This window comes from Ricinus communis, chromosome 6 (assembly GCF_019578655.1).
Source record: "Ricinus communis isolate WT05 ecotype wild-type chromosome 6, ASM1957865v1, whole genome shotgun sequence".
Taxonomy (NCBI): Eukaryota; Viridiplantae; Streptophyta; class Magnoliopsida; order Malpighiales; family Euphorbiaceae; genus Ricinus; species Ricinus communis.
Window position 1 is genome coordinate 2,603,210 of NC_063261.1, and position 72,089 is coordinate 2,675,298.

Consider the following 72,089-nt stretch of genomic DNA (forward strand, 5'->3'; position numbering starts at 1 on the left):
TTATTATTGGATATTTTTAATATATTTAGTCTTATTAATACTATATTGCATGTTATTTAAGTTATATATATTACAATTATATACAATAAAAATAAAATTTTATATTATAAAATAACGGAACAGAAGAGAAATTTAATTTAAATTAAGAATTTTATAATATACAAAAATATTGATAAATGTAAACATCCTAAAAATGATAAATAATCAAATCTCATATCATTAAGTTGATGTATAGTGAGAGAGTACTAAAAATAGAAAGAAGAAGTACTAATAATAAACTCATGACTCGCCAAAAGGTGGATCTTGCTACGAGTCATCGACGAGGGGTCAGGTAGATAGGCCGAGGACAAACTGCTGAGTGCTCTAGGTCAACCCATGCACCAACTAGCACACGATAGTCTTCCAGCAACTCAATCTGCTCGTCTCTCTCATGCAACTGATGTGCCAGCTGCAAGGTAATGTCTTTAAGCTGTTGAAAACGATGCTTCTTAATCGTACCAGTAGAAGCTGTGGAGGTTGCCCCCGATCCAAGCCCTCCTGTCTCACTCTAATGATTCTTGGATTGACATGCTGTAATTGCTCAGAAAGAACCCTCAGACCACTACACCTGTCATCTATGCCAGACCTCCTTTGGAACACATGAGGGTTGTCCTTTGCCCCTCCACTTATGCTGTATATTAGTATATCTCCTGGTAGCCAGCTGCTCCCATGCTAGCCTCACCATCTCATGAATAGAGTCCTCCGACTCAAAAAATTTATGTAAATATATATACATAAATAAAATTAAATATAACAATTTTCTTAAAAAATTGGCAGAGTCTCCCGTATAATATGTATTATCCAAACCTCAAATAGTTGAGGCAAATTACTTGTAATAGACAAAACATTTCACAACTCAACAAAACACATATTAAATCAATAAACACTTCCCAAATAATGTAATCTAATTAATTAATTAATAATATAATCCTACCATTTTATATAAAGATTGTATCATGTGAAACTCATGATTTTAATTAATCTATATTTAGTAATCAAGTAATGCATATGCTCTATGTAATCTTTATTATTCTTAAAATACTATTTTACTGATATTATACTCTAATTCAAATTTATTCAGTTGGCTTACTTTTGTGACATATATTAAATAGGTTATAGATAATACATAATTAATGAAGAAACTAAATAAATCCAAGAGAACTTACAACTTTTCATATAACATTTTATTTTTGTCATTTATTTACCACCTTATAAACTTGAACATTTAAACAAAGTAGCTGTAGACTTGAAAGTAAGCTTATTTTTTTGAAGTTAATAAATGATTCATGAACAAAATAACAAGACATCTAAAGAACAAAAAACTTAGACATCTAAAGGACTAAAAATTGGAACTTGAACAAGTTAATGCACTATATTCTAGTTCATTACACTCAAGTATTGCCTATGAAAGTGAAAAGATGAGAGGGAACCTAAATGTTTGTGATAGTAGGGGATGTGATTGTCTTAGGCTCTGGTGTTGAGATGACAAGCTTGAATATGCAAGATGTCAAGCCAATATGGTATCAAAAATATTAATATCAACTAACAACCAGAAAAACTTTATCAATCTTAATAAATATCCATTCATCTGTACCATAAACCTGAAATAGAGAATAACCAAAAATTTGTATAAAAAAAAGCTATTTGTATTGTCCCTAGAAGGACCAGCTATAAACTTGTATCATGGTCTAGAAAATCCGCCAAAGCTAAATGGCACATTTATGTAATTTATTTGTTAAGCAATATAACTATAATACCTAGTTGGAAGTATTAATTATAGACCTTAAGTCCACTAACAAATGAGTCCTTCTCTGATTCTTGACCAAGTGGAGGAATAAAGCTGGAAATGATGAAAAATAAGCCCTTTGAAAAGGACCAAGATCGTATGGTGGTCCAAAATGTTCTTCCTAGATGGGTTGAAAGGCTTTAGATGATGAACTTGAAGACTTTCATGGACTTATATGATGATGAGCTTTAGATCAAAGAAATCGAAAATGATAAGAGGAAGACTGTACGAACCGGCGAAAGGCCAAATTATTAGGCTGAAGGGAGCAGGCTTTAGATGTGAATGTTGTCTAACAACCGAGGAAGTTCTCCAAATTCAGGCAACCTCTCAAATCTCTTGAAGATCTTTGAGAGTTTAGTGCAAAATGGCATGCTCCAACCTACCAACCTCAAAAACCCACCTAACCTTAATGCATATAACTATAAACCCAACACGTACTACAAATTTCATCAAGCACCTGACCACTACATAGATAACTGTATCCGACTGAAACATGAAATCCAAGACCTCATTGATATCGGAAAACTAACCGACTCAGACCAGCCCAGTATTAGAAGAAATCCTTTGCTAAATTACAACTACACACTATTCCCAAACCAAGTGTCCATGATTATCCCTGACTTTAGTAAGAGAAGGTCATGAATTCTTTTGAAGACATATCCTAACCCAAGCCAAAGCTAGAGCCAAATAGCCCACAAAGAACCTTCACGAGCTAGGGGCACCATTATCCGTGGTATTCCAACATCTAAAATAGAGCAGGAACTCAAGCCCCAATCATCGAAAAACAATGGCCAATATTGTGAATATCACTAGGCTCTCGGACATGTGAGGATAATTGCTATCATTTTAGGCACAAAATTCAGAACTTAATAGATTGTAAGGGAATGGCAAGTTGAACAACTTCGTCGGTATGAATGTGAAGACCTATTGGATTAGCCCTCGGGCAAATTTGATTTTAAGGTCTGTTATTCGAGGCCTCCTTCGACTGGCACTTATAGTGACAATATTATGCCAAGTGGACAGGGGTTAGATGATGATCAAGCGGTTGGTAAGCCTTGTGTTCTAAAGCTTTAGAATGAGGGTAAGAAGAAGTCAATCATGGCTATCAAAATTTGGTACAATTCTGGGGATGAGTGTGAAGTCCAAAACACTAGGGCAAAAGATATCTAAGCAAACAATGATTCCGACAAAGAAGCTGAGCTAGTGGGTAAGGGTGAAGACATGGAGGTTCAAGAGTTGAAATAAGTCGAGAAAGCACCTGGAGGAAGGGATAATGGGCTGTTAGAGCAGCTAAAGAAAGAAAAAAGACAGCCGACATATAGGAACTGTTGATGCACTCATCAAGTTATAAAAAGGCTCTAATCCAAGTCTTATCTGGCATAAGTATTAGCACAATAGCTACCCCTGAGGAGATGATAAAAAAAGTAACTGATAAGACCACTAGGATGATCACCTTCTCAGACGAAGTTCTATCACTAGAGGAAGAGATCACAATAAGATTCTCTAAATAACAGTAGATGTCAAAAGAAAAAGAACTCCATATGTAATGGTTGATGATGGGCTAGGCATTAATGTGTGTCTCTTTCATATACTTCCTAAGTCGGGGATGACTGCGAAAGACCTAAAACTATCGTAAATGGTTATAAGGGCCTACGATAAAGCGAAGAGACACGTGGAGGGGACATTCTCAGCACTGGTAAAAATGGATCCCATTAAATTTTGGGTGGAATTCATTATCCTGGACATTCAAGCAACCTTTGTTTGTTATTGGATGGGATATGGTTTCATGTCCTAGTAGAAATTCCTTCCACTGTACATCAAAAGGTCAAGTTCCCTCATGAAAGCAAAATAGTGACTATCAACAGTGAAGGTGGTAAGGTTGTTTCGGCCATTCAAGAAGCTATCAAGAAGCTGGAAGCCCCCATTAGATTCCAAGTTGTTATTCTCTATGAGGACTACATGGATCTTAAAGTAGCCAGCATGTACAAGAAGATGGACTTCATGCTTGGAATAGGGATAGGAAAGGACCAACAAGGTATCGTAGAGCTGCTGGACTTCAAAGGTTAGAAGACTTGACACAGGCTGGGTTACCGCGAGGATGAAGATGAGGAAAAACTAAAGGGTAAGACTTTAAAAGACGTATTTGTCTAAGAGTACAAACCTTACTATGGGGAGCCCGAACCAATTACAATAGTTGAGACTGAGGTTCCAGGATTCGAGATGTTCAAGAATATAATCATGGATCGGATGGTCGAACTAAGCAAAGAAGTTCGTGAGAAGGTTACCACTAAGGTATAGGAGCTGAAGCTGGAAGAGTTCATCTTTCTACTTGAGAAGCTGAGTCAGCAAGAGCTAGCTACTTTAAAAAAGGAGCATATCATTGATGTATTTTATGATGATGTAATCATGTTCGATCTTTATGAGGACTATGTTTATTTTATTTCTAAGATCAATGATATAAACTTCGATTTTACTTACTCGTGCGAAGCTTTTCCTAATGGTAGCATGCATTTTGATAATCACGACATGTGCATGTTTGATATTAATTCCATACAAATTGATTCATTTAGTTTAGGCATAGATGTAAATCTAATGAACATCTTGATAGTTCATGATATAACTCCTAAGGAGAGGAGAGAATTAGAAAAAATAATAGAAAAAAGAAAAGAAGTATTTGCTTGCTCCTATAATGATATGCTAGGGTTAGACACGAAAATAGTGGAGCACCACATTCCAACCATCCGCACATTAAGCTGATTAAGCAAAAGATATGAAGATTAAGGCCATAATAGGAAAAGAAGATCTAGGAAGAAGTCGCTAAGTAGGTGAAGGCCAATTTTCTTGATGTAGTCGATTATCCCGAATGGTTGGCGAATATTGTCATAGTCCCAAAGAAAGATGGAAAAGTAAGGATGTGTATAGATTATCGAGAGTTGAACAAGGCATGCTCAAAAGACATTTTTTCCTTTCTTTACATACATGTAATAGTTAATAGTGCTGCTTTAAGTGCGATGTACTCTTTCACCGATGGGTTCTCCGGGTATAACTAATTCATGATGGTAGTAGTAGACAAGTTGAAGATGTCATTCGTTACTGAATAAGGTACATACTGCTCTAAGTTTATGCCTTTTGGACTAAGGAATGCGAGGGCAACTTATCAGAGAGCAGTCACTACCTTGTTTGACGACATGATGCATAAAGAGGTGGAGGTGTATATAAACGATATGATGGTAAAGTCTAAAAGAAAGGAATGGCACTTTCAAGCTCTTGATAAGTTTTTAGGATGAGTGGAAAGGTATAACTTGAGGCTTAATCTGAAGAAAAATGTATCCAGAGTAACATCAGGGAAGTTGCTAAGGCATATAGTGAGTCAAGATGGATATAGATTAATCTGAACAAGGTAAAGGCTATTCAAGAGATGCCAGAGCTAAAGACAAAGAAGAAAGTCAAAGGATTTCTAGAATGTCTACAATACATTAGCAGGTCCATTTCCAAGCTCATAATGGTTTATGACCCCATATTCAAGTTCTTGAGGAAACACTAAACTGTTGTGTTGGATGAGCATTGTCAGAAAGCCTTCGACAAGATAAAAGAGTATCTGATGAAGTCGTTAGTACTAAAGCCACCGAAAGATGGAAAGCCATTAATTCTATACTTGGCCTTGGAAAAGGAAGCCATGGGGTAACGGTAGCACATTATGATCCTAATAATGTGGAGCATGCGATTTATTATCTCTGTAGAAATTTGCTACCTTATGATTCAAAGTATAACCTTGTAGAAGAGACATGTTTAGCCATGATATGGACTATGAGGAAATTGAGACACTGCTTCCAATCTTATAGAGTGCAAGCAATTTAGACCCGCTAAAGTATTTGTTCAAAGCTCCATCTCTTATAAAAAAAAATTAGCTAAGTGGTTGGTGCTTTTAACGGAGTTCGATATCGAGTACATCATTGAGAAGGTAATCAAGGGTAGGGTTGTAGCAAAGTTTTTAGCTCAGAATACAATAGAAGGAGATGACCCTTATAACATAGAGTTTCTTAATGAATATCTAGGGGTAATTGAGATCTAAGAATGTAAAATGTACTTTGATGGAGCTGTAAACAAAAGAGGTGCAGGGTTAGGAGTAGTTCTTATCACACTGGGAGGAGAAATGTTGCCAATGGCTAAGAGATTGGACTTTAAAGTTACAAATAATATGGCAGAGTACGAAACATGTTTATTTTATTGGAAGCATCCATAATAGTAGGAGCAAAGCAGTTGATGGTGTACAGGAACTCCATGCTGGTAATTCGACATGCCATTGAAGAGTAGGAAGTGAAAAAGAAAGGTTGAAGCCATATGTCAACTATCTCAAGACTCTAGTTTACAACTTCTCTAAGTGTTCATTCATACACTTACCGCGAGATGAGAACCTGATGGTGGATGTACTCGCTACTCTATTGCCGATATGGAATAACTACTCACAGCTTCCAATGAAGTCATTGGTGATCGTGAAGTCAGGAGCACCTTGTTACCAAGGAGATCAGATAATGCAAGTCCAAATAGGACTAGAAGAGAAGCCTTAGTTTCATGATCTGAAATAGTTTGTAGAAGACAAGATATATCTTGAGGAAATGACTGCAAAGGAAAGGTATGCATTGTGAATACAGCCTAGAAACTACCTCAGCCATGAAGGAATGTTGTATAGAAGGATGATTTCAGATGTCCAGCTTCGATGTGTTACTAAGGGAGGAACAAATGGTAATGGAGGAAATGCATAAAAGGATATGCAAGCATCATATGAACGATTTTAGTGTTAACTAGAAAGGTTATGCTTCAAGGATGTTACTGGTTAATAATGGAAAAGGATTGTATAGCTTTGGTAAGGAAATAACGTGAGTGCCAACTCCATAGTGACTCGAGTCACATACTTCCGACTGAGTTTCATAATTTGACATCTCCATGGTTTTTTACAGCTTGGGGAATTGACATTGTCGAAGAGATAAAACCTCATTCAAATGTTCATTGATACATAATAGTGGCAATCAACTATTTCTTTAAGTTGGTTAAGGCTGAGTCGTTTATTGTTGTGGGGGCAAGGCAAATGGCTTGGTTCATAGACAGGAACCTGATCTGCAGGTATGAGGTCCTAATCACGTTGTGACAGACAATGGTGTGTAGTTAATAGGTGAAATAGCAGACTTGTTAGTGGAATACAAGATTGAGCATCACAGATCTTCTCCGTACAAACCTAGAGTGAATGGAGCGGTGGAAGCAGCCAATAAGAACCTCTCAAAGATGGTATAGAATTATAAGGATTAGTCATTTCAATTACCCTTTGCACTTTGGGGATATTGAAAGATTGAGCGGACGTCGATAGGATAGACTCCATACTTTTTGGTGTACAGAGTGGTCTTTCCAGTTGAGTTGTAATTGAAATCTTTAGGAATTCTATTAGATGCTAGAATACCAGAGTACCAATGGGTTGAGCAGAGAGACCAACAAATAGCTTTGATTGATGAAACAAGAATGAAAGCCCTTTATTACCTGTAGTTGTACCAAAAGCGAATAGCTGGGATGTTCAATAAGAAAATAAAGCTAGGGAAGATCCAAATCGTTGACTTGATGTTGAAACACATAAGACCTACCGTATTCGACCCAAAAGGAAAATTCAGGCCTAATTGGGAAGGCTCTTACTTGGTAAAGAAAATTCTACACAAGGGTGGCCCTAAGATCTTATACTTGGAAGGAAACAAATTCTCTGAGCCAATTAACCTGGATCGTCTCAAGAAATACTATGTATAAAAATAGAGAAATAATAATAATTGAAATAATAGCTTGCAGATCATAAAACTTGGAAAAGACTAGTTAGCAAAAAATTAGGGCAATGGGAGAAAATAATCTATTAGAAAATCCAAAATAACTGGCTGATGACAGGAGTTGTATCTTGAGAAACCAAAATGTATCTACTAGGGCCTTTACTAAATGAGTATGTCGTTTAGAGTTTTTATCTAACGAACATATATCTATTTATCACTTTACATACTAATTGAAAGAAAAACTAAGCTAAAGTCCTAAAAGAAATAAATGAGATCTAAAAGAACATTTTTTTCATAATCTTCTCCTTTTTGCATTAGCATATGCATTCTTAGAATCAATGGATGGCTCTCAAGTTCTCTTGAACCTCTAAAATTCAAGAGAAGTGGTAATCTAAAGCTTGACACAAGCTTTGAAGTTATCATCCGTGGTCATATCACCTTCGAAGTTAAGGTTGCACTATATTTCCATAAGGCCAAAGTCTCTCCATCTTATCTAGGAAATCCTGTCTTAGTAGGAAGTCATCGAATTGAGGAGGAAATTCCAGAATTTGTTGTTTTTGCCCGTATTGGTGGCAAACTTTGCAAAATGATAGAAAGTGGATGCCCAGAGTCTAGGTAAAGACACACAATCGTCGTACACCATGAGTGTGACATGTTTGATTCTCCACTAAGGGGTAAGTCCAGCGGATAAGTGTGTCTGAAATGCCCTTTATCCAAGAAATCTAGCCATCATGGTCCGGTGGGTTAGCAATTGATCAAACTTACATCGACTTATACTTGTCAATGTTCTATGGGATAGTCAGTATCTGAAGCATCTCGGACAACCAAATTTGAAAAAAGAAAGGAGATAATAAAAGAAGAAAAAAGAAAATAAAAGAAAGAAAAAGCTAAGTTGAAAGCCCAAATGGGCAGCTTAGGAAAAAATAAAGTCTACTAAGTTGATAACCTGAAAGGGCAGCTTATGCAAAAGTTAAGGGAAAGAGTAATAATAAGGAAAAGAGATTTGGTTGTATACCTATAAGAGAATAAGGGTACCAACATATCATTAATGGTTTTTGTACATGTCTAACCTAATGATGGTTTCAACTAAGATAATTGGAATTGGATTGCTCCATACTCCACTTGTTCAATGATGCCAGTGATTCTGATATCTCCCCCTCCTTGAGGACAAATCATAAGAAATTGAGGACAGAGGCGAAAGCCCAATATCCTAACTCAAGCAGGTGTACCCTTTTCTTTCTTCTCATAGCAAAAAATCAAGGAAGTAAGGGTAATGAATTCATTAAGAGAATAGGAAATACCTTAGCATGGGGCATATTGAATAGCTCTAACAATTTTCAAGGAAAAGGATCATCAAGCCTTAGCAAGGGAATCAGATGAGTAAAATCCATGGGGCCTCCAAGAATGGCCGAGAATTCCTCAAATCATGGGACATAACTCCTGCCTATTGAATCAGAAAACATGGTCTCTTGGGCACCAAAAGTTGATGGTAGAGTGAATAAATCCCTAATCAAGCTTGGTATGTTGTATAGTTTTAAAATAGGAAAGGTCAAACTTCCCAAGTTTAATCCATTCATCACCAGTCAAGATTTTGAGAAGAGTTTGGAGGGCTTGGAGACTTTTCTGAGTCATGTTTTTTCGACTTTAGGATTGTGAATCATGTATGGAAAAGTGTGAAGGATACACATATATTGAAAGGCCTCAAATTAGTTTTTAATTCAGACTTTGCAACTACAGAGCCGAATCAGTTGACCATACAGCCGAATCGACTATGTGATGTCATCAAATGGTTTCGTGGAATTTTGAAGTTTTTTTGGTATTTTCTTTGCCCCTAGTCATATGTATACCCAAAATATATAATAATGAGAAGAAAATAATGATAATGCATGGGTTTAAACATCAAAGTACGAGATTTTATATCTTAAGAAAGTCAGAGTTCTACAACAAAGCAGCAAAAAGCAAAAAAATACATAGATGGGCAAAAAATAAAAAGTCGGGTTCTCCCCCGACTCTCCCATCTCCTCATTGAAGTCGGTGTCCATTCCTCGAGTCTGCAAAGTAAACAACTGAAGCGTTAGAGTATCAATCTTGTGCTGTTGGGCCTTAATCTGACGTTGTTGGTCATCTACCTGCCCTTGCATACTCTCGTGATCCCTCTAAAGAAAATCCAAAAGGAGATTAGTTAGTATATCTCATACATGCATACATTTTTCATTTTATAAATTATTTTAATTCTTACCTACCAATCCTTACTGAGGATGCAAGAACTGCCTCCTCGCTGCACCAACTGACTGACATATATGCTCAAATTGATCTCTTTGGACATGTGTGATTATTCGTCTATGTTACTAACATTTAAAGAAAGAAAAGATGTGAAAAATAAAAAGGGGAATATCACTTCCGTGCGTGCAAGTGCTCATGTAAACTCCAGCAGGAGGCAGTGCTCCATAGTGAGCCGATGCTCTATAGCATCAGCGGGACTCCAGTATGAGACCATTAGATCCGAGAGAAAAGCAATACTCCAAGGCACCACATGTAGCATTACTGTGGGAGGTGCCTAAGATGCAACACCTGTAGAGGAGCCCGAAATGCGTGAAGGTCTGGAGCGGCGAGTAGACCGTCCATCTATCGGCTCAAGAGCTGGGGGCGCACTGCGAATGAACTGTGGCATGACAACCAAATGAGTAATTAAGTGAAATAAAGAAAATGCAAAGTCAAGGACAAACTTGAGTCATGATGTCATCGTTAAGAGGCGCGAGCACAAGTAGTTGAGGAATGAAGGAGGTGTAGTCCGTTCTCCGAGACTAGATGATGAGGTCTTCATAGTCATCAAATCCCTCCAGAATCTTAGAAGGAGGAGGATAGAAGGGAACTCGATGCCTGCTAGGCCCTCTTTCCCAGCCATATATCCTCTCACTGAGAAACCAAGCCCAACAAGCGGGGCCAACCAAGAGCACCCTCATATGATCAAGATCCGCAATGGAGAGCATGTAGGGGTCCCAATGATGGTGCTCGCCCAGTCAGTCACTATGAATTTGCAGATTGCAAAGGTAAGTAACTGAAACTATAAAACATAGATATAACTAATTAATTTTCTTTTTACCTTGTCCCAAGTTGGGGAGTTAATCCATCTGCAGTGCATATGGACCTGCGCCCACTCTAAAGGAACGCTCCTGCTCGAGCCCTAATGGCTTAAGCATGGGAAGGCTTGAGAAGTATCGAGAAGTATTGATGGGCTGTGAGCCCACCAAAAGGCCAAGCTCCAAGGTACAAACCTATAAAACAAAACTCCTTAGGTGCTACCCAAGTATAAGAAGGCATAAAATAAAGAAACTAGAATAGATGGAATAGATGGAACTTTCGTGAATTGCACGCCAAAAGCTACAAATCCTCTTACTTCCCCGCACTGTAATGTCCATCTAGCGGTACAAGTAAGCAAGAGTCGCAGATCCCTAATTAAAAGAAGAGACCTAGTTCAGATCCCTTAAAGGGCCTAAGTAATGAAAGTTCAGTTAATTCTCCAAATCACTAAATAGGGTAGTCTCGAAAAGGTACACCAAGAAGGCCCGAGCCATCTAATCCACCTCTTAAGCATTTCGAGGCACGAATTGCCGTTTTAGTGGAGCAGAATGCTCTAATAAGCCAAGCACTGTGTGTTCCTACACGCCGACTAGAACCCGTGCAAGTTTATAATGTAACGCTCATGACATCATAGTATTAATCATGAATCGCGTCATCAAAGGGTACAAGCGTATCTGTAAATCTATCCCCGTGATGGCAGCAAATGAAAGAGGGGTAAAAGTTAGCTCATCAACTAGAGTATGAAAGGTGTGGGTGTTGCCTATCCACCTCTCCAGCAAGGCATATACTGAAGGGTGATCCATCCTCCGAGTGATTGATACGAACTCTCGACAGAATATAAAAGAGGTTTTTCTTCCTGTGTAGACACCTCAACAAACTCATATGGACACTCCTAAGCCCGAGGACGATCTCTCAAATACACATGTTGATCCGTTTTTCTTTTCTTTATTGATTCCTGTCCCTTGATCAAACTTGCTTTCCTCGGGCATTATTAAATAAAATGGGGATCTTTCCTTCGCCTATCTACCTTGCTACTCCACTCCAATCTCTCATCCCTTCCCAATCACCTCAATATCTATAATCGACATTCGATCGACAACCCCAAACAGAGCTCGGAAGCTCATAAAACTATTCATGAGCCTCATAGAAGTTTTTAATAAACTGGATTGATACAATGTCACTCTAAAAAAGCACAAATACAGGTATGTGAACACAATACACACACATAAAGACCCCAAACAAGTAATAGGTCGTTGATTTATTGTCCAATAACCTATTTTTGGCCTGTGCACAATCATTTTAGACTGTGCCGAGCCAATCAGCTCAGCATAGATCCAAATTGTCACTTCACAGAGCCGATCGGCTATGCGCACAACCAAATCAGCTCTACACAGAGTTGATAAGCTCTGTGGGTTAGGGCATGATATTTATCAACTTTTTTTGCAAAATTTTATGTGTTGTTAGCAAATAACATACATTTCTAGTGTATAAGTCACATGAAACAAGATTTAATGCAAGAAGAATACCTCTTCGACGGTCGAGAACGCTTGGTGAGTGTTCAATTTTGCCAAGAGAGGGATCCTCCCCCTTTAACAAGCCTAAGGTTGTTCTGGCAGGAAATCAACAGTGAAAACTCCCAGTTTGATGCTATTGAGGTACCTCCCGAGAATCTAGAAGACAACGCTGCCATTTTCAAGAATGATTTTGCAGAATTTGGTTAAGAAATGAGAAAGGAATCGAAGAAAGAGCGAAAAGCAACTTGAGAGAAAAGTAAAGAGGAAATGGATAAAGTGAATAATGAATGGATATACAGATATTTGTATGTCCTAAAGAGGGAAAAAATGTTATTTTGGTCCTTGACCTATCGAAGATATATTTTAGTCCCTCGGATGGGTTAGTTATTAATACAGTTCTCCAGACGACATCTAAAAGGTTAAATTGCATCCCAAGATGAGAATTTTTGGAAAATTACCATTTTAGTCCTTAGGATATCAAAATTACATTTTAGTCCTCGGGTGGGCTAATTACAAATACAACTTCCAAAAGACATCAATTGAGTCAGATTGCATCCCGAAGTGGAAATTCTTAACCAGAAGTATCCAGAAATGGAAAATTATCAAATTGACCAAAGGCGGCAATTATAATATAATTACATCCCGAAGTGGAAAATAGCTAGAGGAAAGTCTTTGTGAAAGTAAGATCGATGAATGTAGCTCTTAAATCAGTGGACGTAGTTCCCAAGTCAGCGGGCGTGGTTCCCAAATTGATGGGCATAGTTCCAAAATTAGTGGGCATAGTTCCCAAATCGATGGGCGTGGTTTCCGAATCAACAGGAGTAGTTTTCAAATCAACGAGCATGGTTTCCAAATTAATGGGCATGGTCCCGAATCGATGGGCATAGTTCCCAAGTCAAGGGGCATGGTTCCCAAATCATAGGCAAAGTCCTCAAAACTCAAGCAAGCGAAGTCCTCAAGTTTCAAAAGTAGACAAAATCCTCAAAACTTAATCGGGCATGGTCTCCACATCCAATCAAATTTTCTAAACTCAAGCTTATAGGTCATGGCTTTTACAACTCATCAAGATACCATTGTTGTCGTATTCTTGATATTTCGATTTGTCTCAATTTATTTAATCACATGAATGCTTATAAATTTTGAAATACCGGGGGCAACTATTAGCATCCATTTTCTAGATTCAGATATCGAGGGAATTACAGGAAGTCCTATGATGAAAGTTACTGCCTTTCTCGAGTTTTAGAAGACTAAGGATGGGTAAATCCAAATTAGGCTGAGAATAATTAAATGAGAACCACTTTTTTAGCATCAATTTGGATTCAATTGTCAAAAAAAATCAACTTTCAGATGTAAAATGACCGTTTCAGAAGTTCAAGGACCCAATTGCCATAATTTTCCAAACTTTTTAGCCCTCAAAACCAGTTGGCTCTGTGTACAACCAGATTGGCTCTACATAGAGCAGATCGGCTTAACATAGAGCTAAATCGGCTCTGTGTAGAGCCGGTCGGCTCTCCATAGTGCTGATTGGCTATTTTTCATGATTTGACATTTTCTTACATGTATTTTTTATATTTAAATGACCAAAAATATAAAAATAAGTTTCTAGAAAGTTTTTTTTTATAATTGTTGATATTTGTAGAGATATTTAGTAGATATTATTGACCAATAAAGAGAAAATATTTGAAGCATATCTGTGAGTAGCGGTTTCGGGTGCATACCTAAGTGTCTCTAGTGATATTGCAAGGTTTTTCAACCTAATAGGAACACGCTAACTAATCACAGCGACTAGTGCGGAGATGGGAGTCACCACCCGGGTAATTCTCCAAGACACTTTTTCTAATTGAGTGGCGTCTCTCGACTTCATAAGAAAACTTCATCACATCTATAAATGGATCCGGAAGCCAATTTTGTTATTTGTGTATCTTGTCTTTAATTTATATTGTTTTACGGGCTATTTCCTATAAATGTGATAGTTGTATTTCTGCAATCATCCATTACAGCATGTGCGGTCCTTCTAAAGTCTAGCCCATTTTATCAATCCTAATCCAAGTTTGATTTACTAACCTATTTTACTAATTAATTATGTATATGACTTTACCTAGTCTAGCCCAATTACAAGTTATAGTTTGATTTCAGCCTTTAAGCCTAGATGGACTACTTTTTATGCAAAGGCTCTATTATATGTTCTTAAATTTAATATGACCTAATTAATCCATTTAAAAATATGGCAAAGTCCGCTAGATCTATACTGATTTTAGATTCAACCCAATTACCATTTGATTAACCTAATGGACTACAGTTTTCATGTTGAATCTAATTTTTAGGGCTTAGAGTTTATTTGTCCAGCTTTAATTAGGTAAGTGCAAAGTTGATCGGCTTTAGGGCTTCAGATGGTCTTTCTGCGATTTCTCCTTTAGTTCCTCACACCCAATAGCCGATTTCACATGCACAAAAGATTAAAAAATTCGATCAAAAATATAAAATGAAATAAGAAGCATAAAACATAAAATTAACTAGAAAACCTAAAAAGTAATGCAAACCCTAAAAAATTATAATAGATAGTGGGTATATAAAATATTAAGACAGGTTCCAATTTTGATTATATAACCCTAAATCTAATTCAATTGTATAGAAATATAAATCAATTGTGTTTACTTACTCATTTACTAATCAGATTCAAAACCTAATAAAATCATATTATCATTGTTCAAAACCCAAGAATATAAAAGTTATCCGTTTCAGAACCTAGGAAACATGCATATCATAAAAGTATGTAAGTCATGCAAGAAATCTAATTCTAACACATATAACATTAAAATAAATAACAAGCATAGAAAGAAGTCATAAAACCCTAACAAGTTTCTAATAAAGAAAATAGAAAAAATAATAACGTGTTGTGCAGATCCTCGAATCTCAAGTGATAAGGAGGAGGTTGAATCGGAAATAGGATAGTAATGCAGAGTGTTTAAGGCTTGTGTTTTGATTTTTGAAAGTCTATGTATTGCTAAAAACTTACTGTTGTTCTGCTGAAAATACAAACCCCTAAGCCTAGAGTTTCCTCTTTTATTTATAAAGAAGGTTTAAGAAAACCTTAAAAACTTAGACATACATTTTAATTTTTTTGATAAATATCCATAAAAAAACTTAGTTTTTGAACTTATCAAAATATTTAATGATAATTATCTATAAATATTGGAAATATTATAAAAACTATTAAGAATTTAAATAATTATCTATAAAATATTTTAGAAGACGTATTTTTATTTATTTTATTTTAAAGTGAGAAATAGTAAAAAATGATTAAAAAAACCTGATTTTTGGACCAACCAGCATTGCACATCCATGCTAAAATGACCGGCTCTGTGCAAAACTGATTGGCTTAGGGTGTAAAAGCTTCTAGAGATTTTTACAATTTAATCCTTGAACTTGTAAAAATTATCGTTTAACCCCTCAAACTTAATTTCTTCTACCAATTAGGTCCAAATTGATTTTAGAAAAGTAATTTTGGCTTAATAGTTCTCAATCCTAACTAGGATTCGCCCGTCCTTAACCTCTCAAGAGTCGAGAAAGGCAGTAACTTTTATCCCTGGTTTTTCTGTAATTCCATCGATATATAAATCTGAAAAATGGGTGCTCACAATATCGTTATGATCTTTAGGGTTTATGTTTATTTGAATTAAATTTCTAAGATTGTATGATTAAAATTAGAAATCTACTTTAGGCCGTTATTTTCACTTACTATCAGTTTTTATGATCTCTAGACTTCACATGTTTTTTAGGCTTCTAATTGTTTAATTCCATTTCTATGTTGTTAATTCAATTTTATATTTTTTAATCGAATTTTATATTCTTTGTGCATGTAAAATCAACTTCTCATTGTGAAAAGTTAAAGAAACGCGTAAAAAGAGCATCCAAGCCCTCTAGAGCCGATTGGCTTAGTGCAGAGCTGATCGGTTGTATGCCCTTGTCTAATTGGTTGTGTGCACTTTTGGCCTAATTTCGATTTCTTTATGTATTTTTGCTAATTTTATGTTATGTACTTAGTATTTAGGTGTTTTTCTTCTTCTTCTTTTTTGTTGTAGGAAGGGTTGTAATAGCTAGATTTTTATTTTTTCCACATTTATTATTGCTTATGCTTAGTATATGCCAAATAACTGTAAAGTGATTGTCTAATTAAAATTTGGATATATAGACCCTAGGTTAAAAATTGGACCCAACATGAAAATTATAGTCCATTAAGTCAATCAAATGGTAATTTTGCTAAACCTGAAATCATCATAGCCCTGGTGGGCTTTGCTATGCTTTAATTATAATTAATTGGATCATATTAGGTTTAGGATCACATAATTAGTCATTTGCATAAAAAGCAGTCCATATAGGCTTAAAGGCTTACAATTAAAGCATAACTTGTAAATTGGCCTAGACTAGGAAAAGCCTTATACATAACTAATTAGTAAAATAAGTTAATTAAATTTGGGCCGGGCTTAATGAAAATAGGCTAGACTTAGATGGACTTCACTTACTGTACTACTTCATATGTAGAAATATAATTGTTACATTTATATGAAATAGCCCGTTAAATAATAAAATTAAAGATAAAGATACACAAATAAGGAAGTTGGCTTCCAGATCCATCTTTAGATGTAGCAAAACTTTCTTATAGAATTAAGAAACGCCATTCAATTAGAAAAAGTGTCCCAAAGAATTACCCGGGTGATGACTCCCATCTCCATGCTAGACTCTATGATTAGTTACCATGTTCCTATTAGGTTGAATAACCTTGCAGTGCGTAGTCGCTAAAGACATTTGGATGTTCATCCGAAACCTTCCCCTATAATCACTATAAGCATGGCAGCTACCCCCAAGGAAATGATAAAAAAAAAGTAACTGACAAAACCATCTGGATTATCACTTTCTCTTATTAAAATTTACTATTAGAGGGAAGGGACCATAACAAGGCTCCCTATATTGCAGTTCAAATGAAAAGGAAAAGGACTCCTTGTGTGATGGTAGATGATGGGTCGACTATCAATGTTTGTCTTTCTCGCATCCTTTCTAAACTAGGAATGACTGGAGAAGATCTGAAACCATATGACATGGTTATAAGAGTCTTGTATCAGCACACATTTTCTAGATTTAGATATCAAGGGAATTACGAAAAATCCAATAATGAAAGTTACTGGTTTTCTCGAGTCTCGAGAGGTTGAGGACAGGCGAATCCCGACTAGGGTTGTGAATAATTGAACCAAAATTGCTTGAGGGACTACACAACAAGAAAATTCAAAACTTTTTGCCCATGAGCCAATCAACTTTGTATACAGTCAAATCGGCTCTATGTAGAGCCAATCGATTGGCTTATTTTTTGAATCTTGGTGTCGTTTTACGTGATTAATTGATTCAAAATGTCAAAAATGCCTTCTAAAAGATTTTATCAATTAATTATTTGAATTTTAAATGGATATTCATTTAACTCAACATCCGATAAATCAAAGGATTTTATTTTCTTTAATATTTAATATTATCTATCTAGTGTTTTCTAAACCCTAAGGCTATAAATATGATATTATATCCTAGGTCTAGGGTTAGATATGTCAATTAACTACAGTCAGTAGGGAGAGTCAATGAAGAAAGAACCTAAATTAGGAAGCTTTCTTTGAACGATAAAAGACTTCCAATAACCCTTTTCAACCATCAAAACCAAGTCAAACCCTAAAAAAGTTTGGATTCATATCCAATCTTTGACACAACCTCCTCATCATCTCTAGAGACCCGAAGATCAGCACAATATAGTGATAACCTATGGCATTCTAAAAGCTTGCATCATCAGCATCCTCTTTTATATCTTTATTTTTTATTATTTTAAAAACATGATTAGGGTTGATCTTGAATGTTATATATGATTTGTGTGATTAATCTAGGATTATTAATGGATTAATATGTTTCTGCCATGATATATACGCTGGATTTGGAAGTTGATAACATAATAAATGTTAGGTTTTGGGATCTGATAACATGTTCTTATTTGGATTCTTGAGTATGATGATTTGAATGATTAAGGTTACATGTCAAGTCTAGATCTTTATGATAATGCTTTTGATTATTTGAGTATATTTGTATTTTTAGGGTTATGTGATTCAAGTCTGCCATGTTACGTTTCTGTCTTTTATCAGTCATTCTCTTTTTTATTTTTATATGTCTTGATTTTATTTAATTGAATTTCATACTTTTATTTTGTTTCATTACATGTACTTATCAATTTTTATCTTTTGTGCATGTTAAATCGGCTTCTGGGCGAAAGGGATCGAAGAACTAAGCAAAATCATTCATAACCAAGCTTTAGAGTTGGTCGCTCAATCCTAAGCCGATTGCCTTAGTGCTGAGCTGATTAGCTCTGCTCCCAAAGTTGATCTAAATTCGAATTTTATTTTATTTTCAGAAATTCTTGTATCTTGTAACTCAGTTTAGTTATTTTCATTTTTATTTCTTAATTGTAGAAGGGTTGTAATAGCTAGGTTTAATTTCATTTTTTTTTAATTTTTTTTATGTATGCCAAATACTTACTATCTGATTGCTTAATTAAAAAATTGGATATATAGACATTAAGCTTAAAATTGGACCTTAACATGAAATGGTAGTCCATTAGGTTAAAAAGATGGAACATTTAGCTTAAATAAAATCCATATAGACTTAGTGGACTTTTGCTATACTTTTAAGTAATTAAATGGGGTCACTTAGAATACAATCACCTAATTGGGCCTCAACATATAAAAAAGGTAATCCATTTAGGTTAAAAAGGTCAAAAATTTAAAAAGCATAATTAGTATTTGGGCTAGACTAGATGGGCCTGTATATAATAAGTAGCCTAATTAGGTTAATAAATTTAAATGGGATTTGTGCGTAAATAAAATGGGCTAGAATTAGGTGGACCTCACATGCTGTATTGCTTTCTTGTAAAAATATAAATTATTGTATTTATAGGGAGTAGCCCGTTAAATAATAAAATTAAAAATGAGGATACACAAGTAAGAACGTTGGCTTCCGAATCCATCTCTAGACATGGTGAAGCTTCCTTATGGGATCAAGAAATATCACTGAACTAGTCAAAGTATCCCGAATAATTACTCGAGTGGTGACTCCCATCTCCACGCTAGTCTCTTTGATTAGTTAGCATGTCCTTATTAGGTTGAAAAGTCTTACAGTGCTGAAGTCGCTAGAGACACTTGGGTGCGCGCCTGAAACCACTACCCACACTATGATGAGACTAAAAAAGACATGGAAGAGACATTCTCAACACTAGTAAAGATGGGTCTGATAGAATCTTAGGTAGAGTTTATTATCTTTGATACCCTGGTAACTTTTGCTTTGTTATTGGGAAGGCCGTGGTGGCATGCCCTAGGAGGAATACCTTCCATTGTGCATCAGAAGGCCAAATTCCCTCATGAAGGAGAGATAATCACTATCAATGCTAAGGGTGGCAAAGTCATTTCAGCTATTCAAGAAGCTGCTAAGGAGCTTGATGCCCCAACTGAGTTCCAGGTTATTGTCCTTCAGAAGGATTTTATGGATCCAAAAGTAGCAAGCATGTTTAAGAAAATGGACTTCATGCTTGGAATGGGGCTAAGGAAGAATTATTATGGAATTGCAGAGCTATTGGACTTTAAAGGCTAGGGATACCATAAGGATGAAGATGAGGAAAAACTAAAGGGTAAGACTCTAATAGACGTTTTTGTCAAAGAGTACAAGCCCTATTATAGGGATTCTGAGCCTATTACTGTAGCTGGAACTGTGGTGTCGGGGTTTAAGATCTTTAAAAGTTTGATTGTTGATATGATTGTTGAGTTGAGCATCAAAGATGTCCAAAAAAAAGTCACAACTAAAATCAAAGAGCTAAAGCTGGAGGAATTCATATACTTGCATGAGTACGTGAGTTCTCAAGGTTTAGTTGCTCTAGTGGAAAAAAATACAATTGATGTATTTTATGAAGAAATTAATGTAATAACGTCCAATCTTTATGAGAACGATGACCTTTTTGCTTCTATGATCAATGATAGGAACTCCAATTTTGCTTATGTGATGTCCTTTTTGATGGTAGCGTGCATTTTAATGATCATGATATGTGCATATTTGATATTAATTCTATTCAAATTGATTCATTTAATTTAGGCATACATGAAAATCCTAGGCATATTACTCATAATATAACCCCTAAGGAGAGGTGAGAATTTGAAAGAATATTGGAAAAAAGGAACTCGGTATTTGCTTGGTCATAGGACGACATGCGAGGGTTAGATAAGAAGATAGCAGAGCACCATATTTTGACCTATCTGCACATAAAGCCTATTAAGTAGAAAATGAGAAGGCCGAGGCTTGAATAGGCAAAGAAGATCCGAGAGGAGGTCGCCAAGCAGGTGACAACCAATTTCCTTGATGTAGTTGACTATCCTTAATGGTTAGCAAATATTGTCCCGATCGCGAAGAAGAATGGAAAGGTTAGGATGTGTGTAGATTATCAGGACCTGAATAAGGCTTTACCTAAGGATAATTTTCCTTCCTCACATAAATGTGATAGTTGAAAGTGTAGCCTTAAATGCAATGTATTCTTTCACGAGGGTTATCTAGATATAACCAAATCATGATTACAATCGTGGACAAGCTGAAGACGACATTCATCAGCGAATAGGGAATATACTACTACAAGGTTATGCCTTTTGGATTAAAGAATGTAGGGCAACTTATTAGAGAGCAACCACTACTTTGTTTCATGATATGATGCATAAAGAGGTGGAAGTGTATGTGGACAATATGATTGTTAAATTTGAAATAAGGGAAGGGCACTTTCAAGCTCTTAATCAGTTTCTAGGATTAGTGGAAAGGTATAACTTAAGGCTTAACTCGAAGAAGAGCGTGTTTAGAGTGACGTTAGGAAAGCTACTAGGACACATAGTGAGTCAATGAGGCATAGAGATTATTCTGAATAAGGTTATAGCTATTCGAGAAATGACAGCACTAAAGATAGAGAAGGAGTTAGAGGATTTCTAGGATGTCTATAGTACATCAGTAGGTTTATTTTCTAGCTCACAATTGTCTATGATCCTATCTTCAAACTTTTAAGGAAATACCAACCTATTATGTAAGATGAACATTATTAGAAAGCCTTCGATAGGATAAGGAGTACCTGATGAAGCCGTCGATACTAGAACTGGCAAAGGATAGGAAGCCATTAATTCTCTATTTACCCTAGAAAAGGAAGCGATAGCAGTAATGGTGGTGCATTATGGGCCCAATAACGTGGAGAATGCAATTTGTTTAGCAAGAAATTTATGTCTTATGAGTCAATATATAATGTTATAGAAAAGACTTATTTGGCTATGATATGGGCTATAAGGAAGTTGAGACACTATTTCCAATCTTATAGGGTTCAAGCGATTTTAAAAATAGACCTACTAAAGTATCTATTCTAAACTCCATCTCTCATGGGAAAGTTGCCTAGGTGGTTAATGCTCTTAATAGAGTTCGACATCGAGTATGTTACTAAAAAAGTAGTCAAGAGAAGAGTTTTAGCAGAGTTCTTAGCTCAAAATGCAATCGAGAGAGATCACTCTTGGAATCTAGAGTTTCATGATGAGAATCTAGGGGCAACCGAGATTTAAGAATGGAGAATATACTTCGATGGAGCAGTAAATGCGGGAGGTGTAAGATTAGGAGTAGTTCTGATTATGCCCGAAGGAGAAATGTTGCCAATGGCCATGTTAGTGGAATTTAAGGTAACAAATAACATGGTGAAATACGAAGCATGTTTGTATGGCTTAGAAGTGGCCATGGTAGTAGGAGCGGACTAGCTAATGGTTTATCAAGACTTCATGCTAGTAATTGATTAAGCCATCGAAGAATGGGAAGTGAAGGAAGAGAGATTGACACCATATATCAGCTATCTCAATACTTTGGTTTGCAATTTCTCTAAATGTTCATCCATACACTTACGAAGAGATGAGAACTAGATGGCCGATGCGTGGGCCACTCTTTCATCTATATATAACAACCACACATAGCTCTCGATCAAGCTATTGGTAATTATAAAGTCTATAGTGCCTTGCTACTATGGAGAATGGATAATGGAAATCCATATGGGACTAGAAGAGGAACCTTGGTTTTACTATTTGCAAAAGTTTATAGAAAGCAAGGAAGAGGCGTCTACAAGGGACAAATATGCATTACGAATTCTTTCTAGGAACTACATTAACCATGATAGAGTGCTATACAAAAGGATGGCTTCAAGTGTTCAGCTTAGATATCTAACTAAGAGAGAAGCGCAAGTGGTGATAAAAGAAATGCACAAAGGGGTGTGTGGGTCTCACATGAATAACCTAGTGTTGACTAGAAAATCATGCATCAAGACTATTATTGGTTGATGATGGAGAAGGATTGCATAACCTTGATTAGGAAATGGCATGAATGTTAGTTGTAAAGTGACTTGAGTCATTTACTTCCGATCGAACATCATAATCTGACGTCTCATTAGGCTTTTGAAGCCTGAGGATTTGATATGATGAGAGAGATAAAGCCTCCTCCAAATGGGCATGGGTTCATAGTTATGGCAATCAAATACATCTCTAAGTGGGTTAAGGCTGAGTCATTCACTACTGTGAGGGAAAAGAAGATGGCTCGATTTATAGAAAGAGACATGATATGTAGGTATTGGGTTCCACATCACATTATGATGGATAACAGTGTGTAGTTTATGGGTGAGATAATAGATCTATTATAAGAGTATAAGATCAAGCATCACAGGTCTTCTCTATACAAGCCTCGGGCGAAAGGTGCAGTAGAAGCAACCAACAAGAACCTAAAGAAGACACTCTCGAAGATGGTATAGAGTCACTAGGTTTGTTCGTTTCGGTTACCCTTTGCACTTTAGGGGTATCGAATGATTGAACGAACATCGATAGGGCAAACTTCGTACTTCATGGTTTATGGGGTTGAAGCAGTTTTACCAATCGAGTTAGAGCTAAAGTCTTTGAGATTTGTGTTGGAGGCTAAAATACTAGAGTATTAGTATGTCGAGCAGAGATATCAACTTCTAAGTTTGATCAATGAAAAGAGAATAAAAGCTCTATATCACATGCAATTTTATCAGAAATGGATAGCTAGGACATTTAATAAGAAAGTGAAATCGGGAAAGATCAGAGCTGGTGATCTGGTGTAAAGCATACAAGACCTACTGCATCTGATCAGAGAGGAAAATTCAAGCCTAATTATGAGGGCTAGTACCTAGTGAAGAAAATCTTGCCCAAGGGTGCTGCTAAGATGTCAAACCTAAAAGGAAATGAATTCTCTGAACCTATCAACCTGGATCATCTCAAGAAATACTATGTATAAAAATATAAAAAGGAAGATAACATAAAATAAACTATTAATTAGAAAAACTGAAAAGGCTGGTCAGATAAAAACTAAAGCAATAAATGTTCATCTTGAAAATCCCAAAGAACTAGCTAATAACAAGAGTTATATCATAAGAAATTGAAAATATACCTTTTGGGAATTTACTAAATGAATGAAATTGTCTAAAACTCTTATCAAACATGTATATGTCTGTTTGCTACTTTATGCACTACTAAAAGAAAAGGAAAAAATAAATCATAAGCAAATCAATGAGATTTAAAAACATATAAAAGCATCTTCATTTTCTTATCTTTTTATTTGCATCCCTAGATTTAGCAATTAGCTCTCGAGTCCTCTTAAACCATGCAAACCTAGGTGCAGTGGTGATATGAAACTGAACCTAAGCCTTGAAGTTGTCATCCGTGGTAAGGTTGCCTTCATCATCAACATTGCGCTATATGGTAAGATAGGGCCACAACCTCTCAATTTTGTCTAAGAAGTCCTGCCTCAATGGAAAACCTTTGAATATGGGAGGGAACTCTAGGATCAGTTACTTTTGCCTGTATTGGCGATAGAGCCTGGATGGTGTATGTGGGTGGCGGTTTCGGGTGCGCATGCAAGTGTCCTTAGCGACTAGGCATTGTAAGACTTTTCAACCTAATTAGGAACACGTTAACTAGTCACTAATATTAGTGCGGATATGAGAGTCGCCACCTGAGTAATCAGTAGGACACTTTTACTAATGAATGAAATTTTCCAGATTCCATAATGAAGCTTATGCCACAGAGTCCAGAAATGGATTCGAAAGCCAACTTCCTTATTTATGTATATTAGTCTTTAATTTTATTATTTAACAAATCATTCCATATAAATGCAAGTAATTTATACACAGGCATGCCAAAACAGACACGTAATTCACCTAAGTCTAGACCATTTTAATTAAACCCAGCCCATATTAAAATAGTTAGCCTAATTTCCTAATCAATTATGTACAAGGCCCATCTAGTCTAGCCCTATTACCAATTATGCTCTTGAATTCTAGCCTTTAAGCCTAATGGACTACTTGTTATAAGAAAGCCCCTTTTTTGTGATTTTAACCCTAACTAAACATGCCAAAGCCTACTAAGTCTACTTGGATTCTAGGGTTTAGGCTCAACTAAAGTTGGTTAGCCTATTGGACTACCAAATTCATGTTGGATCAATTTTAACCCTAAGTCTATGTGGCCCATTTTAATTAACCAATCACATAATCATATATTTAATTAGTATACAATAAAAAAAATAAAGCAAAAAGTAAAACCTAATTATTACAACTCACCTACAACTATGATTGCGAAAAGGAAAAGAACTAAAACTATATAGAAACTAAAAGTACATCAAAAATTGCCAAAAGAATACAAAAATTAGAGTCTGGCTTAAACAGTCAATCAACTCTAGGGTCTCTAAGATGATCTTCATCGTTCGTTAGTACAATTTTGCATCCCCATAGTCGAATTTCACATGCACAGACATAAGAATCTATCAGAATAAAAAGAAAATAGGATAAAATATTAAAATAAAAGTAATAAAGTCTATTAAACAATCAAATCCTAAATTACTAAAAATCCTAAATACTATAAACTAACAATAGGCAAATCATAATAAGAAAATCATGTTTAAGAGGCTTAATTACCTAATCATGATGACAAATAAATCTAAATATTGATCCTATAACATGTTTCTAATTAGATCTAAAAACTCTAATTGACAAAATGTCAAATTTCAAACCCCTAAGTTCTTATTATCAAAATCAACCCTATTAACATGCATATTCATAAAAAAAACTAATCTAATCATACTTATCATAAATCATAACCTTAATCATATTTCTAAGAACAAATAATAAAAGAAGACAAAAGAAGAAATGAAAGAATCGATTTTATGATGAATATAGATGTATGGTTGAAGGAACCCTCAGGTTGTCACTGTGAATGTTGGATCTACAAGTCTCAGGCTATAAGGATGTAGTTGAATCGAAGACCGGATAGGAATCCAGTACTGGATCTAGCTTAGAGAAACCTTTTGACGATTTAGAAAAAGTCTCCAAAAATGAGCTTTCTTCAGTGGCTTGTTTCCTAAATTGGTTCTTTCTTCAATGGCTTGGATCTTCTATAATGACTAAGATTGGGAGTGCTTTTCTTTCTTTTCTCTCTATTCTTTCTTTCTCAGTGTCTCTCAAGTCTTAATCTCACTTACAATCAGTTTTAATTTTTCATTACCTCATAAAACCCTAAATACCTCTTTCTATTTATAGAGGTAGATTTAAAGAAAGTGATAGATTTTTAGGAATATCGATAAATATCTCAATTTATATTTAATATTTAAATAATTATTGATTAAAAAGATGATTATCGTTAAGAAAACCTATTAGAATCTGTATCTGGAAGTGAAATCATCATAAAAAATGACATCGGAGTGCGAAAATCTCAATTAGCTCTGTGTAGAGCTATTGGCTCTATACAAAGGGAGCTTGAAAAGTTTAATTAGGTCCCTGAATTTGTGAAAATTGTTATTTTGACCTTTTAAACTTAATTTTTTTTTATAATTACATCCAAATTAGTTTCAAAAAGATAATTCCAACTGGATTAACCTCGACCCTAGCCTTGGATTCACTTATCCTTCATCTCCTGAGACCCGAGAAAGCTGTAACTTTCATCATAGGATTTTCTATTTTTCTCTTGATATTTAGATCCGAAAAAAATGTGCTGACAGTTGCCCCTAATTTATCCAAATTTATGAGCATGCAAATGTGATAAATAAATAGAGACAAATCATAGACATCAAGGGTATAACAAAAAGATATGTGAATTATGGAAGATACGACTCGTAAGCTCGACCTTTGATTGCTGATTCATTATGGGGCCATGCCCTTTTGAGTTGAGGACTTCACCTGCTTAGGTTGAGGACTTTGCTCCCACTAAGGGTTTGAAGTTGCTTCCTTAACGACTTTTCTTGCTTGGATTGATGGTTTCGCCTGCTTAGATTGAGGATTTCACCTACTTTTTGGGAACTATGCCCGCTGGAATTGGGATCCACCCCCATGGGATTAGGAGCTATGCCAGTTGAATTGGTGATTGCAGAGACTTTTCTTTGGCTATTATCCATTCTAATAAACAATTTGTTGCCTCGGGTCAATATGGTAATTTTCTGCTTTCGAGTACTTGGGTTGAAATTCCCCACCTTGAGGCGTAACTTGACTTGTTTTGATGCTTTATGAAAGCTATACTTGTATTTGGCCAATCTAGAGAATAAACGTATTATGCTGGATCAAGGACCAAACTTGTGATTTTTCTAAAAAATTTCCCCCTCAGGGTGTCAATTGGGCTCCTAAATGTCTTCTGCAGACTTGTACCAACTTTTTGTACTAAAACTTCATTTTGACATATCAGGAAGCTAAATGACATTTTCGCCCTTTCCTTAGGACATATATAAGCTTATATCCACTATTCTTTCTTCACATTATCCATTTTCTTAGTTTTCTCTCTAAATCTCTTTCTTTGCTCTTTTTTTATTTCTTACTCAATCTAAACTGATTTTTACAAAATCAGTCTCTAAACGGCAAGTTTATCTTCTAGATTCGCTAGACGCACCCCAATAGCACCAAATTGGAAGTCTTTCGCCCTGATTTTCTGCCAAAACAATCTTGGACTTGTGACAGGGGAGGCGATTCCTCTTTTAGCACAATTGAGCACACATCGCCCTTTTTGAGCTGCCGGTGAGGTAATTTCTTGGCTTAAACTTTGTCTTCTATGACTTAGAAACTTAATATGCATGTTATTTACTCAAAATATATGAAAAATTGCATAAAATTAAAGAAAATTTTGGAACCCTAGCCTGTAAAGCGGATTGGCTATATGTACAGCCAATCGGCATTATATAGTGCCGACTGACACTCTGTAGAACTGATTTAGCTCTACACAGTGCAAATCAGTCGTGCATAGGCTGAACGAAAGTGTTTTAGGGTCTTTTTTGTGAAAACTAATATCGGATAGATATATACTTACCTCTTCAAAGCCTTTTTGCATGCGTCTGATGTTTAAATACCTATTATTTTACCATCCAGGGTGATGTGATGTCTATCTGGTTTATTAGAAACTTCTACGGTGCGTATGAGTGGTTTGATGAGCTTCCTAGCTCTATTTAGGCTCGGATTGGTAACACTAGCTTTCGTCAGTTTGTTGCCACACTTCCCTCGGTCACTTGGAGAGTCGATTATACTTCAATATATGCTTTGCTTGAGAGGTGGATGGATACTACACACCTTCCACACTCTAATTGGTGAGCTGACTCTCTCTCCCCTTTCATTTTCTACTATTACTAACATCGATTTCTCTAGCATGCATGTGCCCTTCAATGATGTGATTCACCATTAGTGTTTTGATGCTTGGGTGTGCTTCATCATCAACTTATTTAAGTTCTTACTGACATTCAAAAAAAATGATATGCATTGCTTACTAGTGCATCCCTCTCTACTACTAGAGCTTCATTCCTCGGAATGCTTGGGAAGTTGACCAGATGGCCTCAGCTTTTCTAGTGTACCTTTTAAGTACGACCCTATTCAACGACTAAGGAAACTCACCGAAATTTCATTATCTAGCTCCTCTATAGGACCTGGACCGAGTCTCTTCTTATGATTAGGGCTTTGTGGCACTCGCGTATTTATCATCAGATGGATGTCACTAATCGCAGTAGTAAGAAGATTTGTGGCTTGTGGCATGTGATCCATGTAAGTTGCTCTGACTTCTTTTCTTTAGTTCCTTTCTTCTTTTATACAAATATCGTGCATGCTGACACTTTATTATGTAGTTTGGGACTTAGAGATTAGCCTTGTGGTGGGCTCACGGCCCATATGTACTTCACGAGCTTTTCCGCACTTGAGCCACTAGGGCTTGAACAGGACTATTGCGATAGAGTAGTCACAGGTCTAAGTGCACCGCATGTGGATCAACAGGCTGACTTGGGACATGGTAAATATAATTCATTAGTTATATTCATGCTTTATTTATATTGTTACTTACCTTTTCTAGTTCGCAGATTCGGAGTGATTGCTGGGGGAGCACAGCCAATGGGAGCCTTATATGCTGTCCGCGGCTAAACTCGAGCAGAGGAGGGTACTACTGGCAGGGCCTGCTTGTCAGGTTCGGTATCTCAGTGAAAGGATTTATGACTGGGAGTGAGGTCCTCACAGGCATCGAGTCCCTTTATCTCCTCTACTCTCCATGTTCTAGGCGGCGGATCTTATCGGAAAAGAGCTAGCATAGTGCTTGAATGGGTACGACAAGCTTAAAGACCTTACCATGTGATCATGGTTGACGAACCACACCTTGTTTATCCCCTAGTTGTTGGAGCCTCTACCTATTGGCAATGATGCCATTATCTAGGTATTTTCTCGAATTCACTTAGAGTTCCTTCTCTTTTTTATTGTGTACTATTCTTTTATTCATTTATTTATAGCTTGTTCGCTAGCCTCCTACTGCTTGTGAGCTGACTAAGGGATAGTCCTCTCGACGCTCCAGGCCTTCTCATGTCGCAGGCTCATCTATCGATGTGACTTTCAAGGCACCTCCTATGGCTATGTCTAACGTGGTTTCAGGGATTGTCTCGTTTCTCTTGATTCGATGGTTTCATACTGGAGCCCACTCAGTATGATGGAGCACCGACTCGCCATGGATCGGTATTTCCCTCTATAATTCATTTCGAGCACTTACACCCATGCAAGCTTATCCTTTGCTTCTGTGTTTTTACCTTTTAATTTTCATAAAAAGGTTAGTGTCATATATATAAATACAGGTTCAGAGGGATCAGTTCGAGCATATATATTGATTGGTCGGGGTTGCAAGGATACAATTCTTCATCCTTGGCAAGGATTGGCAGGTAAGAACTATAATTATGAAATGTTGTATGTATGCATGTATGCATGAAATGTGCTAACCAATCTTCCTTTTTGGGTTTTCATTAGAGAGACCCGAGGGACTGCAAGGAGAGCTAGATAACCAACAGTGTCAGCTTGATACTCAACGACATCGGACCGACATACTGACCCTTCAGCTATCGACCTTGTAGACCCAAGGGATGGATGCTGAATTGGACGACGAGATAGATAGTTTGGGAGGGAACTCCGACTTTTAATTTTTTTCTTTGCTTTTACTTTTGAGACCTTATGTATACTTTAATTTTTAAGGATATATAAAATGTGGCTTTTGAATTACCCCCATTTTACTCATTTCTTTATATTTCTGCATTTATATGAGCTTGCACGCGCCGAAAATCAAGTAAAACTCCCGAAAACTCCTAAAACTGATTAGAAATCACATCAAGAGGTCATATAGCCAAATCTCTTTTCTTTTATTCTTCTTTTTCCTTTACTTTAACTTTTGTCTAAGTCGCCCTTTTGAGGTTTTCAACTTAGCAAGCTCTTGTCTTAACACTTGCCTAAGTTGTCCTTTCGGGTTTTCAACTCAGCAGACACTATTTTTGCCTAGGCCGCCCTTTGAGGTTTTCGATTTAGCTTTTTTTTTCTCTTTTCTTTTTCTTCTTTTTGCTTCTTTTCCTTTTTTTTTCTTTTTTTTTTATTGCAGATTTGGCTTTAAATACTGACTTCCCCTAACTTTACCCAATTCAAGAGGACTTTAGAACTAGCTGCTTTATTTAAGGATGCAGATGCAAATGCGAACAAAAAAATAAAAAATTATGCTTCTTTTCATATCTCATTTATTTTGTTTAGAATTTTTAGCTTTGTTTTTCTTTCAATTAATGCATAAAATGGTAAATAGACATACATATGTTTGGTAATAATCCTTAATAATTTATTCATTTAGTAAAAGCCTAGATGGGTACATTTTTATTTCTCATGATATAGCTCCTCTCATCAGCCAGTCTTTTTAGATTTTCTAGCTGATCATTTTCTCTCTTTTGCCCTGACTTTTGCCTAACCAGCCTTTTCAGATTTTCTATTCAGCAGTCTATTTTTTTAATTACTCTTTATTTTTACTTTTTATACACGGTATTTCTTGAGACGATCTATATTGATTGGCTCAGTAAACTCATTCTTTTCCAAGTCTGAGATCTTAGCAATACCTCTGGGCAGAATCTTCTTTACTAAGTACGAGCCTTCCCAGTTCAGCTTGAACTTCCTTCTCGGGTTGAATACAATAGGTCTTGTATGCTTCAACACTAGATCAGCATCTCTGATCTTTCTTGGCTTTACTTTCTTATTGAATGCCCTGGCTATCCTTTTCTGATACAACTGCATATGGTATAGGGCTTTCATCATTTTCTCGTCAACTAAAGCCAATTGCAGATATCTTTGCTCAACCCACTAGTATTCTGGTATTCTGGTATTTTGCATCTAATACGACTCTCAAAGACTTTAATTCTAGCTCAACTGGAAAAACTGCCTCAATCCTGTAAACATAAACTATGGTGTTTGCCCCATCGATGTTCAACCGATCGTCTGATATCTCTAAAGTGTAAAAGGTAATTGAAATGACAAGTCGTTATGATTCCATACCATCTTTGAAAGTATTTTCTTTAGATTCTTATTGGTTGTTTCTACTGCTCCATTCACTTGAGGTTTATGTGGAGAAGACTTATGATGCTCGATCTTGTACTCCGCTAGCAGATCTGCTGTCTCACCTATGAACTGTACACCATTATCCATCACGACGTGATGTGGGGCCCCGTATCTACAAATTAAGTTCCTTTTTATGAATTTGGCCATTTGCCTTGCTCCCACAGTAGCGAATGACTCGGCTTTGACCCACTTAGAGAAGTAGTCGACTGTTATGACTATGAACCTGTAACATTCGAAGGAGGCTTTATTTCTCCGATAATGTCGATCCCCCAAGCTGCAAAAGGCCAAGGAGATATTAAGTTGTGCAGCTCGGTTGGGGGCACGTGACTCAAGTCATTGTACATCTGGCATTCTCGACATTTGCTTACTAGCGCTATGCAATCCTTCTCTATTGTTAACCAATAATAAGTTTGACGCGTGATCTTCCTTGTTAAGACTATGTCGCTCATATGAGGTCCACATGCGCCTTTATGCATTTCCTCCATCACTACTTGAGCTTTTGGTTTAGTTACACATCTGATTTGTACACCTGACACCATTCTCCTATACAGGACTCCCTCATGGCTGATGTAGTTTCTGGCTTGAATCCGCAGTGCATTCCTTTCCTTGATTGTCGCTTCTTTTGGATACTCCCTGCTTTCTATGAACTTCTTCAGATTGTAGAACCATGGCTTCTCTTTTGGTCCTATCTGATCCCCTTGATAACAAGGTGCACCTGATTTCATAATCACCAAAGGCTTCATCAAAAGCCTTGAAGGATTGACCTACATAAATGACAAGGTAGCTAGCGCATCTACCATCTGATTGTCGTCCTGAGGCATGTGTATAAGGGAACACTGGGAGAAGTTCCACACTGAAATCTTGAGGTAGTTGATGTACGGCTTTAACTTCACTTCTTTTACTTCTTACTCCTCGAGGGCTTGTTGGATTACTAGCATAGAATCTTTGTAGACCATCAAATGCTTAGCTCCTGCTACCATGGCTGCTTCTAATCCCAATAAACATGCTTCATACTCTGCCATGTTATTGGTCACTTTAAAGTCCAATCTCTTGGCCATTGGCAGCATCTTTCCTTCCGGTGTGATAAAAACTACTTCTAAGCTTGTACCTCTTGCATTCACAGCTCTATTGAAGTACATCTTCCATTCTTGGATCTCAATTGCCCCTAGATTCTTATCAAGAAATTTCAGATCCTAAGGGTTGTCTCCTTCAATCGCGTTTTGAGCTAGAAACTCAGCTATAGCCCTACTTTGGATTACTTTCTTAGTGATGTACTCAATGTCGAACTCTGTTAGGAGCACCACCCATCTAGCTAGCTTTCCTATAAGAGATGGAGACTTAAATAATCAGATGGTCTATTTTTGAAATTGCTTGCACCTTACAAGACTGAAAGTAGTGCCTCAACTTCCTTGTAGCCCATATCATGGCTAGGCACGTCTTTTCCATGAGGTTATATTTCAACTAGTAAGGCATCAACTTCTTACTGAGGTAACAAACCACATGCTCCACGTCATTAGACTCGTATTGCGCTACCATTGCCTTAATAGCTTCCTCCTCCAAGGCCAAGTAAAGGATCAACGGCTTGCCATCCTTCGGCGGCTTGAGTACTAGTGGCTTCATTAGATACTCCTCTGTCGAAGGCTTTCTGACAATGTTCATCCAACACAACGGGCTAATATTTTCTTAAAAGTTTAAAGATAGTACCATTGTGAGCTTCAAAATGAAACTGCTGATGTACTGTAGACGTCCCAAGAAACCTTAAACTTCTTTCTCCATCTTTGGCAGCTGGCATCTCTTGAATAACTTTAACCTTGCCCATGTCGATTTATATACCCCGTTGACTCACTATATGCCCTAACAACTTCTCTGATGTAACTGCGAACCCGCTCTTCTTTGAGTTGAGTCTCAAATTATACCTTTTCACTCATCCTAAAAATTTATCAAGAGCTTAAATGTGCCCTTCCCTTGTTTCAGACTTTACCATCATATCATCAATATACACCTCTACCTCCTTGTGCATCATGTCGTGAAACAAGACAGTGGTTGCTCTCTGATAAGTTGCCCCCACATTTTTTAGTCCAAAAGATATAACCTTGTAGCAGTATGTCCCCCACTCAGTGATGCATGATGTCTTCAGTTTATCCACTATTGCCATCATGATCTAGTTATACCAGAAGAACCCGTCTGTAAAGGAGTACATCGCCTTCGAAGCAGCACTATCAGATGTTATTAAAGAATTATTTAATAAAAGTAGAATATATAAATTTATGTTACTAAAAAATTATTTTAAGTATAGTTAGTAGTCAATTATAATAATAATTTATATAATAGTTTATTTGGATTATTCATCGTAATATAATATAATACTAATATATACTAGAACATTATATATATATATATATTATATAACTACTTAACAAGTAAAATTCGAACTTAACTCATTTAGTATAATAATAAGTTATTTATAAACTGAGTTCTAACTACCCACAAGTTCAGTAATTTTAAAACAAGCTGAGCTCGAGTTTGAATATAAGGGCTCAATCTTTTGCCAAATTAAATAAAATTGAGCTTGAGTTTGTTAAAGTTCGGCTTGGCTTAATTCGATTATAATTCTAATTATACCCATCAACAAAATTATTCAATTATAAAAAAATTAAAAATAAAAAGATGAACAAAGAATGAAAATAAACAACAAAATAAAAAATATTTAGTAGCCATTAATTAATTAAAAATAATTACTAATTAATCAATATAATTAATTAATTACATACGGTTAATTAGGTATTACATATAGGCCTAGTAAAGTGCACGTGGAGGAACAAACATCCATTCTATTGTATATGAGATAATAGAAAATGACAAATTTCTATCTATACATTAAATATGGGTTGAGTTTGGATGTTTACTATCTTCGGCAGCACTTATATATATATCCAACTATTGCATTGTAAGACAAAGAAAAACAAAAAGAATTGGCTCAACGTAACATACGAATTGAAAGAAAAAATAAACGTAAAAAAGTAAAGAGAAAAGGTATAAATGTAAATAAACAAATGGAGGTAAAAAAAAAAAAGATTTCAAAAATCAGCTCACTAAAGTAAATTTATCTTAATTAAATTAATTAGGCTACACTAGAATAATGATCATTTTATTAGCCCATCAACGTAAAAGGTAGTTCATTTAGGTTTAAAAATTAGATTGAATACATAATTTATAATTAAACTAGACTAAGTAGGTCTTTGCACATTATTAAATAATTAAGTAAAACTAATTAAACATAGGTTGGGCTAAATAAAATTAGCTGAATTTAAGAATATGTCACATGTTGTAATAGATACTTGTAAAATATAAATTGTCATATTTATAGAGAATAATCCGTTAAATAATAAAATTAAAAACTATACAAATAAAGAAGTTGGATTTCGAATCCATCTCTAGATATGGTGAAGCTGTCTTATGAAATCTAGTACACAACTCAATTGGTAAAAGTGTCCTAGAAAATTATTCAAGTGACAATTCTCATCTCCGCGCTAGTCTCTGTGATTAGTTAGCGTGTTCTTATTATGTTAAAAAACCTTGTAGTGCTATAATCGCTAGAGATAATTGAGTGCTCGTTTAAAACTGCCGCCAATAAAATTATTGTTGATTTAAAATTTTAATAAATTTATACTTCTAGAATCATATTTGTATTAAATGACTTAATTTTTTATTTTATATGTAACATTTTGTGAGCTTTTTTCCTAGAGTTTAATTGTGTGTTTATACATTGAAACATTTACAAATAGAGATTAAATTATATATGGAGTAATATTTTTATATTTTTATTCACTTTTATTTAATTGATATAATAAATAATAAAGATATTATGGCTTCCATTAAAAACAATTTATTTTGCCACCTATAAGCCCTTTTGACAAACTTATTCCTTAGGTAATCAAATCGAACCTATTTATATTTTAAATAAAAAGTCGGCAATCGAAGATAAATCTCATGTGCCGAAACCACAGGGACAAGGACTGTAAAGATACCAGCTATAGCATTTTGAACATCACCAGGCATGTTCAACCTTGAAAGCAGAGTAAAATAAAAGAGGTTATCATATAAAAAAAATGAGAAAGAACATGAACTGCTCCTTACAATCTGCACTGTAGAAAAGATATTCATTTCTATTTAAGGGTAGGTAGTGCATTGAGTATATACACATTTGGTATCGCAATATAGGTGCTAACCACTAACATCTTATGCATCATATCTCAGTTTTTGTATATATATATATATATTTCTAAAGTTTAAAATTTTTTAATATTATATATTTAATTTGTGACACATAAATTTTTTATTTTAATATGTGTATTTATTTTTAATATATGTGATTCAAGCTTAATTCGTTAATTTATAAGTTGTATTCTAATTAAACACTGACTTTAATCCTAAAAATAGTACATTAATTATATTCTAATATTATATTAACTAATAAATAATTTCTTAATTAAATAATGATATTAATTCTATTCTAAGAAATAGCATATTAATTAAATTTTATTATTTTATTATCTAATAAATTAATTTTATATTTAGATAATAATCCTAATCTAAAAAATAACATCTTAAATTATATTTTATTATTATATTTAATAATAAATTATTTTTTAATTATATAATAAATTTAATCCTAAAAAATAGTAATATTAATTATATTAATATGTTAATTTATATATTATCAAAATTAATGAATAAATAATTTTATATTATTGCATTAATAAAAATTTAGAATCGTAAAAAAATTAAAAATATTTAAAAATAGTTAGTTTGCTATTTTTTAAAATTTTATAAATTAATATATAAATATTAAAAAATTTATTAAATTATATCTATTAGTTTAATTTTATAATCAAAATAATAATAACAACCGTAATACACATAAATAAATGATTAATTCTTCTAATTTTAATTCAAGGAAATAATATGTAATATTATAATTCCTTTTAAAAGAAGTGTGTATTTCATGTAAAACCTTTACTTGGTTAGCTCGGTGAATTCAACCTTGGCAAAATACTCTACAAAGCTGTGCTAGAAACTAAATTTCGACAAGAGTGCTAATTTTTATGTTATTTTTATACATAGTTCTCAAATTTTTGTTACACTTTTAATACTTTAAAAACTATACTTTACTAGCTAATGTTGAAATTCTAAAAGCATCTACAATGACATTTTTATTTTAAAGAATATAATTTCTATAATATATTACACCTTAAATAATATTTACATAAAAAGAATAAAATATTTTATTTAAGTTTAATAGATTTTTTATATTTTATTTTATTTTTATAAGCATTAATAAGTTTAATTTTTCTTTTCTTTTCTTTTTAACTTTTACTAATAGAAAAACAAGAATTTCAAATATTAATTAAATCAAATGTATAAAAATTTATAATGTATTTATTAAGTATAGAGTAGAGAGTGAAATTTTCTATAAGTAGAGACTTAAATTGATTATCTCCCTTATATTAAAGAATAAAAACTACATGGAAGTGTCATTTTATGATATGATTCTTTAAAATAAAAAATCTGACACATATAAAAGATGCATTAAAAATATTTTAATAGAGTTGGATTTCTAGAGTTAGACTAAATTAAGAATACTATTTATCAATAAAATTAATTAATAAATGATCTAATTGATTCAATTAATTAAACAACAGGGTATTTTTAGTAAATTTGATTGTCCTTTTCCCATTTATAATTAAACAATATAAGAAGGTTATTTTAGTAAATTAAATAATATACTCGTGCTAATGATAATTTTGTGATTTAAAATATTTTATTTTAATTCTAAATTTGTTATATTATAAAAAAAACTATATTTAGCTATATTTATTTTAATAAGTCATTAATATTACTATTTTATTTTAATAATTTTAAAATTTAATAGTTATTAAAAATAATAAACAATAAAAATAAATAATAAATTATTGACATTTTATAATTACTGATTTTCTAATTATATTATACCATCATTTTATTTTAATAAATATATAATTATATCATTGTATTTGGTTAGTATTTAATATTGAAATGTATTTAATATTATTATTTTATTTTATCAATATTTAATATTAATAATAAATTATTGTATGATAAAATATTATGAGAGGTAGTTTTATGATAAATTTAATCTATATATTATATATATGTTAGGATTATAATGATTATAATATGATACTTAGTTACCGATACAATTAACTAAAAAAAAATCACATTCAATTTTCAAAAATCAAAACCAAATTACAAACTGAATAAGGAAAAATCGAATAGATCAGTTCGGCTTGTTTTTAGACACCTTACTAGAATCCTTCGCTCGGTTTCAAGTGCCGGAGTTTGAGTCCTAATTCATAACGTCAAGATTCCATCTGAAAACCCGAACCTTCATAAGACTCGGATACCAACCGAAGTGTAACCCGAATCCGCTTTCTTTTACGCTATAAAAGCCAAAAGTGAAGGTTCTAGGGCTTTACACATCAGAAAAGCGTGACGTTATTTCGGGTCAACAAAAAAATAACTCAACGATTTAACTCGTTTTCTGGTTTCAGAAACGGAAGAAATGGCACCAAGATTTGCACTGACTCGACTCGGTATTACTCGCACGATGTTTCCAACTCATGGAGGAGCAACAACAACAAAAACTCGCTACTTCAGCGACGGCAAGGGCCGTGTTCTTAGCGAGGAGGAACGCGCCGCTGAGAACGTCTATATTCAGGTTTGTTGTTTAGACTATGATCCTTTTATAAGTGGTCTATAGATTTCTTCTTTTGGAAAGCTGAACCATTGGATGAGCTGGGACCAAAGGTGGTTTTAACCGTTATTGGGTCAGTTATAGTTAGATCAGAGTTCTTATTTGTGTTTTTGTTGTTAGGTTGTTTAATTTTATCTTTTTCGAAAAATACCAAGTTCGTGCGTAATCTTATTTATGGTCACTAATTATCATGAGTATTAATATGTGATAATGATTTTTGAATGAAGAAAATGGAGAGGGAGAGGTTGGAGAAGCTGAAGCAGAAGGCTGATAAAGAAAAGGCTGAGAAAAATAAAGAGTCTGCTGAGAAGGTAATATGTGATAATTTACCTTCAATTTGCAATTTTACTGTGTATTTGGAATGTTATTCATAAATTTGACATTAGTCAATGAGTTGGGTTTTCCTGTTGTGTTTCATTAATATGTTTTGAAATGGAAGAAGGTAAAAAAGCTGTTCTTGTTGGTTTAGATGGTTTAAAGTAGTACTAGAGGATTTATTGTTGTCTGACTTAAAATGTTTTTTTGGTTGCTTAATTTGTTAGCATCGGAATTGACATTATTTGAAGATTTTCTCGGGTTATCATTTGTATAATTTCCTTATTGAGTGTTTCTCCTAATTGTCTCATGGGTTGTCTCATGTTTATGGTCTGAGAGATTTTCCCATTGCAGTTTCGAAACTACTTTGATCTTAGCATTTTCCTCCATAGATATTACAAGTTTATTTCTTGGTCTCTGATGTGAATTTTTGTTTCACAAGTGAAATAACAATTAGAGTAAATGTCCAAAGTCTGGAAAAAATTTGTGATGCACCCAGAATTTGCAAGGATTTGCTCATGTCTTTGACAGAAAGATTTATCAAGAGAGGAAGAATACTTGAATGAAAGAACAGGCTTTAAGGCTTATGAATGAAGTAACAATTGTTTTCTAGGCTCTTTTATCTCGGTTGGGATTGGACAGGGGGTAGTTGAAAAGTGTGGACTTTCATCGTGGTCTGTTTAGAAAATTGATGCTGATAACAGTGTTGAAAGGTCGGTGCAGTAAATGTGAATTAAGTTACTATAATTCTAAGTTATGTACTGCAAGCCTTTGAGCTACTGTGATTTGCTGGTTTCTTTCTTTTTTTTCCTCTTTCCAATGTGGAATAGGGAGCTAACCTGAAAAGATCAGAATGCTTGCTCTCTCTTAAGGGCATGATTTTAGGAGGATTTGCTATATAAATAAATGCAGCCTAATGCAGCCATAGTTGTCTGCTTTTCTTTGATTTTCCTTTGTTGAGTACGAGATTGTTTTTCTTAGTGAACTTCAAAGAACATAATTTTGTAACATCTTATCTCACTGGTCAGTTTGTTCAAGTGTCCTGGAAAGAAAATTGTATTAATACCATTTAGAGAAAATGGCAGCATTGCAGGAAAAGTTACGTTACTGGTTTTAGATTGTGGTTCTACTATTTGCTCACTGACACTTGGTGCTGCTGTAACAAAAGAATGAGAACCTCTCCTAGTCCTATTTTTTCATCTTATGCAATGAGTTGTTATTAATTGGTCCAGTTTGGTGACTCAGAGTCACATATTTTATTACCACAAGGTTTCAAGTTCTATCCATTCCGGTTCCTAGTTGAAGGGCTTATAATTTTGCTATTCTAGATAATGTTTCTTCCATTACAATACTCAACATCAGTAGGATCTGATATTCAATTTCAACTGTGAAATATTATGGGAACTGCGGAAATGGAGGATGTTAATTTACATCTGCTGTTTTTCTTCTGTATATAGGTGGATGGAATGGAAAAAGCTTAGCTTAGCCTTGAAATTTTTTTTCCCATCGCATACAGTTAAACCTGATTATATTTCTATTTTAGATTGTTGTTCTGTTTCATCCATTCTACCTTTTTGCAAGTATCAGTTCCATTTACATTATTATTTTCTGTTTTGCAGAAAGCTGAAGAGAGCCACAAGGGTTGACTTATCTTACATGATAAGGCCGTCTTACTGAAGAGATGATCATCAGAAATAAAGAAGTGACTTTTTAACTCTTTGTGAGATGTGGTCTTTGTATATAGTTTTCTTTCAACAGTGGTAAAACATAGCGGTCCTATTGTATGCGGTTGCCTTTTTAATCTTGAAATAATATCGTTCCGTAGTTCTTGCTTAAATTGAAATAATGTCCAACCTTTTTATTTGCTTCAAATGAGCAGTTGATGAGCCAACAAAGTGGCAATTTAAATCATGTTTCAAAGATCTGAATTGAGGATGCGGCACAATTTTGATTTTAGAAAATTTTCAGGCAGCTTGCATGCTCCATCTCTTGATGGATATGAGTTGGATTCTTCTGAATTTTCAGCCAGGATTTAATTATAAATACATTTTCGAGTTTGACTATTGGGGAGGTGGGCATTGCATTCTCCATCAGATTTATAGAAGGATTGCTTTGCACTTGGTTATCATCACTGCCAAAGAACCCTGATGTGTGTGTTTTATGTATATCATCATTATCAGACAACTCTGAAGGCAGTTCTCATCTTGCTTTTTTGAACTTACAGTCCGCCAAAGGATTCAAGCTTTCCTTTCATGTTTTTTAAAGGCTTAATTACGTCAAAATATCTTGTACTATCGTGCTTTTGTCAAATCTAGCCTATTTTATTAATTTTTGAGAAAATTACAAAAAATACTGATTTTTTTAAATAATATTATTTATAGTAAGATTTTTTCTTTTCAAATATATACAACCCATATTTTGAAAATTACTGCAAATTTTCATTTTTTTTTTATAAAATTATGTACAAGGAAGTTTTATTTCTTTTTCTTTAACTCTTTTTCATCATATAATTTTATTCCATTAATTTTTTTTTGTTTCTCCACTTCTTCACAAGAGAATCATCAATACTTTTAGACAGTATTTGACGATGTTACACTAATCATCAACACTTTTACTTCGAGAGTGCTTGCTCCTTTCTTAACCGTTTCTCCTTTAATAAAGACAACTACTCTCGCTCTCATGTCATGAATTTTCTCAAAAATTTTAGTTTATTTATTTATTTTCCTTTCTCTTTTATATGATTTTCAGGTGGATATTGAACAAAAAGTTTTAGTTGTATGATTTTTTAACTTTGATTTATTGGTATTTGATTCAAATTTTATATTGTGTTATTATTGAATAAAATGTGAATATAAATATTAAAAAGCTGAATAGTTTTTTGGATGTCTTAAAGTGAATAAAATAGTAACTTATGATTTCAAATTCTCGTCTTCCAATTGTTTGTTGATATGTTTGAACCATAAAACAGTTTGTTATTAACTTTCTCTTTTTTTTTTTACAGAAATGTACACAAAGTTTTTAATTTTTGATATATTATTTGTGCATATCAAGAAAATATTTTTTTCTCTTTTCGTTGGGATGTTGTAAGTGTTGATTTGGCTTAAAATATATTTTACTACTCATGTTACCTATGTATGAATAAACAATAAAATAACTACTTGAGTTGATTAATAAATTGGATTAAATGAGATTATAGTATGCACTTATGATGTTTGATAATATGCTTGTTTTAAAAAATTGGCAAAATTTTTTGAATAGTGGCCAAGCTTGCAGATGCATAAATACTAAAGATACAATAAATAGCCCCAGACTATGGAACAAAAGATTATACCGGACTTATCTACACCGAGGTATTGACGGTGATTCTCAAATATCGCAGAACAGAATGTGACCTACTAAAATATTGCCCATCTCTACCCAAGATCCTAGCATCACAATTCCATTTTTGTCTAAATTTCGGAGTAAATGGGCTTTTAGATACGGTATTTCATTAGTGATCCTTTCAGGTCCTTGACTTGTCACATGAGTCTGAATTTCATATTTCCGTATGTGAAAAGAAGTATAAATATCTTCAAAGAAATAAAAAAAGAAAAGAGATGAAAAGATAATAATAATAAAATAATAATATTTCAAATACTATTTATATACTAAATATATACCAAATATATATGAAATATATACTAAAATCTGTAAAATGTATATCATTTAATGTAACTTTTCATTGTATTTTTCTAAAGATATAATCATAGCGAATATATTATATATAAGGAATATTTATTAAAATAAATTAAATTTTGGAATAAAAACATATTAAACAAATTGAAATTTTGATTAAAAATTACCAAGCATATACTTAATATATAGCCAACATATACATTTTATACTCAATATATAATAAAATAAGTGTAATATATAGTATTTCCTAAGAGTGTATTTTTTTTTTATAAATATGCAATCTATATGAATTAAAATAGTTGCAGATACCAGATATATATTTAATGTATATCATATTTTGTTGAGCATATATCCTTTGTTGCTATTTTTAGCCTTTTTAAAGGTATAAATATGTAAAATATACTATAAATAGTAACATATACTAAAATAAATATAATGTATGCCAATTTTAAAAGTTTACCTTTTTAATTTTTTATATTTGAAACATATATATATTAAACTATTTCAAATATTACATATATACTTAATATATTTTATATTTTATGGAATGGATCTCATTTTCTTTTAATTTTTCATTATATTATATTATAAGTATACAAAATTTTTAATAATTTCATAGAAATATAGAATAATAAAATAATTATCATAATACTATTTTCTTAATTCTAATAATCACGAGAGTTATTATATAAACTTTAACTAAATCAATCAATTAAAACTAATATTATTGTTATTGAGAAAAATAATTTTTAAAATTAAAATGTTTAAATTAAAAAATTAAAATTCTAATTAATACATATCCAATATATACCTAATATATACTTTTTACTATACATTTATAAAAATAGTTCTCTTTATGCTGATTTTTAAATTCTTTTAAACAAATGTGATTTATATATAAAATAAATTATAATCTTAAAAAATAGTTTTAAATACTAGTTTTGCATATATTCAGTTCTAATAGTTTGACCTGCAATCAAATTAATATTATTAGATAGATACTAAACATATGTTAGACATATATTAACATATACTAAAAATTAACTATGACAAGATTTATGAAAACATATACCAAATTACTAATAACATATACCATTTTGTGAAAAAAGTATACCTAATATATATTATCATATTTTTGAAATAATTTTTCAATTTACAGTATTTTTAAAAGTAAAAATGATATTTTCAATGTTTTTTTGGATATTTCTGAAAGAATCCCTTAATTTTTTCTAATGTAATAACTAACATATTTTCTTCAATTTTAACATTCGGGCCAACTTAGACAAAAAATTAAAACAAGAATCAACAAGACATGAAACGACACAGCTTTGCTTTCTTTAATTTTTTATTTCCTTTTTCCCTTCTTCCTCATCCTTGTCAAACCTAACCCTATACACTTCTTCTATCTCTTTAAAATCTTCGCCATCTGCCATGGAACATTTGATGTATTTTGCTTAGAAGATTTCTTAGGAGTGGATCGCCTCAACTGAGAAACAAGCAACTCCTCAAGCCTTGGGGTAGAGATGAACTAGATCCACCACCCTATTTATTATCTTTGCTTCACAAGTTCAAACAGTGTCCATGGCGCCCATTCCTTATTGACCAGAAAATAGTGTCTAGTTTCTATCTGAAAAGCCTACATCACGAGCATTATTTGAAGAGAGAGAGAGAGAATCAGACAAATCTTTAATTTCAAATTTCATTCAAATTTAAAATAAAATCAAACAAACAAACAGGTTGCTAAGCTAACATTATTAAAAAAAAGCTAGATAAATAATAAATAGCATAGTAACTTACCTATCTTTTTGGTAGTAGCTGATTGCGAGGATGAAGGTCCAACTATGATGTTATGTGTAAAACAGAGCTGATATTATCTTTACAATTTGTAGTCGTTTAAGTTGTTAATGGTTGGTTGATATAAGTTGTAGGATGGTGAGGCCAGCAGCTATCATTCCAACTGGTACAACAGTTATATTATGGTTGTTTTGTAGTGCAATGATCAGATGATATTTTGTTAGTAAAAATTCTCTTTCCTTCTCTCTATTTTTCTTCTTCCTTTCCTCTCTCTTTTTCTTCTTAAATTTACTGGTACCATTTGGTAGCAAAGCAGTTTGATCCTTCCTCACCGCTGCTCTCATCATCTCCAAAATTCCTGAACCAACCATGGCTGTTTCTGAAAATGCACGATTGCAAGAAATGAAAAAATTTGAAGAATCCATGAAAGACTCGATAAAAAATATGGTAAAATGGATGTTGCAGGAAAATAGTAAGAAGCAAGAACATATGTTTTTTTAGTATGATTAGTGATTTAATGAAAGACTTTAAAACAATGCTCAGTACCGCAAATACAAATCAAACAGTCCCTCCATCATCAACCCTAACAAGCTCTTCTAAAAACCCACCTATTTTACCCACACCCATCATCAACCAAACAACTACTAATCCTTCAATCTTACCTACTCCACCATTTAATCCAACCACTAACTCTCAAAAAACTCAACCCAGAACAACCCACATGTCTCCACATTTATCGATTTAACTACTCAATCAAATTAAATCAACAGTGCCAATGGGTATCAGATGGCAAAGCGATTCACTAAGATTGAATTTCCAAAGTTTGATGGTAGTGATTATGAAGGGTGGCTCTTTAAGTGTGATAGATTTTTCCAAATTGATTTTACCCCTTTACATGTAAGGGTAAAATTGGCTGCTATTCATATGGAAGGAAGAGCCTTATAACGAGATCAATCCTTTGTTAAAAACATAAATAAGGTTGATGAACCTCCACGGGAGGAGTATGTGGAGGCGTTAAAAGGAAGGTTTGGTGAGAAGGTGTACGAAGACCGAAAGGCTGATTTGAAGGGTCAGTGCAAACTGAATCTCTATAAGACTATATGGAGGAGTTTAACATCCTTTCTCATAAGGTAACCCTCTCTGATGAATATTCTTTAAGTTGCTTCCTCAGTGGACTTAAAGATCAAATCAAAATACTTATAAGAATGTTAGAACAAAAAACCTTGCAACAAGCTTATGCCCTTGCTCATATGCAAGAGTCATATTTAACAGCCACTAAAACCCATAAATCCTATTACAACGGACCTCAAACACAACCATCATTCTCTACAAACTCTAAACCCATAACCTCAAACATTAAACAACCACTGATATTGCCTACTCTAAGCTTCACAGAAAGACTAACCACTACAAATCCTCAACCAAATAAGAAGCCAACGAGAACAAGAAGATTGACTGATGAGGAAATGAATGAAAAAAGGACAAAGAACCTCTATTTTTGGTGTGACGAGTAGTCTGCCCCTGGTCACCAATGTAAAAAGAAGCATTTACACATGATGGTAGTGCAAGAGATAATAGAAGATGATAATGAAGGAATTAAAGGGAAGTTATAATAGGACAAGGAAGATTCAACTAAGATTGCTCCTACTATCTCCTTACATGCTATAAGTGGTATAGAGGAATTAGCTTACCATACCATGAAGCTAATTGGGAATTGTAAGAAGAAATCCTTTCACATTTTGGTTGATTCGGGCAGCACACATAATTTCATTGATCAAGCCATGGTTAAAGGCTTAGGATGTGCACTCAAGCTTATTGATCTTGTTCATATCATTGTAGCAAATGGTTAGGAGATAGTATGTGATCATATGTGTAAATAGTTTCCTTAGGAAGTATAGGGATACAAATTTGCATCAGATTTTCTAGTGATGTCTCTGGGTGGGTATGAAATGGTTCTTGGTATTCAGTGGCTGGCTGGATTGGGTGATATTCAGTGGAATTTGAAACAGCTTAAAATGATCTTTACTGTGAATGATCGATGCTATCAGCTGCAAGGTATCAACACTACTTCAGTTAGAGTAATTTCTCAGAACAACATAATGAAGTTACTACATAAGCAGCCTGCCATTGCTTATGCCTTACAACTGAATGAATTTGAAGCTAAGCAAGTTAATCAGAATCAGCCAAGAAAAGAAGCAGCTAGTTTTCACTTAACCAAATCACTAATTGAGTATGGTTCTATCTTTGAAGAACCTAAAGAGTTACCACCAAGTAGAGTGCATATCACAGGATTCCACTTGTGAAGGAGCAAAACTAGTTAACATCAGGCCCTACAAACATTCCCCAATGCAGAAAACGATAATTGGGAAGATGATACAAGAACTATTGGCTAGTAGAGTGATTCAACCAAGTGTTAGCCTTTTCTCATCTCCAATAGTCTTAGTAAAAAAGAAAGATGGCACCTGGAGAATGTGGATTGACTATAGGGTATTTAACAAGCAAACTATCGAAGATAGATTCCCAATAACTATAATAGAGGAGCTGCTTGATGAACTTCACGAGACTGCTGTATTTTCCAAAACAGACTTAAGGTCTGGCTACCATCCGATTCGGATGTACAATTTGGAGGTGCACAAGACAACTTCCAGATCACACGATGGGCACTATGAATTTGTAGTAATCCCCTTTGGCCTTACGAATGCCCCATCTACATTCCAAAGCTTGATGAATGAGATCTTTAGGTCATATTTAAGAAGATTTGTACTGATATTTTTTGATGATATTTTGGTGTATAGCCCAGAAATGCAGACCCATTTGGAGCACTTGAAGTGGGTTTTTCTCAAATTGCAAGAACATCACTTATTTGCTAGGAGTAAATCCTAATTTGGTGAATATTCTGTTGAATACCTTGGCCACATTATCACCAAGGAAGGAGTCTCTACTGACCCAAAAAAGATTAAAGCGGTGCAAGAATGGCCTGTACGAGTTAATCTAAAATAACTTAGAGGATTTTTGGGTTTGTCCGGGTATTATAGGCGATTTATTAAGGGGTATGGTATAATCAGTAAATCCCTTAACTGAATTATTAAAGTAGCTAAAGAAGGCTTTGAAAAGCTCAAGGCACTATTGACCTCAGCACCAGTCCTAGCCTTGCCCTCACCTAAAAAGCAGTTTGTGATTGAGACAGATGTAAGTGATGTCGGCATCAGTCCAATGCTTATGCATGAGTCACATCTAATTGCTTATATCAGTAAGTCTTTAACTCCTAAACATCATTCTCTTTCCACTAATGAAAAAAGAGTTGCTAGCTATTGTTTATGCAGGAAGTGGGACCATTACATTGCCTATAGGCACTTCTTGATTAAAACTAATCAGCATATTGTTGGAGCAAAGGATCACTATAGCTCAATAACAAAAATATATTGCTAAATTATTTGGATATGATTTGAAATATCCTATAAGAAAGGAAGAGATTATATAACTGTTGATGCCCTCTCAAGAATTCCTGTTCCTGTTTCTGAATTAATGGCATTGACAGTATCTGTTCCAGCTTGTGATCTATTATATGAAATTGGAAAAAGTTGGGAGAAGGATCCAGCTATTCAGTCCATTATTGCTTCTCTGCAACAAGTCCAGAATAACAACAGTTCTTATACTTGGTTAGATGGTCTTCTCAAGAGGAATGGCAGGTTAGTAGTTGGTAATGATCCGATATTAAGGCAAAAATTACTCAAAATGATGTATGATACAACGATTGGATGCCATTTCGGGATGTAAGAAACTACAAAAAGGCTTAAGCTGCTCTTTTATTGGAAGGGTATGGACATGATGTAAGAAATTATGTGAGGGCATGCTCTATTTGCCAAACCTACAAACCTGAAAAGATAAACACTCCTGGTTTGCTTCAACCTTTGCCAATTCTTGAAGGAATTTGGAGATATATTAGTATGGACTTTGTGGAGGGATTGCCAAAGTCAAATGGTAAAGATGTGATTTTGGTGGTTGTAGATAGGTTGAGTAAGTATGCATATTTTATTGCATTAAGTCATCCATATACTGCATCTATAGTAGCTCAACAATTCGTTGCGAATATATTCAAGCTACATAGTCTTCCTAATTCCATTATTAGTGATCTGGATCCAGTGTTTGTTAGTGCCTTTTGGTAGGAGCTTCTTAAATGGCAAGGAGTGGAATTAATGAAATCAACCTCTTACCACCCACAAACAGACAGCCATACAAAGGTTGCAAATAGATGTTTGGAGACTTATCTCAGATGCATGACTGGTGATAGTCCTCAACTTTGGTTGAAGTGGTTACCTCTTGTGAAATGGTGGTAAACACCAATTTTCATACTGTAATTCATACTACTCCCTTTGAAGTAGTGTATGGCATATCACCAATTCATATTCCTTATTTCCTTGGTGATTCACCAATTGCAGCAGTGGATCAGTTTTTGCAAGATAGAGAATTTGCCTTGCAGCTGATGAAGTACCATCTCTCAAGAGCTCAACATTGTATCAAGCAGCAAAAGGATCATCATAGAACTGACAGAAGTTTTCATATTGGAGATTGGTTATACCTTAAGTTGCAGCCTTAAGGCAACAAAGTGCAGCTAGAAGGGAGAACTATAAACTGTCTCCATTATATTATGAACCATATTGCATTTAAGATAAAATTGGAGAAGTTGCCGACAAGCTTAAACTCCCATCAGAGGCCAGGATTCATCCTGTCTTTCATGTTTCTCAACTGAAAAGATCAATTTCTGCTATAACTAATTCATATGTTCTCTCCTCCTACTCCAATTGCTATATTGGTTCGAAGACTAGTCAAGAGAGGAAATAATGCAGCAACTAAAGTCCTCATTCAATGGTCAAATAAGTCCCTAGAAGAAGCAACTTGGGAATTCTTGTTTGACATTCAACAAAGATTTCCAAAAGTTCACCTATTATTATTATTATTATTATTATTATTATTATTATTATGCTTGCTTACGAGCTTTGGTTAGATTAAGAATAGCTAGGATGTGTTAAACTAGGATTTTAGTAATTGGTTAGATTAACAATGATTGGAGAAAGTGTGTAATGGGGTTATATTAGGTAGAGTTTTTTCTTTATTCTTTTTAATATTTGATATATAATTTATAGTGCCAATTTGTGTTTTAATAATTTTTCTTTCTCTTGGCAAAATTTCTTTTTCCTTTTTTTTTTTGTTGAATTTAATAGCAGCGGAATTTAAGTTTTTTCTTCTTCTTAATTTTGTATAAAAATATTTTTTTATCTAAAAGTAATATACTTTAATAAATCAAATTAACTAATTGGCAAATACTTTAATATTTAATTATATATCCAATATATTATTGGTACATAATTTTTTGTATTAAATTACTTAGTTTTAAATTAAAATTAAAATTGTATAGTTATAATGCTAAAAGAAGTCTTTACTTTGGATTAGGACTATAATTGTATAGTTGTAATGCCAGAAAAAGTCTTTTGGTTAAATTGTATGTAATCTTTTTATTAAATTACTTAATTTATTAGGATTGTATAGTTATTAAAAAACAAAAAGGTCTTTTGGTTTGCTTTCTACGTAATTAAAAGTGTTAATTAGATCCTCTTCCGACTCCAGCTCTATCTCTGGCTCAAGAGACCCAAATTCTGGAGATTCAATATCAGCAAGGTTCTTCAGATCAACAACTGAAAGCTTATCTAGGGTGCTTTACCACCAAGTCTGCAGCACTGAGTTCATACACAAGGTTCTTCAATATCATCATGAACAGCATGTGATCGCCTAGATGATCACAAGAGCCAAAAACCGACTAGTTATCACCTAGAGCATTTGCGCATTTGGTCTAATTTTCAGTCATATAATTATATAATTTTATAATAAATAAGTTTGTAAGTTCTCTTTAGTAAATTTATTTGTCCTCATCTATTCGCTTATTTATATATATTACAAATAAATTAGTAAGATTTTTTAAATAAATTTATATAAATAAATTAAAAATATTTTTAGTAAATTTACTTTTTCTTCCCTTCAAACATCTATAATATATTAGTATTGCTTGTCATCCGCATAAATTATTATTATAAAGAATATTATATAAGTATATTTGAATAAAATCTCTATATTAATAAAAGAATTATAAAAATTTATTTTTAAATTTTTAATTTTATAATATAATACTTTTAATAATAATATTATTATATTAAATAAAAATATAATTTTTATTAGAAATATATATATAGAATTATGATACTATTAGAACTGAAGTAAATTAATTACTAATTCATTTTAATATAATTATGAAATTAATTAATAATTAATTTTATTAAAATTAGAAAATTAATTATTATTTAATTTTATTAGATTAGGAATAAATAAATTTTTTATTTATTTCATTAAAATAGTTTAATTATGTTATTTTAATACTTATTTAATAAAAATACTGAAATAATCATTGATAAAATATTTTTTCTTTCTGTTAATTGGGTAGTCACTCAGTTAATTATTATTATTATTTTTTTTATGCCCTGATCCGTTCCATCAAATTAATCTTTGTGCAAGGCCATGTCCATGTGATATTAGTCCCTGCGTTGCATGCTAAAGGACGATTCTTTAATGCCTCTTTTTTAACAACTCAAGTTGTAAAAGAAAAAAAAACATTTTAATTATAAGAATTATAAAAGTCCCGCGATACTTGTAATTCCCACAAAACAAGGGTTTAAAATTATAGAAGTCGCTTATAATTTCTAGAAAGCAAGGGTTTACATACAAAAAAAACTTATTTTAATTATTAATTAATATTAATTATATTTTAGTCAATTTAAAATTTTTCTATTTATTTTTTTTAAAATAATTATTATCGATAAATATATAAAATCTGTCAAACTTTTCTATACAATTTTACTTGACAATATTTTATAAAGCTACATCATATAGAATTTCAATAAAAAACTATATACGCTTTGATGTGATTATATAATAATTTATTATAAAATTAAATATTATAAAATAATAATATTATATGCATTCTAATATTAAATACTAATCAAATATAATACTATAATTAAATACTTATTAAAATAAAATAATAGTTAAATATAATAAAAAATTAATAATTATATAACACCACTAATTTATTATATATTTATTATTTATTATAATATTTATTATGATTTTTATGATCATTAAATCTTAATATTATTAAAATAAAATAATAATATTAAATACTTATTAAAGTAAAATAATAGCTAAATATAATTAAATTCTTATAATATATGCGTATTTAGTGAGATATATATATTTTTATAACTATTTTAACTATAGGCGTATTTAGTGGCGAGGCCAGAAATAAATTTAAAGAGGAGGCAAAGTCTTATAACAAAATTAAATTGTAAAAAGACATTTAAATATACCATGGCCCTACTATATAAACTTATAAAAATTAATATTATTTTAATTTTATAATTTATTAATATAATTAAATACTAGATTAATCAACTATATATAGTAATAGTTATTGATCAACTAAATATATTATTCTTATTCAATAAATTTTTATCTACTTTTAAATTTTAATCATTGATACTTGACAATTATGAGATTTATCTATATAATTTTATTTTGCATAAATAATTAAATATTATATATGAATTCATTGGTAATCTAAATTAGTAGAAAAAATGTATAAAATTAATAAATCATTTAAAATAATATTGATTGGTTGCCTATAATTAAAAATAGACTTGTAATAGTATAGTGCCATAATAATATTCTAGCAAAATCTTGAACTATTAAATTTTTTAATGAAAGTGTTTCTTCCTAATTAAATTTTATAAAATATAAAATTTTTCTATTTAAAATCTAGAATGTAAATATTTTTTAGAAGTTATTTAATTTTATAATAAATAAACCAAATTAAAATAGTCCAATTCTATTTAAAAAAAATCCAACTCTAATATATTTAAAATAAATATAATTTTATAAGAAAATGAAATAAAAAACTAGTTTATTTCTAAATACCTAAGTTAGGGTGGTTCCGCCACTGGGTGTAATAATTTTGTATATCAAACACAAGATAATAATTTAAATAGTCTCCAAATTTTATTTTTAGTTTTATTTTAAATTTTAAATTTTAATTAATTTTTTTTCAAACATTTAATTTAAATCATGTTTTATTTTAATTATTTTAAAAATAAAATTCACACGTGGCAAAAGTAATTAATAGCAAAAAAATAATTAAAAGAAGAAAATGTAACATGTTACTTTCTTATTGATAAAATAACTGAATTGTGACTAAAATTTAAATTGAATATTTAAAGAAAAATACATAAAGTTTTATTACCAAAACAGACTAAATTGAAAAGTTTAGTGAATATTTATATTATTATCTTTATCAAATATAATTTTTTATTGTCAATCATTTAATACCAAAATGTAAAATATTCATATATATATGTGTGTATAATTCTTGAAAAATTCTTATCTATACTTGTGTATATCTTCATTTATACACCAAACCATAAATGATTAACACATTTTCATTAGTTTTAAATAAAAGAGTATATATTAATTATTCAATATTAAAATATAAAATACTTATATATATATATACCAAACCATAAATGATTAAAACATCTTCATTAGTTTTAAAAAAGAATGTATCAATCTCCTATCTCCTATGCTGTATAAAAGAGTTTTAAGTGAGAATGTCCCGTAGAAAAAGCATCCAGTGACCACTTAGTCTTGAAATGATATCCCAGAAGAAGTTGCCAAATTATGCTGCCTCAATCTTTGTCAAGTCAAACAACTTGCTAATAATCAGTGACCTTTATTGCAACAATATTGAGTTCCTTTACAATATTCAGATATCATCATTTAACGAACAAATAATCTGATGAAACTAAAATAAAGAGAATTCGAATCATAGCAAGTGATTAAATTTATTCAGAGTTGAACACATTGAAACTTTGAATCTAAGCCTTGGGAGCAAGACCAGACTTGATCTTCTGGATAGTAGCAATATCAGTTTTGAAAGCCTTGGCAAGGACATCATCATCAATCCCAGTAGCAAAAACAGTTGAAGGGACAGAAACAGTTCCTGCATTGGCACTACCAAAGGCAGATACAGCTGCAGCAGGTTCCTTAGGATCAGAATTGGATTGGAAATGCACCAATCCTTTAGGAAACACAAAGATGTCACCAGGCTGGAGAGTCTGAGTGTAAAGTTTGTTCGTTGTGTCAATAAAGCCAACTTCAAGGCTTCCAGCTACAACAAATAAGAGCTCTGCGGAACGAGGGTGAGTATGGGGCGGGTTAACAGAACCTGCAGGGAATTCAAGAACTGCGAGAGATACACTTTGGCCGTTAAGAGCTGGAAACTCTGCCATGCTAGCTTTTGTGACCTTAAAGCTTGGTGGGTAGTCATCACCAGCAACTATGCTGCGCATACCTGTGAAGGTGAAGAAATTTCCATCTATTGCTGCAGCTGTAGAGTTTGCTGGGATTATGAAGTCTGTGATGATATCTGGATCACTTGCTGTAACTACTGCAACTAGCAGAAACAAAATAACTGCGGATAACAATTTTGAGGCCATTATGGGAGATAAATTAAAACCCTATACTTCTAGCTTCTGTCTTTCTATGCTTGTCAATGCTCTTAGGCGCAAGTATTTATAACCTTATTCAATTGAACTTTGTCGGCCAGCTGTTATTGAACATGCTCCTCTTTGTTAATTAGTTTTGTCTGCTTTGAATTTCAGTTCAATTCAGGGATATATACAACTAAAGGGTAGATTGAACATTGGCCTGCAAGGAACAGTTCTCACTGAACACAAGAAAGAGCATAAGGACAGTAGTTACCCAACCAAAAAGAAAGAAAAAAAAAATGCAGCATCTCGAATGCAAATAATAAGCAGAATATTTTCTGCTAAACAACTGAAAGTATGGAAAATAATTAGGATATACTGATATTATTATTGGAAAGATAGTGTCTGTCAAGAAAATTTCTCAGTACCAACACATTGTAGTTTCCCATTGTATTTGCCGTCTAATTAGCCTGCACATTGTATTGAAAGTCCAAAGTTTTTTATAAGACCAATTTATTTTTTATTTTTTATTAGATAGTAGAAGTCACTGCCAAATCTCATATACATATTGTCCAACTGAACCGAAGTTAGAATCCAAACCAAATTGAATTGAGCAAAAACTAAACAGTAAAAGTATCCTGACTAGCTTGAGGTGGTTCTTAAATTTAGAATTTATTTTTGTTAAATTTTTAGTTAAATTCTTAATCTTTTTATATTATTTAAAATATTTATTTCAGGATAAGACTTATAAGCACCCGTTTTTCAAATTTAGATATCGAGGGAACTATGAAAAATCCGATGATAAAAGTTATTGCTTCTCTTGAGTCTCATAGGTTGAGGATAGTCAAATTCCAGTTAGGGTTATGAGTAATTGAGCTAAATATTATTTTTTGAAATTAAATTGGACTAAATTGAAAGAAAAAATTAAATTTTGGTGACAAAATTGAACCAATTGAAAATTTTAGGAACTAAATTGTAAAGTCCTTCAAAATTGCCAACACAGACCGATCGGCTTTGCACAGTTCCGATTGACCAAAACTCAGACTTTACTGTCCTTTTTTTCAATAGTATTTTCTGACTTTAAACGTTGATAATTGTTAAAATATGCTTCCTAAAAGATATTTATTGGTAACTTTTTAAATTTGAAATATTTTTATGATTAAATCAATTTTTATCAATAATTATCATTCAAAGAGTTTTAATAAGTCCTTTAATTATTAAATAATTCTTGTTAATTATCAATAATCAAAAGCGAATGTTCATCTTGGCATCTAGGCTTTCCTATTTCTTTCTTTATAAATAGAAAAGGAAACTCTAGGCCAGAGTGTTGGCAACTTTGAGCAAAGAATGATTGCTAAGCTGACATACTGAGATTTCTAAAAAAATCAACAACTAAGCCCTAAATACTCTAGAATCCTATCTGATTTTTGGATCGACCTCCTCCTCTACTCTTGAGACTCAAGGATGTATACAATATGGTGACAATATGAGGGTTTTTAAACTCATCATATCATCATTTTCTCTTTCTCTTTTTATGATTTTCTTGGTGAATCTAGTAACATGCCTAGGATCTACATGATAAATGCCAATTAATATTTATTTTATTTGTTTTACATGATTAGATCTAGGTTTGCCATGATTTTTTTGATAACTTGTGCTATTTTCATTAGAATAGTATGTTAGGGTTTCAATTCTGATAACTAATATTATTCTCATTAGAACAACATGTTAGGGTTTCACTTCTGATAATTTATGTAAGTTTTCATGATAGATCTAGGTTTTGCTATATTTTTATTAGAATTGCATGATTTATGTATTAAACTGTCGATCTTCCATTTGTTTTGGATAGAGTTGCCATGTTTAGTTGACTTTATTCACTGTAAGTTTGTTTAAAGTTTAATTATGTTATTTTGTCTTAAAAATTGGTTTAAATACATGTTTTATTGCGTTTTACACGATAACAATCATGTTTTTATACTTTCATGCATGTATCTTGGAGTTGGGAGCATCTGATGTCAAATATGGCTTAGGGACCTCCCTAGAGCCGATTGGTTGTATGTAGAGCCAATCAGCTCTGTGACATAGCCTATCGGCTATTCGTCCATCTGTCGCTTGTTTTGCTGATTTTTCGAGGATTCTTTTCGATGATTTCCGTCATTTATTGCATATTTCGTTAATTTTGAGTTATTTAATTGTGGGAGGGTTGTAATAGCTTAGTTATTTCTTACCTTCCTTTATTTTATTTTATTTTCCTTGTAATCTGTGAGGGGCACATATCTGTTTGTTTGATTCGTACCTAAAACTGACCCATCTATATTTAGAGCTTTAAAATCTAAATTTTGGCGTGAAACTTATAGTCCATTAGGTTAATATGATGGTAATTAGACCTAATTATAAAAATTAATTAGACTTAGATGGGCTTTGCCATTCTAAATAAATAAACTGATCCATTTAGGCTTATAAAATTAAAATAAGCTTGGTATGTAAGAAATAGCTTATTTAGGATTAATGGTTGGCAATTTGGACATAACATATGCAATTGGGCTTAGACTAAATGAATCTTTATATAATTTGGTAGTTAAGTAGGTTAACTAATGAAATGAGAATTGGGCCAGGCTTAACAAAATTGGCTAGAATTAGGTGGACTTAACATGTTATATTGACCAAGTGTAAAAAATTATTATATTTCATTTATAAAGAATAAATTATTAACTAATAAAATTAAAGGTAGGAATACATAAATAAAGAGTTTGGTTTTTGAATCCGTCTCTAGATGTGATGAAGATTTCTTATAGAATCTAGTTCTGCCATGTAAGAAGTAAAAGTGTCATAGTGATCTTACCTAGGTGGTAACTCCCTTTCTTTGTGCTAGTCTATGTGACTAGTTAGCGTGCTTCCAATTAGGTTGAAAAGTCTTGAACTGTTGCAGTCGTTAGAACACTTAAGTGGGCGTTTGAAACCACCATCCACAATAGTAACTCTACTAGATATAAGAGAAGCTGATTCCTGTATATTCTTACCTTTAATTTTATCACATAATAGTCTATTCTTGTATTACTACACCATTTTCACATATTGTGCACATGGGTCCCTATAGCCCCGATGGCATTGGTTAGTAGTTCCTCGGCTCCACTCGAACCTTGAAATTACGATACTAGCTAACCATCACTTACAAATACAAGTAAATTCCTTTATTGAATGGGCCCTCGAGAGGGAAGACGAGCAAAGGAAGGATATTTGACTTTTGGGAGCCATTTTATCCTTACTTGAGACTCAGCCTATGGTAATGACAGTAAAAATTTCCACTAGGTATCCAATTGCTTGTTGTTTGAGGTACTTTCCTTATAAGAGTTTGAAGCCCATATATTGGAAAGCCTCAATCTAAAATATGTGGGCTTTGCTCTTGTATTAGAAAATATCACCTTGTTTGTTTACTCTTTTGAAAGCTTTTAGTATGCACGTCGGTACTTATTATTATCTTATTAATAATAAGCCTGTAACACCCGGAATTTTTATATATTTAATAATGAGTTTTTATTTAAGTTAATTTTAGCCTCATTATTATTGGGTTTAATTTAAAATGATTATATTTTGGTTATTCAAATTTTTCCAAATGCATATTTATATAAGCAAAATTATATATTGGAAAATTATGGTAGAATTGTAAAGGATGTGTTTATAAAAGAATTTTGGAAAAATTGATTATTTAATTTAATTGTGTGTTAGGACTAAATTGGAAATTTATTTTGGAATAAGGATTGAAAGTATAATTTTATTTTTATGGGGCTTTAATGGAAATTTGTGAGTTTGGTATTTTCGTGAAATAAATATGCTCGTGGGTATTTTTGTAATTGTGTATTTTCAGTGAATTCTAATTTGGCCCAAATTAAATAGTTAAGGGCTTAATTGATAGGCTAAAAAGAAGTTTGGGGGTCAAATTTAAATTCTGCAGGATGAAATTGTAAGTAATTAAGGAAGTTGAGGGACCAAATTGTAATAAGGAAAAGTTCGGGGCGCCAGTCTTATTAGATTAAGAGAGTCGAATGGCTATTAGATTTCTTATTTGGATACTTAAGTGACCGGACTGGAGGTAAGGTCCCTGGTCGAGCTTTGCTCTCGGGGCGCCAGTCTTATTGGGTAAGAGAGCCAAAAGGCTAAGGCTGAGAGTTAAGTGACCGGACTGGAGGTAAGGTCCCTGGTCGAGCTTTGCTCTCTGGCCAAATTCTATTGGAATGAGAGGTTTGAGATGATAGAGTTGAGGTTAGTTGAGACATAAGTGTTGAAATAATCGAGATTTTAGAGTTGGGATTAGAGTTCTACTCAAGTACTCGTCCCGTTGCATGTGGAATAAATTTTGTTTAAGCATGGCATGACACATATGTTTTAACATGACACGTATGGTTCAAGTGATTTATTAATTATTTTAAAATTAAATGAATGTGACATTGAGATATTTGAAACTGTTTTAGATGTATGATTTTAACTCACTCTCGAGACCGGTCTCCATTTATTGTTTTTCGGATTCGTGATCGTTAGTTCTCTCGCGACTCTTATTCAAGAATCCGACTCCTTCATCATCGGGCTGAAGTATTTGATTTGGTATGTAAAATGGTAAATCTTAGATTCTCCGCGGTAGTAATTAGTATATGTATCAGTTTGTAATTTTCCGAGCTTCAGGTCTCGCCTAGTATTTTCCGGGTAGAATCAAGTAATTTTGTAACGTGTAACTATTAAGATAATTTATGGTTTTAATAATATAAATTTGAGTTGAGATTTGTTTAAATCAGTGAGTGTCGGGGCTTACTACGGGTTTCGGTGGCCTTAAGCCTACCCATTCCTATGGCCACGGGCCCACGGGTGGGGTCGTGACAAAGTTGGTATCGAGCTTAGGTTTAGATTTCCTTCGACCTAAGTTAAGATTTTTCTTGGCATCATGGAGTTAGGATCAAGTTTGTCTTGTTGTTTTCATTGACTCTAGTGTCTCGGCCTTCTGTTAGGAGTCTTTCCTTTCTTGTGAGCTTGTCTTTGGTGCTGTGCTGAGAATAAGCTTGTAGCGATGGGAAGATCCGAAGCGCGATAGACTCGTGCTGTTTCTTCAAGTGATTAGTGCAGTCCGCCTTTAGAAGCTTTGATTGTTGTTTCGATAGTGGGCACCGCAGTCTGTTTTAGTATAGAGCGTGGTTGCAGTCATGTCATGAGCTGCCTCGTCATCGCATCAGGCATCGTCTTATTGAGTAGCGCCGAAAGTAGTGCCTGGGAAGTCGAGTAGATGTCAGAGCTCTATGGTTGAGTTTTGGTGATTGTAAGAAGCTTAAGAAAGGTGGCAGGAGTATTTTCGGACGCTCAGAATCCAGAGAAACTTAAGCGAACATTATTTATTTTTCTAAGTAGAACAAGTGTTTTAAAATACAATATTGCGCCCAGTTCCGTAAGAATGCATTATGGCATTTCACTGTTAGGCATGCATAAATTCATTTTAGGACATGCATCATACATTGTGCATTGCAACCCTTGGTGATAGGGGGCATCATCACCCTGGCGCGCGATATTGTAGAATTTTATATAAAGAAAAATGGCTAGAGATTTTATGATTTTGTAAAAGTATTTTTCAAGATAATAAAGTTTTTATCAGTGATGATTATAAAGTAAATAAATAAGTAAATTTTTTCAAAGTAAATAGTGTTAGCTTGAGAATTCTCTGGATGACGAAATACGTGAGAGTAAGTTTGTGGAGCCAGAGGCCCCATGTTAGATAATAAAGGACGCTTTTGGATTTCAGTCAAGGAGGAATCTTGTGTCAGGATGGCATGGTTGTGTCGGTTGATGCGATCAGATGGATGTTATGTCGAGGATGATGTGATGTAGATGTTAAGGATTTTTCTGTACGTGCAAGGGGCGCGTCATTAGGAAGGAAACTTGGTGAGTGGATTTTTGGCAGGATCAGAATTGGCCCTTCTTGTGTGGAGACCCTTGGTTTTGTCGGCAGGTTGGTGAGGTGGCATGTAAGTTGGACTTGCCGCCAAGTATTAGTAATGTTCTCTGAGGTCAAATCCAGTTGTTTGTAAGTTTGAGCTGAGGAAGTGTATTTTCGATCTTTGCTCGTGTTGGACCCTTAGTGTGTGGAAGCAAGTGAAGATTTGGTTTCCGAGGAGTAGTAAGTGAGGATCGCGGATTTTCAGGTTCGCCAGTTTTGTTTAAGGGTTTTGTCGATGAGTCTTGTGGTTTAGTTAGTTTCTGCCGAGGGAAAAGTTTCCGAGAAGCCGGGTTGGAGATGAGAGGTTCCTAATTAGTTTCAGTCGTAAGTGAAGCCCCTTTTCTTTTAAAATTCGAGGACGAATTTTTTTTTTTAAGGGGGGGAGAATGTAACACCCGGAATTTTTATATATTTAATAATGAGTTTTTATTTAAGTTAATTTTAGCCTCATTATTATTGGGTTTAATTTAAAATGATTATATTTTGGTTATTCAAATTTTTCCAAATGCATATTTATATAAGCAAAATTATATATTGGAAAATTATGGTAGAATTGTAAAGGATGTGTTTATAAAAGAATTTTGGAAAAATTGATTATTTAATTTAATTGTGTGTTAGGACTAAATTGGAAATTTATTTTGGAATAAGGATTGAAAGTATAATTTTATTTTTATGGGGCTTTAATGGAAATTTGTGAGTTTGGTATTTTCGTAAATAAATATGTCGGTCAGGGGTATTTTTGTAATTGTGTATTTTCAGTAATTCTAATTTGGCCCAAATTAAATAGTTAAGGGCTTAATTGATAGGCTAAAAAGAAGTTTGGGGGTCAAATTTAAATTCTGCAGGATGAAATTGTAAGTAATTAAGGAAGTTGAGGGACCAAATTGTAATAAGGAAAAGTTCGGGGCGCCAGTCTTATTAGATTAAGAGAGTCGAATGGCTATTAGATTTCTTATTTGGATACTTAAGTGACCAGACTGGAGGTAAGGTCCCTGGTCGAGCTTTGCTCTCGGGGCGCCAGTCTTATTGGATAAGAGAGCCAAAAGGCTAAGGCTGAGAGTTAAGTGACCGGACTGGAGGTAAGGTCCCTGGTCGAGCTTTGCTCTCTGGGCGCCAGTCCTATTGGAATGAGAGGTTTGAGATGATAGAGTTGAGGTTAGTTGAGACATAAGTGTTGAAATAATCGAGATTTTAGAGTTGGGATTAGAGTTCTACCAAGTACTCGTCCCGCTGTAATGGAATAAATTTTGTTTAAGCATGGCATGACACATATGTTTTAACATGACACGTATGGTTCGCGTGATTTATTAATTATTTTAAAATTAAATGAATGTGACATTGAGATATTTGAAACTGTTTTAGATGTATGATTTTAACTCACTCTCGAGACTGACAGTCTCCATTTATTGTTTTTCAGATTCGTGACTGTTAGTTCTCTCGCGACTCTTATTCAGTAACCCGACTCCTTCATCATCGGGTGAAGTATTTGATTTGGTATGTAAAATGGTAAATCTTAGATTCTCCGCAGTAGTAATTAGTATATGTATCAGTTGTAAATTTTCTGAGCTTCGGGTCTCGCCTAGTATTTTCTGGTAGACCGAAGTAATTTTGTAACGTGTAACTATTAAGATAATTTATGGTTTTAATAATATAAATTTGAGTTGAGATTTGTTTAAATCAGTGAGTGTCAGGCTTACTACGGGTTTCGGTGGCCTTAAGCCTACCCATTCCCTAGTGCCGGTCACGGGCCCACGGGTGGGGTCGTGTTTGAATGATGCTTTTAATTACTATTTAAATATGTTTTTCCTTTATTACCAATTTTAATATTGCATGATGACTCAGGATGGGACGGCAGTAGAACATAGGAGTTGGATGAGTGTCCAATATAATATGAGAGAGATAAGAAAAGGGTAAAGAGGTAAAAATTTTAAGAAAGAAAGATTAGGACCTGCCCTGGTCGAGCATCGCTCTCTGGGCTTAGTAGAGTGTGGTTGCCGGAGTAAAGGTCCCTGGTCGAGCATTGCCTTGCCGGCTTATTTGGATATTTAAGTGACTGACCGGAGGTAAGGTCCCCGGTCGAGCTTTGCTCTCGGGCTGGCCAGTCTTATTAGATTAAGAGAGTCGAATGGCTATTAGATTTCTTATTTGGATACTTAAGTGACCGGTGGAGGTAAGGTCCCCGGTCGAGCTTTGCTCTCGGCCAGTCTTATTGGATAAGAGAGCCAAAAGGCTAAGGGCCGAGAGTTAAGTGACCGGACCGGAGGTAAGGTCCCTGGTCGAGCTTTGCTCTCTGGCCAAATTCTATTGGAATGAGAGGTTTGAGATGATAGAGTTGAGGTTAGTTGAGACATAAGTGTTGAAATAATCGAGATTTTAGAGTTGGGATTAGAGTTCTCACCAAGTACTCTGTCCCGCTGCATGTGGAATAAATTTTGTTTAAGCATGGCATGACACATATGTTTTAACATGACACGTATGGTTCGCGTGATTTATTAATTATTTTAAAATTAAATGAATGTGACATTGAGATATTTGAAACTGTTTTAGATGTATGATTTTAACTCACTCTAGACCCATACCTCCATTTATTGTTTTCGGATTCGTGATCGTTAGTTCTCTCGCGACTCTTATTCAAGAACCCGACTCCTTCATCATCGGGTGAAGTATTTGATTTGGTATGTAAAATGGTAAATCTTAGATTCTCCGCGGTAGTAATTAGTATATGTATCGCTTGTAATTTTCCGAGCTTCCGGGTCTCGCCTAGTATTTTCCGGTAGATCAAGTAATTTTGTAACGTGTAACTATTAAGATAATTTATGGTTTTAATAATATAAATTTGAGTTGAGATTTGTTTAAATCAGTGAGTGTCAGGCTTACTACGGGTTTCGGTGGCCTTAAGCCTACCCATTCCCTAGTGCCGGTCACGGGCCAATCAGCTCTGTGACATAGCCTATCGGCTATTCGTCCATCTGTCGCTTGTTTTGCTGATTTTTCGAGGATTCTTTTCGATGATTTCCGTCATTTATTGCATATTTCGTTAATTTTGAGTTATTTAATTGTGGGAGGGTTGTAATAGCTTAGTTATTTCTTACCTTCCTTTATTTTATTTTATTTTCCTTGTAATCTGTGAGGGGCACATATCTGTTTGTTTGATTCGTACCTAAAACTGACCCATCTATATTTAGAGCTTTAAAATCTAAATTTTGGCGTGAAACTTATAGTCCATTAGGTTAATATGATGGTAATTAGACCTAATTATAAAAATTAATTAGACTTAGATGGGCTTTGCCATTCTAAATAAATAAACTGATCCATTTAGGCTTATAAAATTAAAATAAGCTTGGTATGTAAGAAATAGCTTATTTAGGATTAATGGTTGGCAATTTGGACATAACATATGCAATTGGGCTTAGACTAAATGAATCTTTATATAATTTGGTAGTTAAGTAGGTTAACTAATGAAATGAGAATTGGGCCAGGCTTAACAAAATTGGCTAGAATTAGGTGGACTTAACATGTTATATTGACCAAGTGTAAAAATTATTATATTTCATTTATAAAGAATAAATTATTAACTAATAAAATTAAAGGTAGGAATACATAAATAAAGAGTTTGGTTTTGAACTGTCTCTAGATGTGATGAAGATTTCTTATAGAATCTAGTTCTGCCATGTAAGAAGTAAAAGTGTCATAGTGATCTTACCTAGGTGGTAACTCCCTTTCTTTGTGCTAGTCTATGTGACTAGTTAGCGTGCTTCCAATTAGGTTGAAAAGTCTTGAACTGTTGCAGTCGTTAGAACACTTAAGTGGGCGTTTGAAACCACCATCCACAATAGTAACTCTACTAGATATAAGAGAAGCTGATTCCTGTATATTCTTACCTTTAATTTTATCACATAATAGTCTATTCTTGTATTACTACACCATTTTCACATATTGTGCACATGGGTCCCTATAGCCCCGATGGCATTGGTTAGTAGTTCCTCGGCTCCACTCGAACCTTGAAATTACGATACTAGCTAACCATCACTTACAAATACAAGTAAATTCCTTTATTGAATGGGCCCTCGAGAGGGAAGACGAGCAAAGGAAGGATATTTGACTTTTGGGAGCCATTTTATCCTTACTTGAGACTCAGCCTATGGTAATGACAGTAAAAATTTCCACTAGGTATCCAATTGCTTGTTGTTTGAGGTACTTTCCTTATAAGAGTTTGAAGCCCATATATTGGAAAGCCTCAATCTAAAATATGTGGGCTTTGCTCTTGTATTAGAAAATATCACCTTGTTTGTTTACTCTTTTGAAAGCTTTTAGTATGCACGTCGGTACTTATTATTATCTTATTAATAATAAGCCCATACTAAAAGTCTTAAGAAAGAGAGACTCACCTCAAACCGTGTGCAGGAGTGGAAGGATAGTTATAGTATACCTTGTGTATTTTTTATCTTTGATGTGTTTGCTAACATGTGAATTTCACGTGCATCATGCTTCTCATGCATCACTCTAACCTTATGTTTTGAAGCCATATAGATTCATCACCTTTGGTTTGGAAGAGACAAGTGGTGGTCGGCTAGAATGGATATCAAAAGGACCTATTTCACCAGCAATCAAGACAAGAGCATAAGAATTAGTGATTTAGAAGTTGAAACAAAGATGGCCCACACGTAAGACATTGATGCTATGAAGACTGCAATCATGGCTGACCTAAGGATTATGATCCAAGAAGAACTCCAACAAGCATTGGCTGAGATTTTTAGGAAATAGACTATCCAAAATACTATTACTGCCCCTGGAACTAATTTAACAACTACTCATAATGCAGAAGCACGTGGTGAGCACCTCTAGAACCTATATGAATACATGGTAGAAGAAGCTAAGAAAGAGTATGCTCTTACTGCAAAAGCTGTTATAGAATCTGAGATTATGCACAGTTTGACAAAAAGGCTCGACAAGATGCAAGATATGCTGAAAGATCAAATTTTAAATTCAATTAATGATTTCAATGAACTGAAACTAGTTAGAGAAGATAAGTTGCCTCCTAAATTTCACATGCTTGAAATGCATAAGTTCAATGAAACAATGAGATCCAAAAGTGCACTTGAAGTAATATGCTACTTTCATGAGTACTACTTTGTTAGCATTCCTTTTTCAGATCTAGATATCGAAGGAGTTGTGAAAATCCGATGATGAAAGTTACTGCTTTTTTCAAGTCTCAGAGAGTTGTGGATGGTCAAATCCCTATTAGCGTTATGAATAATTAAACCGAAAATCATTTTCTGGAATCAATTTAGACTAAGTTGATAGAAAAAATTAAATTTACAAGGTGAAATTGCAGATTTTGAAAGTTCAGGGGCCATATTTTGAAATTTCTCAAAGTTTCTAATCTAGAGCTGATCGGCTCTATTTAGTCCTGATTGACTCCAATTTAGATATTTGGCATCATTTTTTTTAGTGTTTTTCATTTTAAAATGCCAAAATAAATAAAAATACATCATCTAGAATATTTTATTGATAATTATTTGAATTTTTAATGACTTTCATGATTTATTCAATATATATCAATAATTATCATTAAAAAATATTTTAAGTCCAAAAATAAAATTTTTAATTTATAGATATTTATCAAAAAAATTAGGATATATATCTAAAGTCTCTAAGGTTTTCTTAAACCTTTTCCTATAAATAGAAAGGAAAGCTTACGTGCGTGCAAGTGCTCGGAGTAAATTTCGGCGGAGGGCAATGCTCTATAGCACCAGTAGGACTTCAGTATGAGACCATCAAATCTAGAGAAATGCAATACTCCCAGGCACCACATCTAGCATCATTATGGGAGGTGCCTTAGGTGCGACAACTTATAGAGGAGCCCAAAATGTGTGAACGTCTGGAGTGGCGAGTAGACCATCCCTTTGTCGACTCAAGAGCTAGGAGCGTGTGGCAAATGAACTGTTGGATGACAATTAAATGAGTAATCAATTGAAATAAATAAAATGAAAATTCAATTAAAGTCAAGGACAAACTTGAGCCATGATGTCATCACTAAGAGGCATAGGCCTGAGTAACTGAAGGATGAAGAAGGTATAGTTCGTCCTCCAAAGACCCGATAGTGAGGTCTTCAAAGTTGTCAAATCCCTCAAGAATCTTGGTCATTTTGTCACTAGGAAGATCGGCGGTCTAAAACATAAAATGAGGGTGAGACAAGGGAACTCGATGACTACTAAGCCCCCACTCCCAACTGTATATTCTCTCTCCTAGAAACCAGACCCGACAAGTAGGGCCAACTAGAAGCGCCCTCTTGAGATCAAGGTCTGCGACAAAGAGCATATAGGGGTCCCAATGATGGGGCTGGCCTAGCTAGTCATTACGAATCTGTAGATTGCAAAGGTAAGTAGCTAGAAACTATAAAACACATAAGTAACTAATAAATTTTCTTTTTACCTTGTCCTAGGTTAGGGAATTGATCCATATGCGGTGCACATGGACCTGTGCCCACTCCAAAGGGCCGCTCTTACTCGAGCCCCAATAGCTCAAGCGCGGGAAAGCCCGAGAGGTACTGATGGGCTGTGAGTCCACAAAAGGCTAGCTCTAAGGCCCAAACCTGTAAAACAAAAGTCAACAGTTGCTACACAAGCATAAAGAAGGCATAAAATAAAAAAAATTAGAATAGATGGAGCTTACTTAAACTGCATGCTAGAAGCTGCAAATCCTCTTGCTTCCTCGCACCGTAATGTCCATCTAGTGGTATAGGTAAGCAAGAGCCACTAATCCCCAATTAAAAGAGATGACCTAGTCTAAATCTCACAAAGGGGCCAAGTAGTTAAAGTTTAATGAATTTCCCAAATCCCAAATCACTAAACAAAGTAATATTAAAGAGACATACCAAGAAGGCTAAGGCCATCCGATCAAGGTGTGAGTGGTGTCCATCCATCTTTCAAGCAAGGTATATACCAATGTGTGATATGTCCTTCTAGTATCGCTAATCCTGGCCTAAACAGAGCTCGAAAGCTCATCAAATCGCTCACGAGCACCATAGAAGTTTCCAACAAACTGGATCGATACGATGTCATTTTGGAAAAAGCATAAGCATAGGTATATAAACATGATATACACATATATTGACCTAAAACAAGTAAGTATATCATTAATTTATTGCTATTTTATATTAAAAAACCCTAAAAACTAGTTTTCAGCCCGTGCATAATCATTTCAGATAGCATAGAGCCGATTAGCTCTATGGGTTATAACACAATTCTCATGAACCCTTTTTGCAAAAATCTTATGTGTTTTGAGAAAATGATATGTATGTCTAGTGTATAAGTCATATAAAACAAGATTTAATGTAAGAAAAATACCTATCCTACGGCCGAAAAGGCTCAATGAGTGTTCAATTTCATAAAAACAAGGATTTCTTCCCTTTTAATAAGGCCAAGGTCATTTTGGCGTGAAATCGGCAGAGAAAACTCTTAGTTTGTTATGATTTGGCACGTCCCGAGAATATAGAAGTAGAGGCTGCCATTTTAAGACTGATTTTATGGAATTTAGTTAAGAAATGATAGAGAAATCAAAGAAAGAGTTAAAAGGAATTTGAGAGAAAAGTAAAAAGAAGAAATGATAAAGTGGATAATGAAGGGATGGAAGGATATTTATATGTCCTAAGAGGTCAAAAATCCTATTTCGGTCCTTGACCTACTAAAACTACACTGTGGGCAGCGGTTTCGGGCGTGTACCCAAGTGTCTTTAGCGACTACGACACTATAAGGCTTTTCAACCTAATCGGGAACACGCTAACTAGTGATTGAGACTAGTGCGGAGATAGGAGTCACACCCGGGCAATCACTGGGACATTTTTACTAATGAGCGGTGTTTCTCAAATTTCATAAGGAAGATTACGCTACAAAATCTAGAGATGGATCCGAAAGCTAACTTCCTTATTTGTGTATATTAGTCTTTAGTTTTATTGTTTAACAAAATATTCCTTATAAATGCAAGCAATTTATACAGAGCCATATCAAATAACACACATAATTCACCTAATCTAGCCTATTTTATTCAAGTTCTAACCTATGTTTAAGTTAATAATGTAGTTTACTAGTTAATTATGCATTTAGCCCACCTAGTCTAGCCCAATTACATGTTATGCTTTTGATTTCTAGCCTTTATACCTAATGGACTACTTATTATGATAAGGGCTATTCATTGTGATCCTAATTCTAATAAGCCCAATCCTAACTAAAGCATGCTGAGGCCCCCTAAGTCTACTTAGATTTTAGGATTTCAGGGCCACTTAATGTTGATTAACTTATTGGACTACAATATTCATGTTGGATCCAGTTTTAATCCTAAGTCTATGTGGCCCACTTTAATTAATCAATCGTATAACCATATATTTCATAATCATACAGTAAGCAAAAATAAATAAAATAAAGGCAGAAAATAAAACCTAATTATTACAATTCAGCCTACAACTACGATTGCGGAAGAAAAGACCTAAAAACTAAAGACAGAATGTCAAAATACATAAAAAATCGACCAAAAGCTAAAAATCTAGGACTGGGCCTTGTACAACTAATCGGCTCTAAGCATAGAGCGAAATTGGCTCAATGTAGAGCTAACAGGCTCTGCATTGAGCAGATAAGCTCTAAGGTTCTTGGCAGGCTTTCTGTCAATTCGTTAACGTATTTTGCATCTCTAGGGCCGAATTTTACATGCATAGTGACTAAATTTAATTAGACATAAAAGAAAATAAAAATAAAAATAAAAATAAAAGCTACAGGAATCAATTGAATGATTAAAAATCCTAAAATTGATAAAAACCTAAAAACTAAAAGCACAGTAATAAAAAAGATAGCAAATCAAGCATGCAATCCTATTAAACATATTTAATTACTAAATCATAATGGAGATAAAAAAGCTAATCATTAATCCTATTTCATACATCTAGTCAGATTCAAAATCGTAATTGGCAAAATTATTAGATTCAAAATCCTAAAGTTCTTATTATCAGATATAAAATCCAATTAACATGCGAATTCATAAAAATCCTAATCTAATCATATTGATCATAAATAATAACTCTAATCATGTTTCTAAAAATAAATAATAAAGAAGAAATAAAAAACGAAGGAACTAATTTTAAGATGATAATGAATGCATGTATGAAGGAACCCTCAGGTTGTTACCATAATTGATGGATTTGTGAGTCTCAAGCGATAAGGAAGCAGTTGAGTCAAAGATTATCAATGGCTTCTTTCTTAGTGACTTGAGTTCTCTACCTAAATAAGAATGACAGTCTTTTTTTTTCTTTCCTTTCTCATTTTTTTTTCTGAGTTTTCTTTATTTCTTTTTCTTTCTAAGTTTTTTTTTGTGTTGAGTGTCGTTGTTACTTGTTGGTAATTGACAGTTTTTAAATGGTAACCCTAATCCTAATTACCTATTTCTATTTATAGAGGTAGGTTTTAAGGGAAACCTAAATGAAGACGATAAATTTAAAACTGTTGATAAATATCCAATTTAATTCTTTAATTTTAAATAATTATCATTAAAAATCATGAGTATCTTCAAAAACCTTCTAGAATTTGTATCTAGACGTAAAATCGTCGAGAAAAAAAACATCGGATTGCAAAAATATCCAATCAGCTCTATGTAGAGCAAATTGGCTCTATGTAGAGAAAGTTTTAAAAAACTTTACAATTAGGTCCCTGAATTTATGAAAACTACCAATTGGACCCTTAAACTTTATTTTTCTTGACAATTGAGTCCACATTAATTTTAAAAAGATAATTCCAGTTGGATTAACCTTAAACCTAGCTTGGGATTTGCTTGTCCTTCATCTTTCGAGACCTGAGAAGGCAGTAACTTTCATCATAGGGCTATCCGTATTTTTCTCGATATCTAGATTCGGATAAAGGGTGCTGACATCTGCCTCCGATTTGTCAAAATTTATGAGCATGCAATAGGTTTAAATAAATTGAGACAAATCATAGACTTGAATGATATAGCAAAAAGATATGTGAGCGTTGGGAGCCATGCCTTGTAAGTTCAAATTTCAATCGCTAATTCGATGTGGGGGTCACGCCCGCTTAGGTTGAGGATTTCGCCTGTTTAGGTTGAGAACTTCACCTGCTTGAGTTGAGGACTTCACCTGTTGAATTGGGAGCTATGTCCGCTGAATTGGGATCCATACCCATTGAATTAGTGATTGTAGAGACTTTCCTCTAGCTGTTTTTCGTTCTAAGAAATAATTTCCCGCTTCAGATCAATTTGGTAATTTTTCATCTTCGGGTTTAGTCTGAGTTACTTTGCTGCTTTTTAGAAGCTATATCAGTATTTGGCCCATCTTCTAGATTTGCTGGATGCACCCTGATTGTACTAAACTGGTAGTTTCTGCCCTGATTTATTGCCAAAATGATTTTAGGCTTATGAAGGGAGAAAAGATTCTACTTCCAGCAAAATTGAACACCTATTGTGCTTTCTAGCCGTCAAAAAGGTAATTTCTTGGCTTAAACCTTATTTTCTGCAACTTAAAGACTTGATATATGTATTATTTTACTCGAAATGTGTGAAAAATTGCAAAAAGTCAACTAAAAGAATTAGTGCCCTAACCTGTAGAGCCGATCGGCTCTGCGCAGTGCTGATCGGCTCTATAGTGCAAATTGGCCGTGCATAGGCTGAATGAAGGTTTTCTGGGATTTGTTTTTTCGAAAAATACCACTAAATAGACATACACTTACCTCTTTGAAGTCTTTTTGTTTGCACACAATGTTTAAATACCTGTGTTTTGACTTTCAAAGGTGATGTAGTGTCAATCAGGTTTGTCAGAAATTTCTATGGCGCTCGCGAGTGGTTCGACAAGCTTCCTAGCTCAATTCAGGCCAGGATTGGAGACAGCGGCTTTCGTCGGTTTATAGCCACACTTCCATTGGTCACTGGAAGGGTTGATCATTTTTCCATCTATGCTCTGCTCGAGAGGTGGATGGAGACGACTCATACCTTCCATACTTCGGTTGGTGAGCTGACTGTCTCTCCTCTCTTTTTCTACTATCACCGATATCAACTTCTCTAGCACACCTGTGCCATTTGATGATACGATCCACTACCAGCATTCTAATATTTGAGAATTCTTCATTACTAACTTGCTCAGGTTCTTGCCGATATTCAAGAACTCATAATGCATCGCTTACCATGCATCCTTCTCCATTACTGGGGCTTCATTCCTCGAAATGCTTAGGAGGTTGATCAGATGGCCCGAGCCTTTTTGGTGTACCTCTTTAGTATAACATTGTTCAGTGGCTCAAGAAACTTATTGAACTTCAATTATCTAGCATCGCTATAGGATTTAGAAAAGGTCTCTTCTTATAACTGGGGATATGCGGCTCTTGCATATCTGTACCATCATATGGATGTTACCATCCGAGGTAGCAAGAGGATCTGTAGTTTTTGGCACACGATCCACGTAAGTTGGGCACTGACTTCTTTTTCCTTATTTATTTTTTATAGACACAGTGAACGCTGACTCTTTGTTCTGCAGGTTTGGGCCTTATAGATCGGCCTTTTAGTGGACTCACAGCCCATCTGCATCTTGCATGCTTTTCCTCGCTTGAGTCGTTGGGGCTTGAGTAGGATTGTTACTCTACACACTGCATATGGATCAACAGCTTGACCTGGGATATTCATGCTTTATTTATATTATTACTTACCTTATTTAGTCTACAGATTCGAAGCAATTGGTTAGGAGAGTATCATGACCCAATTTGTGGGCCCATGACCGACGCTAGGAATGGGTAGGCATAAAGCCACCGAAACCCATAGCAAGACTGACTATTCGCTAAATCAACCAAAGTTTAATCATGATCCTGTACTTTATAACACCATTTTATAACTAACTGCTAACCATCCAGATAATATATATAATATTCATTCTACCAGCATAAATAGGTAGTACCTGAATTTACATGCCATTGCGAATTACTAAGTTTGAAATTACTACTACGGAGAATCTAAAATTTTAAAGATCAAGCATACCAATTAAATTAATTACATTAAAACCCGAAGATGAAGGAAGTCAGACTGCTAGAGGAAAAGAACTGCAGAAACTAACTGACACCTGAAAAACAGTTAAAATTGAGACAGTCAGTCTGCAGAGTGAGTTAAAATCATATATTCAAAAATAAATACAACACTTTGATAAAACATTTGTTTAATCAAATAAAATATTAGGTCATGTGAAAACGCGTGTCATGCCATGATTCAATAAAATATATTTTACATGCTACGGGACGAGTACCTTGGCAGAACCCTAACCCCAACGCTAACAGTCTTAGCCTTTCGGCTTTCTCACTCCAACAAGACTGGCGCCCAGAGAGCGGAGCTCGACCAGGGTCCTTAAATCCAGTATGATCACTTGATTTTCAATAAAGTCGGCACCTAGAGAGCAACGCTCGACTAAGGACCTTTACTCTGGGAAACACACCCTATACAGCCTAGAGAGTTGAACTCGACCAGGGCAAGTCCTAAATATATTATTTTACTACCTGTCTTAGATTCATACCGGTGCACATGCGGTCCTGATGCAACCCATCAGGTGGCAAGTTCTATTGCCTCCTCATCTTGAGTCAACATGCAAACATAATATCAATGATGTAGAAAATGATATATGAATAGTAAATAAATGAATAATTCAAATCTATAAATCAAATAATTAGAATTATTATTTAAGATTTTTGTAAGACACATGTATAGCAGA

The 72,089-nt window shown here is 33.8% G+C and overlaps 2 protein-coding genes and 1 long non-coding RNA gene across 4 annotated transcripts; 1 reads left to right on the plus strand and 2 right to left on the minus strand.

Moving 5' to 3' along the window:
- The first annotated feature begins 37,637 nt into the window (after positions 1–37,637).
- Positions 37,638–40,157, plus strand: LOC8277748 (uncharacterized protein At2g27730, mitochondrial). The gene is made up of 3 exons (XM_002515718.4): positions 37,638–37,969; positions 38,233–38,316; positions 39,940–40,157. Exons 1-3 carry the CDS (start codon positions 37,814–37,816, stop codon positions 39,964–39,966), a joined length of 267 nt encoding a protein of 88 aa, XP_002515764.1. The 5' UTR covers positions 37,638–37,813; the 3' UTR covers positions 39,967–40,157.
- A 3,076-nt stretch (positions 40,158–43,233) lies between these two features.
- LOC125370368 lies at positions 43,234–46,804 on the minus strand. Of its 2 annotated transcripts, XR_007216261.1 has the most exons (3): positions 45,481–46,804; positions 43,793–44,168; positions 43,234–43,631 (listed from the first exon to the last, which is right to left on the minus strand). It is a non-coding gene; the product is annotated as an uncharacterized LOC125370368 (long non-coding RNA). The 2 variants fall into 2 exon arrangements; XR_007216260.1 differs by lacking the exon at positions 45,481–46,804 and having other exon boundaries at positions 43,793–45,451.
- A 5,892-nt stretch (positions 46,805–52,696) lies between these two features.
- Positions 52,697–54,225, minus strand: LOC8277750 (germin-like protein 9-3). The gene has a single exon (XM_002515720.2). It carries the CDS (start codon positions 53,383–53,385, stop codon positions 52,765–52,767), a length of 621 nt encoding a protein of 206 aa, XP_002515766.1. The 5' UTR covers positions 53,386–54,225; the 3' UTR covers positions 52,697–52,764.
- Positions 54,226–72,089: the final 17,864 nt, after the last annotated feature.

What these genes read in the sequence shown, in the direction of transcription:
- LOC8277750 (XM_002515720.2), bottom strand. Translation starts at nt 53,385, where the DNA reads ATGGCCTCAAAATTGTTATCCGCAGTTATTTTGTTTCTGCTAGTTGCA.
- LOC8277748 (XM_002515718.4), top strand. Translation starts at nt 37,814, where the DNA reads ATGGCACCAAGATTTGCACTGACTCGACTCGGTATTACTCGCACGATG. An exon ending in CTGAGAACGTCTATATTCAG is followed by an intron (nt 37,970 to 38,232) that starts GTTTGTTGTTTA and finishes TTTTGAATGAAG; the next exon opens with AAAATGGAGAGGGAGAGGTT. An exon ending in ATAAAGAGTCTGCTGAGAAG is followed by an intron (nt 38,317 to 39,939) that starts GTAATATGTGAT and finishes TCTGTTTTGCAG; the next exon opens with AAAGCTGAAGAGAGCCACAA.